Source organism: Zingiber officinale, chromosome 7B (assembly GCF_018446385.1).
Source record: "Zingiber officinale cultivar Zhangliang chromosome 7B, Zo_v1.1, whole genome shotgun sequence".
Lineage (NCBI taxonomy): Eukaryota > Viridiplantae > Streptophyta > Magnoliopsida > Zingiberales > Zingiberaceae > Zingiber > Zingiber officinale.
In genome coordinates, this window is record NC_055999.1 from 109683926 (window position 1) to 109756014 (window position 72089).

The 72089-nt window shown below is 36.8% G+C and overlaps 3 protein-coding genes across 6 annotated transcripts in view; 2 read left to right on the top strand and 1 right to left on the bottom strand.

Moving 5' to 3' along the window:
- The window catches only part of LOC122006861, a 7566-nt gene extending 4436 nt beyond the window's left edge, over positions 1 to 3130 (top strand). Inside the window, exons 4-10 of one of the 4 annotated variants that reach the window (XM_042562522.1) lie at positions 765 to 883; positions 960 to 1064; positions 1596 to 1655; positions 1733 to 1787; positions 1966 to 2029; positions 2116 to 2170; positions 2842 to 3130. In XM_042562522.1, coding sequence (XP_042418456.1) covers positions 765 to 883; positions 960 to 1064; positions 1596 to 1655; positions 1733 to 1786 — 338 coding nt within the window. In that variant the 3' untranslated portion in view covers position 1787; positions 1966 to 2029; positions 2116 to 2170; positions 2842 to 3130. Of the gene's footprint in view, positions 1 to 764; positions 884 to 959; positions 1065 to 1595; positions 1656 to 1732; positions 2030 to 2115; positions 2259 to 2841 lie in introns of those variants that run through there. The other 3 variants (XM_042562520.1, XM_042562521.1, XM_042562519.1) reach the window with 3 other exon arrangements.
- An 8026-nt stretch (positions 3131 to 11156) lies between these two features.
- LOC122006862 (probable bifunctional methylthioribulose-1-phosphate dehydratase/enolase-phosphatase E1 1) lies at positions 11157 to 22637 on the bottom strand. The gene is made up of 12 exons (XM_042562523.1): positions 22321 to 22637; positions 22048 to 22184; positions 21291 to 21386; positions 19427 to 19546; positions 18792 to 18881; positions 14426 to 14596; positions 14061 to 14216; positions 13792 to 13941; positions 13606 to 13707; positions 12392 to 12501; positions 12198 to 12316; positions 11157 to 11816 (listed from the first exon to the last, which is right to left on the bottom strand). The coding sequence occupies exons 1-12, from the start codon at positions 22541 to 22543 to the stop codon at positions 11725 to 11727; spliced, it is 1566 nt and encodes a 521-aa protein (XP_042418457.1). The 5' UTR covers positions 22544 to 22637; the 3' UTR covers positions 11157 to 11724.
- A 47919-nt stretch (positions 22638 to 70556) lies between these two features.
- LOC122006864 (6-phosphogluconate dehydrogenase, decarboxylating 1, chloroplastic-like) overlaps positions 70557 to 72089 on the top strand; it is a 1793-nt gene continuing 260 nt past the window's right edge. Inside the window, exon 1 of the mRNA XM_042562527.1 lies at positions 70557 to 72089. This exon is cut by the window's right edge and continues 260 nt beyond it. Coding sequence (XP_042418461.1) covers positions 70673 to 72089 — 1417 coding nt within the window. The 5' untranslated portion in view covers positions 70557 to 70672.

The window sequence follows — 72089 nt, forward strand, 5'->3', positions numbered from 1 at the left end:
AACATGAGCTTCATGTGGACAATTAGTTTTTTTATTTTGTTTGCTTGATTCCTACAATTCTCGGACTCACCTTTTACCTCAATGTACCTATGTTGGCATGACGCCACATGTGTGTTTAGATAAAAAATGAGTGGGAGCAGCCAGACTCACTTGTGAGAGCAAAAGGAAGAAGAAACATGAAATTTCCGTTGTGCTGGGAGGAAATAGATTTTCAACATCATGGTTCACGAGGAGAGTATTGTTGCATCACCGGAGGGAGGGAACTTAATATAAGTTACATTATCAGTTGTAATTATTATATGTTACATGCTATGTAAATATAAATTAGGCTATATAACATAATATATGTGAATTGATCAAATATTAGTATTTAAATTTTTAAGATTAATTGTGTCTATATCTGAATTCTAAATTTAAGCTCTTTTTCGATGAGTCCGTGTGCCATGTATTTTAGAAAATTAAGTGTTTGATATTTGTATCTTACATGGATATGAATAGTTTTTTCCAAGTCCAAGTGACGTGCTTGATTCATTATTGTTTTTCAGCATGTATCTGTTTTGTGAATATCCATCTCATTATGGATAAGTAACTATTAATTTTAATTGATTCACTAGAAACACAAGATGGTTCATGCAAAATAATTTTTTGATTTACTTGTTGCATTCTTTATTGCCGACCCCACCTAGTGGGATAAGACTTTGTTGTTGTTGTACTTGTTGAATTCTTTATTGAGTGCACACTAAAATTCTTGTATTCGTGCACAGGTTATTTGCAATCCTTCTTCGGCATATTTTCTGTCAGAATAAAGAATACAGGTGTACGAAGGCCTCCAAGTGATGATGTTCAAATCCTAGGAATTTCTGAACCTGGGGCTTTCCGCAAGGTACTACTGCTCAGATAAGTGTTGATTCATCAGCATTATTTACTAAAGTAATAAACTCTAGATCTACTTTGTGCAGGCTGTTCTGATGCATCTTTCAAATACGAGGAGTGATATTCTCAGCAAGCAAATTTACATGTCTGAAGATCCTCATACACTTGGTTCTGGTCCATCTACCAGTTGGGTATGGTGAAGTGCTTTTCATACTTGCTTGTAAAGCAATTTTGCTTTGTGGAGCTACTGGTATTTTTGTTTTTCTTCCTCCCAAAATAGTCTGTGCAAGAAAATTTTCTTTCAAATTACATGACTTTCAATCGGCCTTGTGCTGAGTGGGTGTAATTTGAAATCTGAAATATCTGAAAAGTGAGGACTGCATTCTTTAGGCGTCAACTTGAGTAACAGTTCCGTATAAATTTTTTTTCAACTTTTTTTTTGCCTTGTCTAAACAATGCATAAATTAGACAAAATATTTTAACATGTTACCTGATCAACCATTCATTCTGCAAAGATGATAAATATACCAGATTTCAAGGAACCTAGAATGATTTTAAGAAAAATATTTTCTCCACAAAATATTTTATTTTGAATTTATACTATGGCAATTCTTACCCCTCCAGAAATGATATTCGGTTTGTGGAGTCTAGACTTGTATGATATTGCTTTGATATCTTTTCTATTATTTAGAAAATCTTTCCAAGTCCATTCTTGTTTGTAGGTTCCCCCTCCTGGAGATATTATATTGCAGAAACTTGAAGAGATTGGAAATTCTGTCAAGGTAAAACTAATTTTTGTTCTACAACAAATTTATTTTTTAATTCACCAATTAACTAGTTAGTTGTGATTCTACTGCAGAAAGTGCAAGCTTTAATTGAGAAGAAATTCCAAGCACCAGAGCTTTCAGATTGAGGTAAGCAGACTTATTGAGGTTGAAGAAATCAGTTTTTCAATAAATGCGACTTTTGGAACATTATAAAGCATTGCCAAATTGAAGCACAATTTCAATTTTGATATATTTGATCTAATGGACTTCTTAGCTTTCTTGTTTGCATATATTGTTGTAAATGCTATCACTTACATCTGGCAAGGTCCATTCAAATGATGAAAGATCCCACTTTGTTCCTCATTTCTCGAGTTTTATTATTTTCCGAGGTTTGTTTTTCCTTTTTATTTTTTTTTATTTGGTACCCTTTTGTGCATGATTTGAGGAGTTACAATCTTACAATCTCTTTTTGCAGATTCGCATGGGCCATTAAATATTAATTGAGATTTATTATTTTCTCTGCCTAAGTTGTAAGTTGTTCTTTCAATGTACTTTGATTGAAAATTTTAAATTGTGTCATCTGAACTTCTATGCATTATATGAATTGGTTTAATCGAATTTTATGGTCTTTATTTATCATACAATTTGAAACAGGAAAGAAAACTTAGACAAAGGCACTTCATATGAAAAGATCCCTATTCCATTATTAATTTTTCTCTATTAAAGAGCAGCTGAATCAATAATCTTTCATGAACTTGTTGAAGAAATTCCTTCACATGAATTTAAACTGATCTAAGAAATCATGACTAAATGAAAACAATTAGTAAGAAGCTTGCCACAAAATGTGATATAAAATGTGAATTATGTGATGAAGAAATTATCTTAGGACATGATCTTTTTAAACCAGGTATGTAAAATCGAAGTTAACTAATTAGCAGATGGCATGTATTAAGGGTCTATTATGACTTTTCTTACGTATAACCCTATTTGACCAAACCTTGCCATTCTGACATTGATGTTTGCTTCCTTGATATTGGTATTTGCCTTCGCCTCTAGGGTTGTTAATGTCCTTTGTAACTCGGGTAATGGAACAACAATAGGGCATCTTTTTATCTTTTCAAGCAGTTAAGGATCGAAAATTTTGATGAATTAATGGATATTTTTTTTAATAGATAATTGATTAAAAAAAATGATTAATCAGGTTGGATAACGTCGATCCTGGGATGACCAATTCGGTCTCACGGAAATTTTTTACCGGTCACCAGGATAAATCAGGAAGCGCTCGTAGCGGGCAGTCCAGGAGCTCAGCATCATTTAGTTGCGTGACTCATTTGGAAGAATTTTTTTTTATAAATTTGTCATAACTTAAGCTCGAATAGTGGATATTTGGGTAATAATTTGGATGTCTTGTCACGGGGGTAATAGATGATTGATCTAAGAATATTAAGTTCATGGATATTATTTATTTATAACTATAGAAAATTTTTATAGGATTAAGTGTCATTCTAAAATTAATCAGTGTTAAGTTAAATATCGGATGTTAATTAAAAAAAATACCACCATTGTCTATTCTTGCCTTGGAGAGCGTGTTTTGACATTGGTAATTGACTTAGACAGTGTTAACTTTCCGGATCACCGTGGGAAGTGCAGGCTGCAACATGCTTGTCTATTTTAAGTCTAACTATTTTATAGGTTGAGATAGGGCTCAGTATTTGATCGAAATCGAATCACCGAAAATTTAATAAATTGAAAATGTTTAGATTAATTGAACTAACCGTTTTTTTTTTAATGAAAATCGGATAATCTAATTGATAAAATATTAATTAATTTAATTTTTAACTGAATTAATCGAAATTTTAAAACATTATTCAATTTTAACTTAAAAAATAAAATTTTATTTAATTAATTATATTTTTAAATAAAAAGTAATTAAATTAATATTCTTATTTATTTTAATCAATTTATAAAATTTAAAATTTAAATTGAACCAAATTAATCAAAAAAGAAAATTAAATTAATGAATTTTTAAATTCTGTCGATATTTCAATTTAGTTAATTCAGTTTTTCTGAATTTTTATACACTCTTAGATCGAAATCAAGAAATCAGAATGAAATTCTAGTTTTAAAATTAAAATAGAAACATGGTCTTGTAAATATTATTGTGTCACACTAAAAAAATATATTATAGCATAACATTAGTATAAGTATTAATCATATCATAAAATAAAAAAAATAAGATTATGACAATCGTATCTAATAATTAGAGAAAAATTCTTCTATCTAATATTAAAATACTAATAACAATCTCATACACTCATTATCTGTGTTCTTTTATCGTTTTTTAATTAAATATTTTTTATTCATATTTGTAAGCATATCAAAAAAAAAAAAAAAAATCCTTTTCCTACTATATCGTTTACTTTTAATAATTTTTTATGAAGTACTCTTCTATTTTATTATATTTTGTTGAAATATTTGCACATTTTAATATAAGACATTTGCTATTGGTGACGCATATTTGAAGTACTTATTTCACAACAGTTTAATTTTACCCTCGGGTTATAGTCCAGCGGTAGGGTATTCAGGTTGTCACCTAAGTATTCATGGTTCGAACTTCAGCTATGATGAATTTATAGGAATTTTTCTTCCAAATAAGAGACATAACTAAACGATGCTGGGAGACCTACGAGCGCTTCTCGTTTTTTGTTAACTTTATACAATCACTTATTATTTAAATTGAACAATATTAAATAATATAACATTAGATAAAATTATCAACAATAACATTCAATTAAATATTCCCTTAGGTCTTATTACATTACACAAAGAAAATAATTAATCAGGTTAGATAATATCAAACTTGAGATGATTAATTTGGTCTTATGAAAATTTTTCACTAGCCGCTATGGTAAATCGAGAAGTGTTCGTGGTGGGTGGTCTAGAAGTTTAGTATCCCTTAATTACACGTCTCATTTAGAGAAAAAATTCTTACAAATACGTTGTAAGTAGGAATTGAATCATGAATACTTGAATAACAACTGAATATCCCTTTTACTGTACTATAGCCCTGAGGTGTCTTATTGCATTACAAGATAAAACTTTAGGATGATTTTAATTAGGAGTGTAAATGAACAAAGTCGCTCGTGAGCTATTCAAAGCTCGATTCGATAAAAGTTCGTTTGAGCTCGTTTAATGAGGCTCGTTAAGATAAACAAACCAAGTTTAAGTTTAACAATACTCTGCTCGTTAGCTCGTGAACACGTTCGTTAAACTCATGAATCAACTTTTAAATAAAAAAATAATTTTGATATTGAATTTATAGATTTTACATTTTATTTATGAAAAATATAGATAAATATATTAAATTCATCTATTAGAAGAAAATTATAAATTTTAATAAGAATATTATAATTTTTTCTAAACATATAATTTAGTTTTTAATGAATATTTAAATTTATAATTTATATTTATTAAGCTCGTTTAGACTCGATAAAAGTTCGAATAAGCTCGTGAGCCATGAATATATTCGATAAATAAATCTCGAGCTCGACTTAATTATAAATCAACTAAACTTAAACATTCAAGAGTTTAATTCGACTAGATTACACCCTAAATTTTAATTGTCTGGACAATTCTTATTGCTATCTTTATGAAGTTCTCATTTGTACATGCAATGTTATGTTTGTTCTTATAAATTTTAACTATAATAATAATTTTTATTAATATATTCCTCGTTCTCTTTTTCGATATTTTTCTGTAAATTTTAATGATTTTATTTTTTTTAAATAATTATCTCTTTGTTCATTATTTGTTCGACAATTTATCAAATCACGCACCTAAATATCTTAATTAATCAAAATACATATATTACTTTAGTATTTACCAAAAGACGCACTTTTTCAAGTGCACTTCCTTTTTTATCCTTATGACAAATCAAATATTTTTTTTGTCGTTTTTCTTTTCTCCCTCTTCTCTTTCCTATCTCCTCTTTCATCAACGATATTTAAGATTTAGTTAATTTTTTGATAACATTTTAATACATTTAGATAAGCTAAAATAAACTATGAATAGTAAATTTGGACTCCTTGTAATCTCAAAAATCCACAGGAATTGAAATAAGTACAATCAGAGCTCTCTAGGTCCATCAGTGGGTTTCGGTCAAAACCCACTGATGGACCTAGAGAGCTCCGATTGCACCCATTTCAGTTTCTATGAATTTTTGGTGTTGCAATGAGTTCAAATATGTTATCCATTGTTTATTTTGACTTTTAGAATGTGTTAAAATATAAGAAGAAAGAATCAGTAAAAAAATTTCAAGGAGCCTTTTTGCTAATTCTTTCTTCTTATATTTTAACACATTCTAAAAGTCAAAATAAATAATGGGTAACATATTTGAACTCCTTGCAACATTAGGAATCCACAGAAACTGAAATGGGTGTAATCGGAGCTCTCTAGGTCCATTAGTGGGTTTTGACCAAAACCCACTGATGGACCTAGAGACCTCAGATTGCACCCATTTCAGTTCCTATGGATTTCTGATGTTGCAAGGAGTTCAAATATGCTATCCATTGTCTATTTTGACTTTTAGAAGGTGTTAAAATATAAGAAGAAAGAATCAGCAAAAAGGCTCCACGTTAGGCCTGATATAAATCATATCAGGCCCATGTTGGGCCTGATACGATTCCATATCAGGCCCAATGTGGATCTCACTCTATTAGGAATGCTCAACTGTTTTAGGAACTTTTCATTTCATAATGGATGTGTCTATGATTGCTCTAACACTGTGTGGACAGCAAAAATTAGAGAACAAGAAGCAGAATATGCTAAGAAAATGAAAAACAAAATTACTATGGTTCACAAAGCAGCCAAAGAGAAGAGAGCAATGACTGAGGCTATGTGCCGTGAAGAGCTATTGAAGTCAGAAGAAAGTGAGGCAAAATATCACGCCACAAGGCAGATGCCAAAGCAAGGTTGTAGCTGCCTCAATTCATGAGAAATGGAGATAGTAACAAGATGTTATCTCATGCATGCTTTCTAGCTTATGGTGTGTTACTGAGGACTTCAACTTGTATCATTGTAAGAAAATAAGAGGTATTTAATTTACAAGTCCAATTCTTCTTGTCTTTGTAATTCTTCATAAATACTGTATTTTGTCTCTGTAATTCATTATGAGTTTTATGTTTGGATCAGTAGTACATTCTTTCACTTGTATAATTACTGCAAGCTAAACATAAGAATGCACTACAAAAAAATCATATCAGGTTTAACATAGCTCTGATATGATTCATATCAGGTCTAACGTGGAGGTTTTTTGTTGATTCTTTCTTCTTATATTTTAACATCTTCTAAAAGTCAAAATAAACAATTGATAGCATATTTGAACTCCTTGCAATATCAGGAATCCATAGGAATTGAAATAGGTGCAATCGGAGCTCTCTAAGTCCATCAGTGGGTTTCGGTCAAAATCCACTAATGGACCTAGAGAGCTTTGATTGTACCCATTTCAATTTCTGTGGATTCCTGGTGTTGCAATGAGTTCAAATATATTATCCATTGTTTATTTTGACTTTTAGAAGGTGTTAAAATATAAGAAGAAAAAATCAATAAAAAAAATTCATATCAGGCCCACGTTGGGCCTGTTATGATTCATATCAGGCCTAACGTGGAGCATTTTTGCTGATTATTTCTTCTTATATTTTAACACCTTCTAAAAGTCAAAATAAATAATGGATAGCATATTTTAACTCCTTGCAACATCAGGAATCCACAGAAACTGAAATGAGTGTAATCGGAGCTCTCTAGGTCTATCAGTGGGTTTTGACCGAAATCCACTGATGGACCTAGAGACCTCGGATTACACCCATTTCAGTTCCTGTGGATTCCTGATGTTGCAAGGAGTTCAAATATGCTATCCATTGTTTATTTTGACTTTTAGAATGTGTTAAAATATAAGAAGAAAGAATCAGCAAAAAGGCTTCATGTTAGGCCTGATATAAATCATATCAGGCCCATGTTGAGCATGATATGATTCCATATCAAACCCAATGTGGATCTCACTCTATTAGGAATGCTCAACTATTTTAGGAACTCTTCATTTCCAATGTAGCATTTTATTTTGACTTAAATCTCAGTTCATGATGTATGCCTTTGTTGGGGGTTTGAAAAATTATGCACATTGGAAAAGCCTTAACTGCTGAATACCTCTTCAAATATGCTGAATTGGATATTGAAAAGTAAAGATTTTTGCAATTCCTCTTCCTTTGCTTGGTATCTTTTTCCCATTTAAATAATTGACACACTTTTCTTTCAGCCTTCAGAATTTGGAGTGGTGTCTCTTTGTCCCTTTCCCTTATTTCTCGTAAGTGATCTCATTTTCTGGATTAATTTTATTTTACAAAGAAAGAAGAAATAAGTGAGTCATGACTTATTTGTAGTTACATGCTAGTAGAAGAATTAGGTCTATCTGGTATTGTGTCAATTCTGTTTATTGGAATTATACGTATCTTCTCTTTTTTCAATAACTATACTATGACTATTTGTTCTAAGTGTTTGCATTTATATTTCTTACCGGTAATGAAGCATTATATATTCTCTAATTTGTCAGAGAACTCTCAACGTTTTGCTACTGCCTTTTTCCACTTGATTTCATCACTAGCTGAAATATTTATGTAGGAGGATATGCATTGATGCCCTTATTTATTTTTCTACTTAAAGCAATCATAAACACATCTATTATGAAATGAAGAGTCCTAAAATAGTTGAGCATTCCTAATAGAGTGAGACCCACATTAGGTTTGATATGGAATCATATCAGGCCTAACGTGAGCCTGATATGATTCATATCAGGCCTAACATGGAGTTTTTTTTGCTGATTCTTTCTTCTTATATTTTAACACCTTCTAAAAGTCAAAATAAACAATGGATAGCATATTTGAACTCCTTGCAACATCAGGAATCCACAGGAACTGAAATGGGTGCAATATGAGGTCTTTAAGTCATTAGTGGATTTCGGTCAAAATCCACTGATGGACCGAGAGAGTTCCGATTACACCCATTTCAGTTTCTGTGGATTCCTGATGTTGCAAGGAGTTTAAATATGTTATCCATTATTTATTTTGACTTTTAGAAGGTGTTAAAATATAATAAGAAAGAATCAACAAAAATGCTCTACGTTAGGCCTGATATGAATCATATCAGGCCCACGTTAGGCCTGGTATGATTCCATATCAGGCCCAACGTGGGTTTGATATGAAATTTTTTTACTGATTCTTTTTTCTTATATTTTAACACCTTCTAAAAGTCAAAATAAACAATGGATAGCATATTTGAACTCCTTGCAACATCAGGAATCCATAGAAACTGAAATGGGTGCAATCGGAGCTCTCTAGGTCCATTAGTGGGTTTTGACCGAAACCCACTGATGGACCTAGAGAGCTCTGATTGTACTTATTTCAATTCCTGTGGATTTCTGAGATTACACGGAGTTCAAATTTGCTATTCATAGTTTATTTTAGCTTCTCTAAATGTATTAAAATGTTATAAAAAAATTAACTAAATCTTAAATGTCGTTGATGAAAGAGGAGATAGGAAAGAGAAGAGGGAGAAAAGAAAAAGGACAAAAAAAGTTTGATTTGTCAGAACGATAAAAAGGGAAGTGCACTTGAAAAAGTACATCTTTTGGTAAATACCAAAGTAACATACGTTTTTTTGGTCAATTAAGATGTCTAAGTGCGTGATTTGATAAATTACCGTTATTTGTTTCAGGACTTTTAAATTTATTATCAAGCATTTTCCAATCTCTAATAGAGTTGCAATTAACTTTTAACTAAATATTTTATAATAAAAATAAAATATTTTATCTAATGTTTTCATATATATACCCATAATCTTCTTGCATATTTTCCATTTGATAATTTTTGGATGGAACGATAAAACGTGTTAAGAATTTTCATCATTTGCAAAAGCATAAATTGATTTTTTTTTAACTTTTTATAATTCAGATATTTAACTAACCGATTAATCCGAGAGATATCAATTCGATCTAATAAAATTTACCATCGACTATGTACAATTAGATCTTACAACTGTGCCATCAATATAATTAATTTCTGTATCTTTTTATCAATCAATTCATTTTCTAAATTATTGATATTAATATCTGATAAATTAGATTTATAATTTATTACTATTATTTACTTTTAAGAGAATTCATTATATTTTTCATTTCAGTTTTGATAAATCTATCTATATCCCATCTTTTTGGGATAGAATAGAATTTTCTTCCTTTTTTTTCATATATTTTTCATATCTAAATTCGTATTTTCTATTAGACATATTTATATTCAGATAATAAACATTTTATTAAATTTTAAAAATGATTAAAATACAAGAAATAATATATATTCCTTTAGAATTGACTATAAAAATGTAGATAATGGATGATATACTATATAAAATCATTAAAGTAGTTAACACCTAAATAAATTTTAAATATTGGAAAATAAATAAATAAACAAGAAAGAATATTTTTAACGTGTTATTCTTTTTTTACAGTTAAAGAATATCCTCTTTTCCACATATCAAAAACAATTTAAGTCCCGAGTCATGGTGCAACAATAAAACATCTAGATTATTATCTAAATATCTTCAATTCAAATTTCAACTACGATATATTTATAAAAATTTTGTTTCCAAATGAAGAACGTAATCAAACGATGCTGGACTGACCGTTGCGTACTCTTCTCGATTTACCCTGATAGCCGTTGAAAAACTTTCATAGAATCATACCGATCATCTCAAAGATAATCAATAAAACTAATTGAGATTATTATAAAAATAATTTAAAATAACCATAAAAATATAATTAAATCATTAATTAGAGATAACTTAAAATTCTAACAAACTCAAGAGCCGGTTCTTACCTATGCTTAAATTGGATTTAAATATTACTGAGCGATTGCACTCCTTGAACGGCTTCTCTCTTCCGTTCGTCCAAGGCTTTAAAAATTTCAAGATTTATATTCTAAAATGAGATAAATATTTTAGACATCAACTTTTGAATATCTATAAATTGTGCTTCCAATTTATCTAATAAATAAATTATATATATAATTATCCACTTCAGAATCAATCAAATAAAATTCAAACACTTGAATTAAACTTCTATTTTATCTAATAAGTCTCATTGTATCTTGAGCAAAATATTGAAATAAAAAATAATTTCACACATTCCAAATGATTCAGGCCCATGGAAAAAAAAATACAAACAAATACATTACAAAGGACATTTTGCTCTAGCAAAACATCCTTTTGCATTGGAAAGGTCAAACATCCAATAAAATATTTTACACTTACTGAAAATTAATCCTAAGATCTATTAGAGTAAATATTCATGCAGATACTGTGAAAGCTATCTTGAGCAAAATAATACTTTGTAAAGAGAGCATTTACTTTTATCTCAATCTTAAATCATCCAATTGATAAATCAATCCGAAAGAATATCTAGACATCCATCCATATTAGTGATTCGAAATCTTCTATATCATAAAGAATATCTCATTGTAATCCTTCCATAGAAGCATTTAATCTCATTGTTGCTCCCACATACTGACATAGTTGATTCATGTAAAGATATTGCCAACATATACGAAATACCTTGTTGATTGTCTCAACCCCTACTTGCATGTGCTATTGATGTTGGGCGAAGTCTTCAATTTACCTCCCTTCCAAACAATGAAGGGTCAACTTGGAAGGACCATCGAAGTGACGATTTCACCTTTTGCTGCTAATTTACTCTCATTATTCCTCAACATCAATCCAAAAGGATATATCGAAACAGACTCCATCCATATCAGAAAACATGTTCCATCCTATGCATTCTTGAAATTGCACGGCAACTCCATTTTTTCAAAGATTACACAGAAATTATTTATATACTACTAAAATACATTTGCTGGTGAAAGATAGATCTGAAGGTGTCTATTTAAACATTCTTATTTGGCACTCTTTTTATTAGTTCAAAAGAGTAGGATAATCTCTCGATACCGATAATTATGAGCTGAAAGATGAGATAACCTGTCTTGGTTTATATTTCTGCGAATGATCTAATAGTTTTGAAGCCATGGTTCTCTGGAAGGACTGCATTTCCAGGACGAATGGAGATGAGCACATTGAGACCTAAAAGCGCACAATTAATTAACATATACGAATACAATGAATAATAAGAACGAAAGAGCAAACCACGAGTTCGAATGCATTTTGTAGTTTGCCAAAGGCAATCATCGTTGTTGAAAGAAACTTTAATGGAATTAGTTTCTTAGAACAAGTTTGAAGTCTACTCTTTTAAGCTGAAGTTAGAAAGAATACCATTTATTAGACTACCAGAAAAACCAATTCAGATTTAATCAGTCACGTATAAATCTAAGCTCGATGTTTTAGCCTGTCAACAATATGGATTTCAACCGAATCACATGATAACTACTTAGCCTATGTTTTCTCCATATTCTAGTATAATATATGCTAAACTAAGCAAGGAATTCCAGAAAAGTATGCACTAACCAGCTGCCTTAGCTGCCACGGCTTCCTGATGGACATCGGTTACAAACAAGATTTGGGATGGTTTATCGACTCCCACTGACAATGAAATTTCAGAGTAGCTGTGTGATTCTCTTTTGTTACTGTGGATGAGAAAAAGAAGGGTTACTTCTGGCAAAGAGCTTTCTCAGGAACAGAGGAAACATGCACAAGCTTACCCGACCGTGGTGTCAAAAAATCCAGACAAATACCTCCTCAAATCACCATAAGGAGTATTTGCAAATAAAAGCCTTTGGGCCTCTCTGCTACCACTTGAATATATGTAAACCTGCAATGCAAACGCCCGTGTTTCTTGAAACATGCAAAGACCGACGAATATTTAACAAGAACATCATGCTTCGAGCAATGTTGCTCGAAAAAATCATGCTCCAAGTAATGACTTATGTTCCAAAAACCTATACGAAAAGGACTGGATATTTCCAAGACAAAAAAGGAAGAAACAACTGCATAGGTTTGATTAAACTTTCTAAAAAAATAGCCTTTGTGAAACACATAATCTCAAATTTATTATACAATATAATCAATGTAAATATATATATGTTAGCTAGGTATTATGCAAGACTAGCATATAATTCACATGAAAAAGCGAAGATACTCTGAATCTCAAAATTTGGACATTTTAATGAAGTTGGAATAGCAAAACCCTTAGAAGATATATGAAATGCAAAAAAGGGGAACTACTAGTATGAGTTGTACCAAATTGAAGTTCAAATGGTGTTATCAATGATACTAACAGTGCAGATGTATGGACGTATGGTTATATTAGTATAATTCACTTCACGAATATAACCTAGTTTTGGAATGAAACTCGAGGGAAACGTGATTTGTTCCCAAGGTCAGTAGGTGACTGAAGACCAGAATTAGAATTAAATACTGGTTTATTCTACTGGACTCTTAGGACATATTTGAACCAAGACTCAAATTTAAAATACATTGTAAAAACTACAAGATTGTGATCATAAATGTTGGATTTAACACTAACTACTTATTTTTTAAAATTATGTGCATTGTCCAAGTAAAACAAAACTTCAGATGGTTTATATTATCAACAAAAAGAAACTTCTTGGAAAAAAAATCATATTTCTTATCCGAGTTATCAGAGGATTGCAGAAGGAAAACAGAATAAGAGATGAGAAGTTGTTAAACGTTCAGCTGACCTAAATAAGATGCAAGGAGCAATCACTAGATGAGAGCAACAAACTCAAACCATTTCCTGATTATTATTTGCATCAAGAATCAACTTTATTTCCCCACTTTTTGAACTCATAACAGACTAACCCACCATCCATATACAGAAACACAAACTAAGCATTAACTAAAAGGATATCACATAGCTGTAAACATATACAACATCAGGATTAACGAATTTCACCTTTATGCCACTTTCATGCCACTTCTTAAGAGCTTCAGGAACATCGTCATAAACAACCCCCTGCAGTTCCTTGTTCTCGAATCCAGTTCTCCAAATATGACCCTGAATAAGAAAAATAAATAAATTACCCAAATTTTTTTTTAAAAAATATGATGAACAAATTAAGTAAAAATGGGTATTTCTTACTTGTAATTGTTTTAAAGAAGTAATTTTCCTATCTGACTTTATCATTGCCTCCACATTAGCTACAAGAGAATCAACAACCTCCTCTTTCAAAGCATCATTAGGTGGAATAGGCAGAGAACCAGATAAGCCCTGCTTCAAATCCTCCTCAACCTACAAAATGAAGTTGTTCTTGATCAAATCATCATCAAAAGTAAAGAGTGGAAGTATATTACTTGGATAAACTTAATATGCATTCTTGGAAAGAAAAAAAAATGGAAGTCAGATCTTACTTGAGCTCGTAATAGCTTAATATCATCCTTAGTTTCATCAGAATCATATGTAGAAGAAAGATGTTTCCTCACATTGTCACGTGCATAAGGGAAAAGGACATCAGTAACAAACGTTATAGGAGTGGTTGTTCCTTCAATATCCAATACAATGCAATGCTGCATGAAGATCAGATTAAACTTAAATTGAATAGATATTAGTTTGGTTAAAGTATAAAACAAATAAAATGATGGCTAAAGAAGAGATAGTTTACTGCCAAAATGATCTGCTGTTCCACAATAGAACATAAGTTTGCATAAATGCGCACAGACAGTAACTACCACATTACAAGAGTTTTGGAGAAACGAAAAGAATACATTAAACTTACTCTTGAGGGATCAGGAACATGTCCTCCATTTGCTAACCCTGAGCTTAGGGGTTTGTTTTTGTTTTGAAATGAACTCAGACAGTTGACTGGACCGTGACCTGGACTGCTGTAATCGATCCCTAGTTGATGAAGCTTAAGTGCAGCATCAAAAAGATAATGATAACATTCAGCCTGAAAAACACCCAAGAAAGAGATCATAATTCCAAAGTAATGGTGTGAATATACAATGGATGGGTAGGAAATAGAGGAGAATGACTGTTAAAAACGACAGTCGTGGTAAAGCTAAAATTGAGCCATAGGCATACATGATAGAACAGCATCATTCCAGTTATTTCATACAAAATAACGACATTAAAGCCTGATTTAATTGTTTCTGTCAAAGACCCAGATTATACTTGTGGGAATCCCTTGAGGCATAGAGGAAGCTGTAAAAGAATGGATGATAAGGAACTACTGTACTTGCACAAAAAGGGCTTAATAGCAGAGGGAAGATATTGCTATCAAGGTCATAACAAACCATGTCAAGAGGTTGGTTCACTAGATATTTTGCTAAAAAACACATCTCTCCATTGTGAAATGTAATTCATTGTTCCAATAACATAAAAGGAGATAACTTGTGTTTGATACCAGAAGAGGGTATATATAAGCATCTGTCAAAAGAATTGGTTAATAAATACAAGACTATTTTACATTATTTTCTAATAGAAGGTAGACCAGCAAATATGTCTAAGAAGTAACTTGTGTTTGATACCAGAAGAGGGTATATACAAGTGTCTGACAAAAGAATTGATTAATAAATACAAGACTATTTTACATTATTTTCTCATGAAAGGTAGACCAGCAAATATGTCTAAGAAGTCAACTGCACAAAAAGGAGCTGTGGTTACATTTCTTGTTTCAGGAGTATCAATCTAAGTGTTTATCAAAATTTGCTATCCAATGATATATTGGATATACAACTTGTGCGAAATTCTAAAATTATATAATATGCTTATTCGATGTGGCTAGGCTGCATAAACTAGCTGATAAATGTGCATACATAAAATTATTTTGTCCATGAGCTCTATCTACGAATAATTTTCAATATAAGATCTATATTCATGAACAACTGAATACGTACTATTAGGTTCTGTGATTTATCTCGTCCTGAGGGTGTTATGTGGCATGCTCACAGCAAATGAAAATCAACAAACTTACATGTTATATTACATGCACATCAACATGTTGTCTTAGGTGTTAACCACCTCATTGGTGATCTGATCATGTCAAACTCACCAAAGTCCCATCCTCATCTCCACACCTCCTTCAAGTAGGCTCCATCAAGAACAGACATGAGGCAAGAGTAGAACCCGAACTCTAGTTTTGACGTGTACATGAGATAAAGAACTATAAAGCTAGCATGGGTATCCTACATAGAGATCTATATGAGTGAAACCTTCATGGAGTTTGTGTTCAGAGAGGAGAGAAGGGAGATTGCAAACCAGATATAGTGTTTTGAATTGTTACTAAACTACAACATATTTATACATACCCAATTATTATTTGCCTCTATTACTTCATATTATGAAAAATTTATATATATATATATATATATACGGTTTTAGATCAAGTTGAAGTACAACCTCAAAATCAGGGCTTCATTAGTTTGCTCAATTGGGTTGCTGAGAAGACAAGAAAAAAAGTATAAATAATTTATTGTTTCAATTTATTATTTCCTGACTTTTGATGATTAGTATTTTTTTCCCTTTTTCACATTGTTTAATAAAAACATTTTACCCATGCCAAATGTAGATATTTCAGTGTCTAGCTTTACGCAAAGAATATAAGGACCCACAAAACTTATCAAGATGAGCTAGCTGCTAGTGCTTGCTGGTTTACTAATCAAGCCTAATAAAAAAAATAAATAAAGAGGGACAAGGACTTGGTTGTTTATAGACATTGTGAAAGGCTAGCAATAGATTCCATAGTTAGAAGAGTTGAATTTTTGTGTGAGGGTAGAGGACACTTAAAGAAATATTAGTTAAGGTAATAAAAATAATTTAATTAACCTGACTATTATCAGTGAGAACATTTTGAATAGAGCTAAATAGGAGAATAGGATTCATTGTTGGAACAATCAAAGCTTGATGGCAATACCGCTTTATTAAAAGAAGCATAGCTTGATCATAATGATGTTGTCAATAATGATGATTCAGACTTGATTGTTTATCAAATCTAAGAAGCACAAAGGATTACCTAACAATCTAGCATCAAGTTGTTGGAGATGGCTTGACAGTATCACACCACATCTTTGTTAATGTACAGCATTTTGACATGGATGATGAACTAGGGTTATATGGATGAACTCTTACAGCATTCATTGACGACCTTAAAATTCAATAGAATTTACTGATAGAGAGCAATATGTTGACCAGTACCACACTAATCTAGCTCCAAGAGTCACCCTAATTAAGTTGTTTCTTACATGTTCATTTGCCTCAAGCAATTATTTCGCTTGGAAACCAATCATATCAACCGAATGTTTGATTGGTGGAGTGACTGGAAAATTTTAAGAGGTTTTAAATTTTTATAGGTCTAAAAGGCTTTAAGATTTGTAACATTTATTTTGGTTAGCCATAGCAAACTAGGTAAATCTAGGTAATTAATTATTTCAGAAATATATAATTTGTTCACCAAATTTATGGGGAATAGATTATTTATTTCCAAGTAGGCCAGTGTTAGGACCACAAGATCTCAATCTCTTCTGTAATCATCTTCAGTTTAATAAAATGATCTATGAAACTCATGTGAATTATCAGTTATTAAAATGACTACAAAGTGAGAATTTAGGTTAGATATTGAGTACCAATTAAACCAATATGTACAATGTTTTATAAAACATTGAGAAGTTACAAACATTGAAGCACATGATTAATACCATGTGTGCAAGTTCGATTAAAAAATAGTAGAAGAATGGATCAACTTTCCACTGTATGAGACCCTTTGAGGTTAAGTTTAACCTCAAAATATTACTCTTAATCCTTTTCATTGTTATTTGCTGTTTATATTTATAGTTTGCTATCAAGTGCCCTTAAAACATGTATATATAATAGGTTAAATACCAATTGTATATTTTGACTAGAAAAGGAAAGTTTTTGCTTGGCTTGCCAACCTTGTGGTCCTTGTCTCATGAGAAAAGTGATTATGGACACACAATTGAATTCATTTAACATGTTCTTTGAAGGAATATAAATACAACAAGAAAAGGCAAGTCTAGGCTATAGCAAGATCAATTATTAACTTTTTTTCTTTAAAAGGTTGAAGTTACTATTTCATGCCTAACAAATGCATTTTCGCCAGGTCACACAATCTATTGGTATGAAAATGTTGCACAGAATGCCCGCAATGAGTCTTTTTTCTTTAAAAGGTTGAAGTTACTATTTCATGCCTAACAAATGCATTTTTGCCAGGTCACACAATCTATTGGTATGAAAATGTTGCACAGAATGCCCGCAATGAGTCTTCCTTGTTATGTGCTAAAGGAAGATGACAGTGGTTGCCTATGTGGGCAGGATCACAACCAGAAGAAAAAAAAAGCAAATGCAACTGCTCATGGTAGTTGTACTGTGTGGCAACTACCATGGCCAGTTGCTACCAACCGAAATTTCAGCCCCTCCCAATTTGGTATTTGACATAATAAATAACGGAGTGGAATTGCAATAGAAATAGTCAGAGGAATACTACATAGAAGTTTAAAATAGAATGTTTTGGATAGAGAGGATTGTGAACAAGTTGGATTATCCAAGAAAATTTCATTGACTAAGTGGTCATTTCAAGTACAGAATCATATAAGGTAAGTGATTCATTTCATTCTATTTCAATTTTGTACAATATTGACAATTATGGTTAATAGTTGATGAGCTCAAGGGATCAAGACTTGAAACCTTAATATTTAACATGGTAAATGTTAGCCACACACCGCAACAAGATAGATATCCTGTTAAATTAACTAAATTCTTAATTCATGTTCAAACTGGTCTGTTTCTATTTGTAATCAATATGTTTAGCTACAAGGCTTTAAAATTTTAAAGGGCACAAGACTATGATAGTTCCAAATCTTCCACCACCAAATAAGTCAAATATATTATTAAGAAATAGAAAGTTAATAAAGTAAAAGTCCAATTCAAATTGGCTGTTACGAATTTACATATACAGTAGCAGACAAGTTGCAATGGTTACGGTTACTTCCAGAAATTTGTGCAATGATTTGCTTAGGAAGTAAGGACTGATGAGATTGCCAAATGTGCATATGAATAATTACAACAAGAAATCAACCTGTGATGAGATTGCCAAATGTGCATATGAATAATTACAACAAGAAATCAACCTGTGTCTTGGCATTAATCCATGAGTCTCCCCAGACATATATCCCATGATTTCGGACAAGCACAGCAGTTGCTTTGGGATATGCTGCCATCTATAAACAACATTAAATAGCTATTAAAGTTCCATATAACTATTAGTAGACATCAAACTACATTATAAAAAATTAATCATTATAAAACCAATGCAGAACAGCATAATTATCACCTGGATTAACAATGCAGTTTTCAAGTGTTAGAAAATTTTGAAACTTAGTGAAGCTGCATATGTGGCTGTAAGGACTAACTGATTCACTACCAGAATCTTGAATGTTTTTTTTGAAATATATAGGCTCTAGTTTGAAAGCATAAGAATGAAGTTTTAGTGCAAACAATGGCAAAACTTAACATGGTTACACCAGTTAAGATTGCCTGTGTGCATAAGATTTGAGCAACCATAAATTCCCTACATTGTATTAAACAACAATGAGAACTTATAATAAACATGAATCAATTATCTTGCAACTCATCGAAATATGTGAACTTGTGCTTGTTTCAGAGATAATACACAACTATGCCTTAGAACTACGTATCACACAGAAGTATGTTGAAAAATTGAGGCTTTTAGTAAAAAGCTAAAGATATTTAGAAAAAATAATACAGCTTCACTAAGGGATTCAGTGAGTTCACGCTCATGTGCAGTATTCTCAATTATCGGAACAACCAGCTCATCATAATAACCATGGCCTTGAATTCCTTTTATCATCTCCATGTGAGTGATCTGCATCAGAAAAACACATAGATAATCAATGTTTAAAACTACAAAGCAACCAGAATTGGATGTCTACAGAAGTAAAAAAAATTATGTTAACCAAGCTAGGATTTAAAGAAGCTCAACTAACAAGCTCCCCCTCCTTCCTTCCCAATTGGCAAGGATAGTTGATGAATTAATTTCATTTGTTTAATTTGTCTGGACTCCATGGACTACATTTCCAGTTTTTTTCCCCAAAAGTAAAAGGACCTACCACCCAGATAATCCATTCCCTTTCTTCAATGAAATTTATGCTTCTCAATGGGTTATACAAACATCACTAGCTTCTTGCAGCATACAAGCTTCCTCAAGGTTCAGTCGTCACCTAAAGGAGGGGCACATTTAGTGCTTGTGCCTTGATGGGCATTGCTTTGCAATTTGCATACATGGCAAGACTGACAAGGCAGAAGGGGTGTTACTGAAGGCATCGCAAGTGACAATGCCATCATTTGCACGAGCAACTGAGGGAATTGTCAGCGCACAATTTCATGGAGAAAAGTATAGGAGGAGCATTGGGGTTGGTGGTAATAAGAGTAGAGACGATGAGGTGACATCATCAGGATTTTTTGGTCATAAGGTGTGGACAAGGGGAACAATAGGAAGGAATCTAGGTTGAGCTATGGCAACACCATGGAGAGATGGTATATTGAAATTTATACCATGAATTAGTTTAGCTTATTGGACCTACTTACATTGAAAATGATTTACTTTATTTGCATCTCTACTATTCTAGAATTTTAATTTTAAATGACCAAGAAACAAGGTATATTTTTATATTCCATGAAGACAAAGGAATTCCATTCAAGTAAGAATTAGAATAACTAATTTACACTCTCCAATTTTAACAATATGATTACGAGCTTTCTCAATCTGAATCTACAAGATGAATCAGGGAGCAATCATTCAACCAAAATGCATTTAGAGGGAATGATTATGAAAAGAAAGTGAAGTTATCTTGATTTAACCTTGAACTCCTTAGTACCTTTCTCTTGCAGAAAGCTCATTATTTCTTGGTTAAATCACCTATTGATAATGTTTTGTGGATAACTCATTCAATTGAGACAATCTAAGAGTCTGAAAAGAATAAATTATTTTTAAGTCAGGATTAAATGCAGTATTGCTCAAGTCACTAGTCAGCAATCTTTCATTCAAAATTCTCACATAATCAAAAGACTTGGTTTTGTATGCAACAAAAGATTAAATGAAATACATTGATTCAAATCCTGATACAGGAGCAACTTTACAAAATTGTTAGTGCACTAGAAAGCTATCTCACTGTAACCTACTCCACAACTCTTTTTTAGCTACTGATTAAAGAAGAAAACAAACAAAATTAAATCCATTGTGTGTTGGCTGCTGTCATTTAAGAGAATTAAGGCTGCAGTTGTTTAAGAGAATTAAGAATTAAGATTTAGTGTGGATTCTTGGAAATAGCCTCTTGCAAAGCAGGTATGATTGCGTACAATAGACCCTTCTCCAAGATCCTGCATTGACGGGAGCTTCGTGCACCGAGCTATTTTTTTTTTTTGATATTGTGGATTCTTCAAATAGAGATATGCACATCATGTGAGATACACACAGGGAGAACAAAAAATGAAAACAATGGTAAAGAAAAGAATATGTAACTTTACTAAAATGAGCTAGAAAGAACAGTAGTTGCATTAATTTCAAAACAAATAAATGAATGCATTTGTCACAAAAATTTAGATCTTACTCTGAACTCCTTCGCTGAAGGATTGATCATTGTTATAAGGCAAGACTCCATTCCGTGACTGTGAATACAAGCCCCAGCATTGCGCATTAGATATGCCTACAAAACAAAATAAGTAAAATATAAGCACAGTAATATGCTAATAGCAGATGGCATATATCTCCAATTAGGAAATTTTAATCTAGATATGGTTAACTGATCCAAAAACCAATTATGAAAAAAGAAAAACATTGAGAAAGATCCAAGATATTAAAAAATGCATCACATGAACGTTTTTTTTTTAACCAAAAGTATTTCAGAATCGCAAGGCAATTTGACATCAAGAACACTCCAAATTCCCATTATAAAGGAAGATTTATAATAAATAAAAGAGCCAAATTCATTTTTTTTATTAAAAAAAGAAGGAAAACTGAAACATGAATGATGAACTAGTAGACAGGAGCTACCATATATTCTCTTATCTTGGGGGCATGGTCTCAACTTCTACAGATGACTGTTCTTCAACTCTTTTGCCCTTTTTGCAATAGATTTTATGAGGATCTAAGACAGTATACTATAAACTCCATCACTCAAGTAACTAACAAGCTATGATGCATGTATCTGCATGATCAGTAAGTTCGTTGCTAAACTTCTCAAACAATCTACTGAACGCACCAAGCTTCAAGGTTTCTTCCAATGTTGCTAAAGCTAACTTCAACAGAGATTTCTCGTGTATTTCTTTCCAAAATTTAGTAGAACAAAGAAAACGGAGAAGAGTTACCTTCATGAAGAGGGGAGCGCAATCAGAGCACTTAGGGGGCTTGTGCGGGTAGGGTTTCGGCGATGGGGCAGACAGAACAGCGCCACTCCCAGACATGACATACATATCCTCCGGCACCATCCGCTCCTTCTGAACCCCTGACCTCGATCGAAACCAACAAAAGCATACATCGACGAATCATTAGAACTCGAAAAATACAAACTTTAATGTAAAAAAAAAAAGAATCAGAGTAGGAGGAACGATTCACTGAAACTGAAGGGCGTTGAGGCATACCAGAAGGGGACATGACGATCAGCTGATGGGGCTTAGGGACGGCATCGTCGTGGACCTTGACGGTGATGCTTCCGCCGGTCCCGGTGACCCATCCGAGGTTGTAGAAGTGGCGGCAGAGGTCTGCGACGAGGGCGCGCGCCTCTCCCACGGCATGGCCCTCCAAGTACGCCTGCGAGTTCAGAAGCGGGAGCACGTCCTCCGCAGTCGCCGCCGCAGATGCCATCACTTTACCGAGATCGCTCGCCAGTGAGTGATCGAATCTTTATGCAGTGAAGAGGGGTTCGATTGCCTACGCAGCCCTCACACTCACGCGGAGAAAAGGAGGAACAAAATTATCATCAAATATAAAATATTTGTTGTTTAAAAAAAGCAAATAATTAGTATCTTATATTTAAATTTTATTTATATTCGCATTTAATTAATCAATATAAAATTAAATTGTGTTTAGAAACGATTTAATAACGAGAGTATAAATATGAAAGATAATACAATTATTACTAAATAATAAATATACTTGCCACAATAGTGAATTTTCAAAAGAGAAAATAAAAGAAAATTGAAGAATTTTATCCCGCATATTACTCCAGAAGACCAAAAGAAATATAAATTTATTAAGTGGTCAAATACAAAAATCGACAATTTCCCAAAGGTGCATCACAAATGCCTAAAAGTCATACCTTTTTTTTTTCTTTTTTCTTTTACTTATTTTATGCTCTCTCTCCTACCGTCACTTTTATCTTTTCTCTTCAATTGAATTAAATTAAAATTTTCTTTTTATATAAATGCAACAACTGTCATATTAATTTTTAAAATTAACATCATCATTTAATTATATTAGTATTACTATAGTATTGATTTTAAAAATTAGTACCACAACGATGCTAATTTTTAAAAATTAACACTGTGATAATATTGTTGTATTAAGTTGTGATATTAATTTTTTAAAAAATATTAAAGAATGACATTTAGATTATAGGGCACTATATAAATTTATAGAAGTTGGAATAAGTTTGATCGAAGTATTATAGGTATGCCAATGAATTTTAATCGAAATTCATTGATAGAACTAGGGATTTGAATTTTTGAAAAATTGACATGTAATTAAAGATGATAGTGCGGTGAAGGTATTTATAGTGTTCATACCTAATTCAGATATCCCTATGATAAATTATATGCATGTATTAATTGATTTAAAGTCATAAACTTTGAAAATCTTTTGATCATACTATTATTAATTGTTGGGACCAAAATATAGCTAGGGGGGGTGGTTAATAGCTCGTCGCGTGCTCGTGGTCGGCGTTGCTTGTTTCTTCAAATATGTGCAGTGGAAATATACAAGAAACAACACACACAACGCTAACAAGTAGATTTACTTGGTATCCACCTCCAAAGGAGGTGACTAGTCCAAGGATCCACACACTCACACACACCTCCACTAATAAACACTCATTTACGGTAACTACCGAAGGCGGAGAAGCCCTACAAGACTCTCAATACAAGAAAGAAAAGGGCAATAAAGAACAAGCAAAAGCTTACAAGAAGTGTAGTAAAAGCTCTAATCTTAACTTCTCTTCTTCGCTTCTTGACTTGGACAAAACTTCCAAGAATCTTTAAGATCTGGCATGGAGAGCTCTGTGGAGAAGTTGTGGAGTCGCCTGTGAAGATCGGAGCTGTATCGTGAAGTCTGCAAGTTCGGCTGCTGAAGGAATCGAGCGCCTGCAGCTAAATACGACACCAACGGTCGGATCCCGATCGATTGGATTGCCCCCAATCGATCGGGGAGGCTTTGGATCGATCGGTTGATCGATCCAGAGCGCCTCTGTGCTCTTTGGAATAGCCTGGATCGATTGGCTGATCGATCCAGCCTTTATCGCGTAAAAACGCGCCACCCCAATAGATCCACTGATCGATTGGGGTCTCTGGATCGATTGACCGATCGATCCAGAGGCGTTCTATGCGCTCTGCGACTTGCCCACTCAAGGCTTGTCGCGGGGACATTCCCAATCGATCGGCCGATCGATTGGGCTCCAGCCAATCGATCGGATGATCGATCCTGCTGCTGGTTTTTGCCCAAAATCAAGTCCCAAACCCCCAAACCAACATCCGGTCAATCCATGACCTGTTGGTTCATCATGCCTAGCATCCGGTCACCCTTGACCTGCTAGGACTCCCTCACCAAGTGTCCGGTCAATCCCTTTGACCCACTTGGACTTTTCCTCATCGTGCCAAGTATCCGGTCACTCCCTTGACCTACTTGGACTTTTCCCTTCTTGCCAAGTATCCGGTCAATCCCTTTGACCTATTTGGACTTTCACCATATGTCTGGTCAACCTTGACCCATCTGGATTTCCCCGTGCCTGGCTTCACTCACCAGGACTTCCCTTCTGCCTAGCTTCCCTCACCAAGTCTTCTCTTCTGCCTGACTTCACTCACCAGGTCTTTCACCTAGCTTCACTCACTAGAATTTTCCTTCTGCCTAGCTTCACTCACTAGGTCTTTCACCTGGCTTCACTCACCAGGTCTTTCACGTAGCTTCACTCACTAGGATTTTCACCTTCTGCCTAGCTTCCCAGTTAGGACTTCCCAGTCAAGTATCTGGTCAACCTTGACCTACTTGACTCTTCTTCAATCAACCTGATCAGACCCTGATTAGAGGGGAATTACACCAAATAATCTCCCCAAATGAACAACTGCATCTGCACTTGTCCATATCATCGAAGTCTTGTATTGTCAAATATTGAAACTCAAACCAAGACTCAAGCTTGGTCAACCAGGTCAACCTTGACCTGAGGGATATTGCACCAACATTAATGACTTCAAGTCGATATTTTCAAGGCACATATAGACTCTGGGGCACTTGAAATGAGTGCGATCGAAGCTCTTTAGGCCCATTAAGAGATATTGATTGAAACCTTTTGATGGACTTAAAAAAGACTTTAAATGATATTTTTTTCATCTTAAAACTAGGCTATTACAAGTTGCACTCATAATAAATGTAGATCTCTGAACGAATTTCAACTAAAAAAATTATGCATCGTTCTGATACCCGAGTTAAAAGTTATAGCCTCTGAAAGTAAGCAATCGACATATACATTTATATAACTTATCATAGGAATGTTAGAACCAAGCATGGACACCATACATACCTTTCACTACCCTCTTCCATTACATATAAACTTTTTAGAAATCTAAATTTTATAGGTTCATCAATGAGTTTCGGTCAAAACTTATTATGAAGAGCTTTAATCGAATCCATTCCAAATGCTACAGATTTTTGAAGTACCCCAGAGTCTATATGTGCTAAGAAATATCAGCTTAAAGTCATTAACAATAATGATCAAAAGGTTTTAAACTTTATACCTTTAAGGCAATTGACACATATACATAACTTATCATAGGGATGTCAAAACTAGGCATGAATACTATAATTACTTTCATTGCACTATCATCTTCAATTACATATCAACTTTTTAAAATCCAAATCTTTTAGATTCATCATTGGATTTCAATCAAAACTCATTGATGGATCTAAAGAACTTCGATCAGACTCATTCCAACTCCTATGGCTTTCTGTAGTGTTCCGAAGTCCAAATATGCCTTCTTTACTATTTTTAAAAAGCAACATCACAACTTAACACACCAACACCATCGTGATGCTAGTTTTTAGAAACCAACACTACAACGATATTGTTGGGTCACTCTGAAGCTAGAGGGGGGCGAATAGCTTCTCTCTCTTTTGTCGATGCTGATGTGCAGTAGATAAACTCGACGTAAAGCTCCCTAATGCTAACAAGATGGATTTACTTAGTATCCACCTCAAGAAGAGGCGACTAATCCAAGGATTCGACCCTAACTCACACATCCACTATGAATACACTCCTTCACTAAAATACTTCAGAGGTGGAGAAATCTCGTACAAAACTCTCAATACAACAAGAAGAAGAGAGAAGAAAATACAAAGTAAATCTTATAAGATTTATACAAATGAAACCCTAGCTAGCTTCTGTTGGTGCGGGAAGCACTAGACGATCGAACCCGAGTTTTGATTATGTCAAAGAGTTCAAAGTTAGGTTATTTTATGATCTAACAAGGTTGATTGAGGTTGCAGGAAAAGTCCTAAGTGTTCTTAGGCAAAGTCCTAGTGGATTCTAGGTAGATGAAAAATCCTAGGGTAACCATAGGTCCTAGGGGGTGGTAACCCTAGGTGATGAAAAGTTCTAGCTGTAGTTAGGCAGGTGGAAAACCCTAGGGGGCAGTAACCCTAGGTCCTAGGGGGTGGTAATCCTAGGCGGAAAGTCTTGGTGGGTCGAGAGCTTTGGACAAAATCCTAGAGTCGGGGACTCTAGGTTGAAATCCTGGTGTCGCGAACTGGGTGGAAGTCTGGACGGGTCGTGGAGCGAACGTCCAACATGAAGACCGGAAGCTTCGGACGCTAAGCAAAAGTCTAATTGATCTGGAGGATCAATCTGGCAACAGATAACTTCTCCTGAGAGGAGTAGGTGAGGATGCATTCCCTGAAGAGGGAACAATAGGCATCGGTTCGACCTAAGGTTTCCAAGAAACTCGAAGTTAGAACCGGATAGTCCGGTGACTGTCAAATACTTATATTTATATTATATTATTATGCTAACTTGATTTTACAGGATATACTTTATTTGTGGACTAATATACCTTGCCGGAATGAAGTTGCCCAAAGGAAGCATGGCAGAAGGTGCCTTCCAAGGAGCCTCCGGGCTGTTGGAGGCACCTCAGGCGCCTTGGCTGCAACTGCACAGGAAGCATGGCAGAAGGTGCCTTCCAAGGATGCCAAAAACGCCTTGAACTGGATGGAGGGCACCCTCCATGGAGCTTGGAGGCGCCTTCGAGTGGATAAACAGTGCAAGCATAAGAGCTTATTAGCATCACGGAAAAGGGGATAAACCTTGGCTAGAGGCGCCTCCTATGGAGGTTGGAGGCACCCTCAATAGGCTACTTAAGGCATCTCGAGCAGAGGCTGTGAAATACTTGATTTCAACAATCTTTCTACTGCGCACTGCTCAAAGGATGATCCAACAAAGTCGTAATTCGACTCCAACAACTGGAAGCCTTAAATTCTATTTTCTTATTTGTCGGTATACTTTATTTATTGCATTTAAAGTGTACTTTGATTTATAAATTTTTGAAGCTATAGTGTTTGTCCATCAAAAGCACTTTTACGTGCGAGCCTTGGAGTAGGAGTCGTCACAGGCTCTGAACCAAGTAAAATCTTGGTGTTTGTGTTTGATGTTTACTATTCCGATGCGTATCTTTGATCGATTCTTTTAAAACGAACGAATTAACCACGAGCGCTATTCACCCCCCTTAGCGCTTTTCGATTCTACAATTGGTATCAGAGGAGGGGCACTCTAAATTGGTACAATTACTGTCCGAGCAAGTTTTGCTTTTTCGTCCATTTTTCTAAAAATTAGATTCTTACGTCTTTCATTTTTTCCCTCCAAAATTATTTTTGAAAAAGTTATTTTCATCTTTTTTTCATTAGTCAGTATTAGCGAAATATCGCATTTGCCAAAATTTAAAATAATAATTTTTATTAGTATATTATGATTATTATTATTATTATTATTTTCACAAAATTAGCATTTTATTTTCTCCCATACTACTAATTCAAGACCAAGTCTTGGAACATTCGTAATTTTTCCTTGTGTGCGAGATTCTATTTCAATAGCCCATCAAGAAGGCTATAGTATAGCTCACCCGCGTCTCTTCTCCAGCAAACACTTCGGCTACTGGAAGGGCCGAATGGAGTATCATTTGAAGACTCAAGTGGAAATGTGGATAATGATCCAAATTGGATTCACATTTCCCATTGAAGATGGAGTCCTCGTCCCCTGGGGCAAATGGGACACACCAACCCGTAAGAAGATTGAAATCGATGCAAAATCAACATGTACTCTATAATGTGGCTAAGCAAAGAAGAGTTGAATTGAGTTGGTCCCTTCAACAGTGCAAAGGAGTTGTGGGAAAAATTGATCGAGCTGCACGAGGGCACTTCCGACCCAAAGGTAAGCAAACGAGACTTAATTTTGAATAAATTATATAATATAAAAATACAGGAAGGTGCGTCAGCGAGCCAGCTTCATGCTCGCATACAAGATCTACTGAACGGACTCCACGCGATCGGACAGAAGGTTGAAAATCACGACATCATCAGGTATGCATTAAATACATTTATGAGGAACACCTTGTGGACATCCACGGTAGATACTTATAAAGTGTCTAAGGATTTGTCATTAATCAAATTAGATAAATTATTTTCTGAATTCAAACTTCATGAATAAACTAATACTACTCCGGTTGAGAAAGGTATTACTTTGATTACAGGAACGAGCAGAACGCAGGAATCAAAAGCAAAGCGCAGAACTGAATCCAAGTCTGAAGTTGAATCAGACTCAGAAGACGATGACGACGATGAAATTACAGCCGAGCTCGTAAAACTGATACGAAAGATGTGCAAAAAGAAGAAGGTGACTCAATTGAATACGAAGGCTAAGTCTAGAGTTACTTGCTATGACGACAACCAGAAGGGACACTACAAGTCGGAGTGTTCAAACCAGAAGCAACGAAGAAGGAAGGCCTTGAAAGCAACGTGGTCTGAGCCCTCTGAAGATTCCGACGAAGAACATAAGCAAACAAGTTTCCTTGCTCGACCAGTACAAGCATACGTTGCCGAAATAGAGTCCGAATTAGAAATCGAAGCCGAGTCGGAAATCGAGCCCTAAAGAAGCCAAAGATCAGTATCCGTTTCCGAATGGCCAAACAATATTGTAAGTTCCCTAATTTTTGGTACTAAAATTGATGAATTACAAAATTTAGTTTCATATTTGTTAAGAAAGTTGGCAAAATCTAACCTCCGAGTCAAGTCACTCCAAAAAGAGGTAACAATCCTTAAGGAGAAGACTAACCTAAGTCCTTTGACTGAGCCAGTTCAAAATGGAAGTTCAACCAAAGTCCAACAACTTGAAGAAGAAAATTTCAATTTGAAAACTCAAGTTAAAGAACTTAAGGACACGTTAGTGTTGGAACCCCAAGGTGTTTTGATGTGATCAAACAAGCTAAGTTAGGTCCTGCGTTTGTTTAACCCTTGTGTCTAAGTGTGCAGGAGCTTAGAAACACAGGAAGTCGAGCGGAAGACGCGGCTAGCGAGAAGGACGACACGGGGAGAGACCCGACGGGCTCGGTGCGTCCGAGGGACGAGGTGACCGCGGAAGAGTACACCGGTGGACGAGAAGAACGTGCACGGCGTTCGAGGGACGAGAAACCGGGAAGGAAGGCTGCTCGAGGAGAAGGTCGGAACTTGGGTTCGGGTGAGCCCTATTCCGGATGGCCGAGATCATCCAAGCTAGCGGAGCCGGAGCGAACAAGACCCGGACCGAGACGAGCTGAACCGGAGGTGAAAAAGTCAACATTGTTGACTTTGGGCTCCGGGGCGCCCGGAGCCCTCCGGGGCGCCCGGAGCCCTCCGGGGCGCCCGGAGCCCTCTGGGGCTCCTGGAACCCTTCCGGGTGCCCGGACCTGGATTTTGACCAGGATCGCGTCAAACGCGATCTGATCGTTGGGGGATAAAATTTTATCCCCCCTGGGCGCTCGAAACCCATTCGGGGCGCCCCGACCAGTGCTATAAATATAACACTGATCTGCACAGTCAGAACAACTCACTTGTAATCAATTTTTTCTGTGATTTCAGTTGTATTCTTTTCATTTGTGCTGTCAACGTTGTAAAGAGGCTTCTCCGCCCAGAGGAGATCATAGTGCACTTACTTTCCTTGGATTAGCAATCCTCTGATTGCAAACCAAGTAAATCTCTGGTGTATGATTTCTTTACTTAGTCTCTACTTTTTATTACAAGTGTTTATGATATAGTTGAAATCCGAGAAAGGTTCGAGTTTTATTTTGCAGGGCAATTCACCCCTCCCCTCTTGCCGACCTCCAAAGGGACCAACAAGTGGTATCAGAGCAAGGCGCTTCAGGAGGACTAACCGTCGATCGAAGCAACAAGATGGTCGGACCAAGCATCGTCCCACCAAAATTTGAGGGGAACTTCGCAGACTGGAAGTGTCGTATGGAGGTATTCCTAAGAACTGATTTTGAAATTTGATTTATAATGAAGTATGGTTTTTTAGCTCCGACGAATCAAGATGGAAAAGAAAAAGAAGAGAGCAATTGGACAAAGAAGGAGCAGAGTGAATCTGTAGCAAATAGTCGTGCGGAATATCACCTGCTGAGTGTGTTACCATCTCAAGAGGTCAACCGCATCGGAAGCTATTCATCTGCTAAAGAACTCTGGGAGAAGTTCCTGGAACTCCATGAAGACACGTCTGAAGCGAAGCTCGCAAGAAGAGACATCCTCCGGAACAAGTTGATGAACATTCGTCTGGAAAAAGGTGAGAAGGTAGCCAATCTACACGCAAAGGTAAAAGAACTGATTACTGATCTTGAGAACCTCGGAGAAACGGTAACAAATCGGGACAGCATACGCTACGCACTCAACGCGTTTCCCAGAACTCCAGAGTAGACGTCAATCATCGACGCCTACTACATCTCAAAGGACCTGGAAGTAACTACATTAGAGGAATGTTTTTCTACCCTTGAATTACACGAAACTAGATGTGCAGAGACATCAAAGGACACACCCCAGACTATGGCACTGAACGCAACCAACAAGGATGAACCCGAGTCAGACTCCGAAGACGATCAAGAAGCGTACATGGTAAGAAACTTTAAAAAGTTTTTTAGATCTAATACATTTAAAATGCAGAATAAAAAGAATTAAAAAGGTAGAAGAAAGGTGCGATGCTACCAGTGTCAGAAGGAGGGACACCTAAGGGAAGACTGCCTAGAACTCAAGAAGGTCAAAATGAAGACACACAAGAAACACAACCTAAAAGCAACTTGGGACAACACTTCTTCATCCGAATCAGAAGCTCAAGAATATGCCGGGATAGCACTGATGGCAAGCTACGAAGGACAAAGTACATCAGAACCCAGCATTGACGAAGGGGGAGAGACCTCATGATGGAAGTAGCGAAGCAGGGGGAGATTCAGGCTTCAAGTCTGATATGGTAAGTGAGGTATGCCTCTTACCCCCTGATGAACTTTACTTTGGTATTAAGGTAATGGCTAAATCTATGTATAAATTAGAAAATAAAAATACCAAATTAGAAAATGAAATTCTAGAAACAAAAAGAATTTTGGCAAAATCATGTCTTATAGAGGGTTTTGAAAAATTGAAAATTGAAAATGAAAAACTAAAAGAAGAAATAAAAATATTGAAAAAATCTAATGGTTCAAATATTTCTACTTTTAGAAATTATAGAGGTTTAAATTGGTATTATAGATTTCATCAAAGTCAAATTAGAAATATATCAAAAATCTATGTACCTAGGAAATACTTGGTTAATCCTGTAGGTAGGAACCTCTACTGGATTCCAAAAACGTGTTTAAATTAAAATTAAAATCAGACTTAGCATTTTCAGCAAGGAAATTAAACTAATTTCTTTATGAGGCTTTGTCTAAGGAAGTGGTTGTTGCTCCAATAACCAAGAATGCCTAGTGCCTCGCCACGACCTGGAAGCTAAGTATCGAAATGAAAAGTTTAATTGACTAACTGAAAAAATATTAATTTAAATTACTTAATGCTTTAAAAGAGTTATTCAATTTGTGTTAGAAAATATTTAAAAAATTTTAACTTGACTTAGAAATTTTTTTTCTTAGAAATTTTTATGAAAATTGACTTAGAAATTTTTTTTATGAAAAGTTATCTTAGAATTTTTTATGATAATATTGCCTTATAATTTTTCTTAAAATTGACTTAGAATTGTTTCTTATGAATATTAACTTAGAATTTTTTTTAATTAGAAATTTTTTTTGGGAATGTTGAGATAAGTTTCAAACTTAAATTTTTTTTTAACACTTATAACTGTTTTTATCTGAAAAATGTTTTACTTAAATTTTTCTCGAAAGAAAAATTCTGAAGAGTGTCTTTACTTAGACATTTTTAAATATTTTACACTCAAAGTTTTTTTTAATTTACCTTAGACTTGTTTATAATCCCAATTTTTATGTGATCAAAGGGGGAGAAGTATGTTAAGTCTAGGGGGAGGTAATATAATTTTTCAATTGAAAAATATTTGGACTTATTTGAATATAAATTATTTTTATTGCATATGTGTACCCTAACTTAACTTGGGTTGCTCACATCAAAAAGGGGGAGATTGTTGGAACCCCAAGGTGTTTTGATGTGATCAAACAAGCTAAGTTAGGTCCTGCGTTTGTTTAACCCTTGTGTCTAAGTGTGCAGGAGCTTAGGAACACAGGAAGTCGAGCGGAAGACGCGGCTAGCGAGAAGGATGACACGGGGAGAGAGCCGATGGGCTCGGTGTGTCTGAGGGACGAGGTGACCGCGAAAGAGTACACCGGTGGACGAGAAGAACGTGCGCGGTGTTCGAGGGATGAGAAACCGGGAAGGAAGGCTGCTCGAGGAGAAGGTCGGAACTTGGGTTCGGGTGAGCCCTATTCCGGATGGCCGAGATCACCCAAGCTAGCGGAGCCTGAGCGAACAAGACCCGGACCGAGACGAGCTGAACCGGAGGCGAAAAAGTCAACGTTGTTGACTTTGGGCTCCGGGGCGCCCGGAACCCTTCCGGGTGCCCGGACCTAGATTTTGACCAGGATCGCGTCAAACGCGATCTGATCCTTGGGGGATAAAATTTTATCCCCCTGGGCGCTCGGAACCCATTCGGGACGCCCCGACCAGTGCTATAAATATAACACTGATCTGCACAGTCAGAACAACTCACTTGTAATCAATTCTTTTTGTGATTTCAATTGTATTCTTTTCATTTGTGCTGTCAACGTTGTAAAGAGGCTTCTCCGCCCAGAGGAGATCATAGTGCGCTTACTTTCCTTAGATTAGCAATCCTCTGATTGCAAACCAAGTAAATCTCTGGTGTATGATTTCTTTACTTAGTCTCTACTTTTTATTACAAGTGTTTATGATATAGTTGAAATCCGAGAAATGTTCGAGTTTTATTTTATAGGGCAATTCGCCCCTCCCCTCTTGCAGGCCTCCAAAGGGACCAACAGTTAGAACGGTTCACCTTGGGTTTGAAGAATCTTGATATGATTCTTGGAGTCGTTTACAACCAATCTGGACTTGGATTTAAGGCTAAACAAAAATTCAAATCTTACTTATCACTTGTAAATAGAACAAATAGAAAATTAGTCTAAGCATGGGTTCCCAAGTCAAACTTGATTAATCAAGTTAAACTTGGTCAATATTGGGTCCTCAAAGATCAAATCCATTACCTTGATAGACCTTATCGAGGTTATGATCCAGGGGAAGCCAATAGAAAAATAATTTTTATCAATAAATAGATTTGTTTGATGCTTGCCCTACTGCCTTCATTATGCATGCTTAGACTAGGATAGATAAGGACCTAGGCTTGATTCACACTTGACTAGTTAGACCTAGGAGTTTCAAAAATGAAATTAAATATTCAATTTCTTTGAAAGGCTTTGTCTAGAAGTGGTGGATGATCTCATACCCAAAAAGACCTAATGTCTCGCCACAGTCTGGAAGCCAATCATTGAAATAATTATTTAATTGACTACCTGAAAAACCTTAGTGTAACTCAAATGTAAATCAATTCTTAGATAGTAATCTAATATTGAAGATAAAATTAATCATCTCACAAAACTGTTAAGGTTCCCTGATTGAAAATTTAGAAAATGGTGAGATAGACTTAGGTTTAAAATATAAAGTAGTTAACCAAACACAAATTAATTAAACTCAATTAAGTTAACTAAAAATTAATTTAATTAAATTAAGTCATTTTAATTAATAATTACTTTCAAATAGTAATTAAATCTTAATTTCACAAGTATAATTAATTTCTAATCATAATTAATTTAAAAATATTAATTATTTTCAAATTATCATTACTTTCAAATCATAATTTATTTCAAAATATTAATTATTTTCAAATCATACGTAAGTTTATAATTTCAAAATTAATTAATTTTTAATATGTTAATGTTAATTAATTTTCAATGACTAATCTTCAAAATTTCAATTATTTTTAAATGTTTAAATTAATCTTATAATTTTAAATTAATTTAGAAATTCAAACTTATATTTTAAATCTCAAATTCAGTATTTTTGAAATCTAAAATTAAAACTTAAATACTTTTCAAAAGTTAATACTTTTTGAAATTTGAATCCAAACTTAAATTTTTTAATATTCTTCAATATCATCATAGATAAAATCAACTTCAAAATTAACTTAGCTCCATCTCACACAGACTCATAAATTTCACATATTTGATAACTTAGAAATGATGAGATGGAAAATCAGGAAAATTAATATTTTTCTTACATGCTTAGACTCTAAGACCCTAAATTTTTTTAAAAAAATTGGCATTAATCAAGGGGGAGTGAAAGGAAATTAAGGCATTAATTCTTTTTCAAAATTCCAAAGTTAAACTATTTTTTTTTGAAAAAGGTGAACTATTTTTAAATCTAAGTGTTTATCAAAATATTTTTAAAGCTAAGTTTTTATCAAAAATTTTAAATCTAAGTGTTTATCAAAATATTTTTAAAACTAGATTTTTATCAAAAATTTTAAATCTAAGTGTTTATCAAAATATTTTTGAAGCTAAGTTTTTATCAAAATATTTTTAAATCTAAGTGTTTATCAAAATATTTTTAAAACTAAGTTTTTATCAAAATATGTTAAAAGCTAAGTCCTTAACTATGCCTTTTATCAAAAATCTTTTTCAAAAGCTAAGTATTTTCAAAATATTTCTAATTTTGCTAAGTGTTTTTCAAAGTAATATTTTTGAAAGCTAAAGTTTAGCTATCTAAGTGTTTTTCAAAGCAATTATTTTGAAAGCTAAGTTTAGTTATGTTTTTTTTTTTTTAAAAAAAAAGGTCATTTCCAAAGCTTAAATCCAACTAAGTTTTTTTTGGTAAACCCTAAGTCACTTTCAAAGCTTAAAAAATTAGCTAAGCTCAAGTGCTACATTTCAGGGGAGCTTAATGTTAAACAGAGTATATTTTTTTTTACATATTAAAGCTACCTTTTAAGGGGAGCTTAAAGTTAAACAAGCAAATTTTTTTTTTTTTGCATATTAAACAAACTTTCTCTCTACTTATTTTATTTTTGATTTATGTCAAAGGGGGAGAGAAAAGTCAAAGGTAAGAGTTAAACATAAGTTAAATTTTTTATGAAAGGGGTAGCATAAGGGAGTTCTTTACAAATTATTGTATTTATGCTCATGCCAAAATTCCTTTAATTAGTGTTATGTTTTACTTAACTTTGAACTAGGTTGCCATAATAAAAGAGAGGGAGATTGTTGGTGCGGGAAGCGCTAGACGATCGAAGATGAGTTTTGATTATGTCAAAGGGTTTAAAGTTAGGTTGTCTTGTGATCTAACAAGGTTGATTGAGCTTGCAGGAAAAGTCCTAAGTGTTTTTAGGAAAAAGCCCTAGTGAATTCTAGGCAGGTGAAAAACCCTAGGGGGTGGTAACCCTAGGTCCTAGGAGGTGGTAACCCTAGGTGATGAAAAGTCCTAGCTACGGTTAGACAGGTGGAAAATCTTAGGGGGCAGTAACTCTAGATCATAGGGGGTGGTAACCTTAGGCAGAAAGTCTTGGCAGATCGAGAGCTTCGGGCAAAATCCTAGAGTCGGGGACTCTAGGTTGAAATCCTAGTGTCGCGAACCGAGTGGAAGTCTAGACGGGTCGTGGAGCGAACGTCCAGCATGAAGACCGGAAGCTTCGGACGCTGAGCAAAAGTCCAGTTGGTCTGGAGGATCAATCTGGCAACAAGTAACTTCTCCTGAGAAGAGTAGGTGAGGACGCGTTCCTCGAAAAAGGAACAGTAGGCGTCGGTTCGACCTAGGATTTCTGAGAAACTCGAAGTTAGAACCGGATAGTCCGGTGACTGTCAAATACTTGTATTTATCTTATATTATTATGTTAACTTAGTTTTGCAGGGTATACTTTATTTGTGGACTAATATGCCTTGCAAGAATGAAGTTGCCCAAGGGAATGCTCGAATGAACAGTGTCCGAGACGCCTCCGGGCTGTTGGAGGCACCTCGGGTGCCTTGGCTGCAACTTCGCAAGAAGCAAGACAGAATGTGCCTTCCAAGGATTCTGAAGGCGCCTTGAACACTGGATGAAGGGCGCCCTCCATGGAGCTTAGAGGCGCCTTCGGGTGGATAAGCAACGCAGGCATGAGAGCTTATCGGCATCGTGGAAAAGGGGATAGATCTTGTCTGGAGGTACCTCCTATGGAGGTTGTGTTAGGACCGAAAAGTAGCTAGAGGGGGGTGAATAGCTTCGCGTGTGCTCGTCGTGCTTCGTTGCTTGTTTCTTCAAAGTGATGTGCAGCGGAATACAAAGAAACAAACTACAACAATGCTAACAATAGGATTTTACTTGGTATCCACCTCACAAGAGGTGACTAGTCCAAGGATCCACGCACACACACACACACACCTCCACTAATAAACACTCCTTTTCGGTAACTACCGAAGGCGAAGAAGCCCTACAAGACTCTCAATACAAGTAGAAGAAAGGGTAGTAAAGAATAAGCAAAAGCTTACAAGAGATGCAGTAAAAACCCTAGCTTCTTTTTCTTCTCGTTGCAACTCGCCTCTTGACTTGGATGAACCTCCAAGAACCTTCAAGAACTGGCGGTGAGGAGCTTAGAGAGTGCTGGGGAGGAGCTGTGATGAATCTGGAATGAATCGGTGAAGTTCTGCTGAAGGAATCGCACGCCAACAGCTATAAACGACGCCAACGGTCGAATCCCAATCGATTGGATTGCTCCCAATCGATTGGGGAGACTTTGGATCGATCCACGGATCGATCCAGAGCGCCTCTGTGCTATGAAAAAAATGTCTGGATCGATCCACGGATCGATCCAGCACTTATCGCGCGAAGCAGCAGCGTCCCAATCGATCCACTGATCGATTGAGACCTCTGGATCGATCCACTGATCGATCCAGAGGCTTTCTGTTCGCTGGGAAAAGCCTGGATCGATCCACTGATCGATCCGGAGGCCTGGATCGATCCACTGATCGATCCAGAGGCTTTCTGTTCACTGGGAAAAGCCTGGATCGATCCACTGATCAATCCACTGATCGATCCACTGATCAATCCACTGATCAATCCACTGATCAATCCACTGATTGATTCAGCTCTTGGTTTTTACCCAAAACCAAGTCCCAAGCCTTCCAAACCAACATCCAGTCAACTATGACTTGTTGGTACATAAAACCTAGCATCCGGTCACCCTTGACCAGCTAGGACTCTCTCACCAAGTGTCCGGTCAATCTCTTTAACCTACTTGGACTTTTTTCTTCTTGCCAAGTATCCGGTCATTCCCTTTGACCTACTTGGTCTTTTCTTCCTTGTACCAAGTATCCGATCAATCCCTTTGACCTACTTGGACTTTTCACCAAATGTCTGGTCAACCTTGACCCATCTGGATTTCCCTTGCCTGGCTTCACTCACCAGGACTTTCATACTGCCTAGCTTCACTCACTAGGACTTTCATACTGCCTAGCTTCACTCACTAGGACTTTCATACTGCCTAGCTTCACTCACCAGGACTTTCACCTAGCTTCACTCACTAGGACTTTCCTCATCAAGTATCCAGTCAACTTTGACCTACTTGACTCTTCTTCATCCACACTGATCAGTCCCTGATCAGACTCTTCCCACATAGACAACTGCACCTACATTGTCCATGTGTCTACCTGTGTTGTCAAACATCAAAACCATGACCAAGACTTAAGCTTGGTCAACTAGGTCAACCTTGACCTGACGGATATTGCACCAACAATCTCCCCCTTTTTGATGTTTGACAATACCACATGTTGAGTTAGGAAATTAGACTAATCTCATAGCCTCAACTCCCTTCATGCCAATATATGAATGATGGTTTCCTTCATTCTCCTCCTTTTTTAGAGGGCAAACTCCCCCTTTAGGTAATGAAGACCTAACTTAACCATACATTCTCCCCCTATTGGCACACATCACAAACATGCCCCCATCTATGGGCACACATCAACAACTTAACTTGTTGAATAACTCTCCTCCTGAAGAGTTGCTCATCGTTGTTCACAACTTCACTTGTTGTGATCAACACGATAAAGAAGGTCCCATACCCTTCATTTATCCTAAAATTTACATTCTCCCCAATGTAGTCAAATGCCCATCCTTGAGCATTTTGAACGTGTCACAACTTGTAACCACTTGAACAATGAGGATATGTACTCTCCATTAAAGTTCCAACGCTCAACCTTGAGCATATTTTTAAAAGAAGGTTAACCACCTTCCAAGGTTCATTAAAAAATAGGTTTCATGCCCTTAGTGAGTAACTCCCCCTAAAGACATGGTGATAACTTCTGTCATTGCACCAACAATGACTTGGAATCCCTAAACCTTTAGGAAACCCAAAATTAGAAGTTTCGAGATTCAAATATTCAAAATTTGAAACAACCTCAGCCTAAACTTCTTCTTAGTCTCACTTAGCCAATCCATCCTTGTTTTCAACATGAAAACACCCTTTTTATGTATACAAATGTATTTAGAGGGTTTGAAAAGGTTCCCAGACTAAACATGGTTCAAAAGTGCTGAAATTAGGCTTTCCCAGCCAAAATCAGCAACTTGGATTGATTGGAGTTGGGTTCCAATCGATTGGACCATGCTGAATCGATTCAGGCTTCCTGGATCGATCGATGATCGATCCAGTGAGCTTCTACTCGCGACGCCTTCTCAATCGATCCGCTGATCGATTGAGGCACTCCAATCGATCCACTGATCGATTGGAGGCCTGAAATTGCTGAAATTCCATTTCAGCCAATTTCAGAAACCCCTAGAAAAATCTACAAAATTCCAAAAATCGTAAAAATTTGTGTAGACATTATTTAGGGTATACTTTATCATGGAAAAATAGTTTTCTAAGAAAATACTTCATATTTTCAAAGATTGACACAAACTTGAAAACTTGCAAAAACTTTAGTGTTTTCTTCAAGTTTGTGTCTAACTAGTCAATGATGATTACTATCAAAAGATAGCCTTCACCAAGGTTTTCCAAAAGCATTTTAAAAATATTTTCAAAACCAATATCCCACCATGTTCCTTGGGCTTAATGCACATGACTTGTACATTAGCTTTCCCAATGATGGGAAAACACATAACTATGTGTTTTGATGAACTTAAAACTCAAGGAAATGCACTAACTCAGCATGTTGAGTTTTGTTCATCTTCCTAACATCTCTCTTGTATCTATTATGCATAAAACACGTACAAGTCATCTTATAGGTCTTTGTGAGATGTTAATTTTGGTTTTGCCCTAACCTAGGGTTCATGCATATTTATCTAGGCATCTTGTGGATATTGACCATCCACCTAGGATGTCATTTGGTATACCACTTGATGATAACTGCCATTTGTCCTTAATTTTAAGGAAATAACATAATGCATGATAATGTTATGGCATACATCAAAAAGAAATAATTTTCAGAAGAAAATTTCCTATAACTACATGATGTATGTATGTCATGACATGGTATTTTTGAGTTTTTCATAATAAGTCATGAATGCACAAATAAAACATGATGTCATGGCATATAATGGGCAACCAAACATGGCAAGATTTAGCATAATTAAAATATACCTAGATTATCTATCTAAGTATCCTTAACCCTTAGCTAATCCTAAAGCATAAACCCTAGATTACCCAATTTCCTTAAGAAAATGTCAAAACCCAACTTGACATTTCTTTAATCTCTTGAATTAATTATGCCAATTAAAATTTTAAAACATTCCTCAAATGTTGGCATATTTCATTTTCCCATAAGAGTAATCACTTTAAATTAAGGTTTAGATTTGCCTTAAATTCCTAAGACAATACCAAAGTCCCGATTTGGTATTTCTTAACACTTGATTTCTTGTGCCATTTAAAGTCATCTCAAATTTCTTCCTTTATAGCACATTTTACTCTTTCCAAGAGTAACAATAAATTCATTTCATTTTCAAAGGTTAACAAAAACCTTGAAAATGCTCCTTGAGTGTCAATTTCTTCAAAGTTGGGTTAACTACCCTTCTTCTCAGAGTTGACACTCTCTAACCCATCTATGGGATAGAGAAAATGCTCCTAGGAACCCAAAACCTATTGGTGCTCCTTGGACGCTCTAGGTATTCACTAGAGATAACTTCCCTAGATACCTTCCTAGTGACCTTGTTTGGCTTCTTAGAAGTCTTGGTCACTTTTTCTAGGTCAACTCTAGGGATTGCTTCCCTTGTAACCTTCTTTGTGACTTTCTTAGACTTCTTAGAAGTCTTAGTCACATTTGTTGCAAAAATACTCTTAGGGATAACTTCCCTTGTATTTTTGGCTTGACCACTAGACCTAGGGTTGGTTCCATAACTATATGGAACCCTATGGTAAGAGATTACATCCTTCTTAGCCTTTGGTTTGTATCCCAAACCCTTATGGCCATTAGATGACCTTTGTGCTCCTAGACCTAGGCTATGCTCATTTTGTCCTTTTAGGATATTTTCCATCCTTTTTAGGGTCTTTTCTATTTTATCAAGCCTTGACCTCAAGACTTGATTTTCTATCACTAAGTCCTTAGTTTTTGGTTTTCCATTAAATTTATGAGCATTTTTATTTCTAGACTTGTAGCTAAGGTCCTTAGTGTGATTGCCTAGATTTTTATCTACCTTCCTAATCCTAGGTGTGGTAGTTTTAGCATGGTAAGCCACATTATTTTCCTTAATTTTACCATGCTCTCTATTCTTATGGTAAATAGCATTAAAATGATATAAGTTAGAACTAGCATGCTTTTTACCATAATGTAAAGGGGTAGGCTCAATAAAAGTTACCTTCCTTTTTATCTTAGAGGCTCCCCCTTGCCTTGAGCTTCCTCCTTGAGCCTTGACCATCTTCTTCCCCTTAGGGCATTGACTCCGGTAATGCCCCTTTTGATTGCAAGAGAAGCACACAATGTGCTCCTTGCTCTTCTTTGTTCCGGGGATGGTCTCCTTTGACTTCTCCTTGCCCTTAGGTGCCACTTGGCCCTTCTTCTTGGCCAATTTAGGGCACTTGCTTTTGTAGTGCCCATGTTCCCTACATTCAAAACATATAATATGATTCTTATTATTAATTGAACTATTTATACCTTCTTGTGTAGGGGTGGCACTTGCTCCTCCATTTGATATGAATGTAGAGGCTTTCTCTTGATCCGAAATCGATTTCCCTCCAATTGATTTATCTTGACTTGTGTAGGTAGAAGCTTCTTCATCCTCTTCTTCTCTTGACACGGATGTGGAGGATTCTCCTTCTTCTTGATCCGGTGTCACCAAGAGTTGCTCCCCCTCAATCCTAGAGGTGGAGGCTTCACCTTCTTCTTCATCCTCTTGTACATGAAACAAGGAATATGCTCCTTCCTTGCTCTTTTGATTACACTCCCTTGAGAATGAAGCTTCTTGGATTTCCTCTTCTTCGGAAGTTGAGCATTTCTCAACTTCGGAGTCCTCCTCTTGATCTTGCTCTAATGAGTCACCCTCTTTGGATTCTTCTTGGTTAGGTACAGTGGAGGGGATCTCATGAGCCTTTTCCAATTTGCTCCATAGCTCTTTGGCATCTTCAACTTCTCCAATTTTCTCCAAGATGTTGCTCGGCAATAGATTGACCAAAAGCTTGGTCACTTTGTCATTGGCCTCACATCTTTGGATTTGTTCTTGGCTCCATTTGCTCCTTTTGAGAACTTTGCCCTTTGAATTCCTTGGAGCCTTAAAACCTTCCATTAGAGCAAACCATTTGTTAGAGTGTATACTAAAAGCCTAGCTTTTGGTATAAACATTAATCTAGAAATAAGAATCGCATTGGTCAAATGTCTACATTTATGATAAATGTAGTTGCTCAATTAATTTATATTGTAGATAACATGGTGTGTGGTGTCACATACAGAAGATCATGTTATCGGTTCCTTATAAATTATAAACAGTAGCTCACGACCAAGATGGAAAGGAACAAACCATTGGAAGGTCGTAGTGTAATTAGGTATTAGTTTATCTTAACTATATGATTACACTAGTACACTTAGAGTGTATTGAGTAGGACCATTTGAGGTCGTTCCTTTTATACTGACTTTATAAAAGAATAAAGACCTCAGTTATTATGGAAGTGTGTGCTCTTAATCCTAATATAATAACAAGCACATATATTTGATATTTATTTCTTTAATTTATCAATGGGTGAGATTTAGTTCGATAAATCAATAAACCCGATAAGTTGGGAAATGGTATCACTTATAGTGTATGTTGTTGATTATAGAAGGAAACTGTGTCCTAGAGATACTAGGTTGATAATGTCCTCAAGAGGAGCTCATAAGGATTGTCATGTTAAACCCTGCAGGTGGACTTAGTCCGACATGATAATAAGGTTGAGTGGTACTACTCTTGGACTTAGATATTAATTAAATGAGTTGTCAGTAACTCACTTAATTAGTGGACATTCGATATCTTAAACACAGGGAGACTAACACACTCATAATAAGAAGGAGCCCAAAATGTAATTTGGGATTGGTGCGGTAGTTCAATAATAGTTCTTTAGTGGAATGAATTATTATTGATGAAATTAAGTTGTGTGTTCGGGGCGAACACGGGATGCTTAATTTCATCGGGAGACCAAAACCAATTCCTCCTCTCGGTCCCTATCGTAGCCTCTAGTATATAGAGATTTATACCCACCCCATACCCACCTTCTTACCCATCCAATGGGGCCGGCCAAGCTAGCTTGGAACCCAAGCTAGGGCCGGTCAAGATCAAGTGGATGAGTCATGTAGGTGGCCGGCTACTAGAATATTAAAAGGATTTTTATTAAAATTATTTCTTATGTGGATATCATGATTTTAAAAGAGAGTTTAAAAATTAAAAATTTCCTTTTATAACTTTCTACAAAAGATTAAGAGAAGAGATTAATCTCTTTCCTTATTTGTAGATTAAAAGGATTGTTTTAATTTTTGGTAAAAACTTTCCTTATTTGTAAATCATCTACATGTTTAAAAGAGAGTTTAAAATTTGAAAACTTTCCTTATTTGTTGATTAAAGGAGGATTTTAAATTTTAAGAAAACTTTCCTTTTAACCATGTTTATGATTTAAAAGAAAGTTTAAAAATTAATAATTCTCTTTTATTAGTTTCTACAAAAGATTGAGAAAAGATTTGATATCTTTCCTTATTTGTAGATTAAAAGAGATTTTAATTTTAGAGATAACTTTATTTTTATCCACATGTTTAAAAGAAAGATTTTAATTTATTAAATTTCTTTTTATAAACCAATCATGAAGGATTAAATTATTGGAGAAATTTTATAAATTTCTGGAGACAAATTAGGAAGTTTTAATTAATTAAAACTCTCCTTGTAGCTTTAGTGTGGTTGGCCATGTAAATTGAGAAAAGGAAAATTGTTTTTAATTAAATAAATTTTTCCTTTTCATGGCAAAAGAATTAAGGAAGTTTTTAATTAAATTTCCTTATTTGCCAAGACCAAGGATTATAAAAGAGGGGGTAGAGAAGGCTTCATGGTGAACAACCTCTATTATTTCTCTCCTTCTTTTCCTTGGTGTTGTGGCCGGCCAACCTCTCTTCCTCTCTTCCTCTTGGTGGTGGCCGAACCTTCTCTATTTGCTTGGAGCTCTTGTGGTGGCCGGATACTACTTGGAGAAGAAGAAGAAGAAGGAGAAAAAGCTTGTATCCCTTGGAGCTTGGTTGGTGGAAAAGATCTTCATCTTTTGGAAGCTTTGTGCTTGGCCGAAACTTGAAGAAAGGAGAAGAAGGTGCTTTGGTGGATTCTCATCTCGGAAGATCGTTGCCCACACAACGTCCGAGGTTAGAAGAGGAATACGGTAGAAGATCAAGAGGTCTTTCTAAAAGGTATAACTAGTATTTTTTCTTTCCGCATCATACTAGTTATTTTAGGAAATAATACCAAATACAAGAGGCTTACGATTCTAGTATTTCGAATATGTTTTTCGAAGTTGTGTTCTTTTGTTTTATTTTTCCTTGTGATTTGATTGTTCTTTTCGGTTAACCTAAAGTTATTTTAGGAAATTAAATATTAGATTTCTATAAAAGGTTTTGTCTAGTCGGTGGTGGTTGCTCCCATATCCAAGAAGGTCATGTGCCTCGCCACGTCAGTACTGGGAACCAATTATGGAAATTAATATTTAATGGAATTAATAACTTAAGGTGATTTGGGTCGAACGTGTTAAGTTCCGCAGGAGATCCAAGTCAAAACCTAAAAGAACAAATAGATTAAGTTTTGGATCAAACGTGTTAAGTTCCGCAGGCGATCCAAAATTTAATTTAAAAGAACACATGGTAGCTAGGAAAAGGTTCAGACCTTTGTACAAAATTTTTATACAGTGGAACCTCTAGGCTTTCCGAGTAGCAACCAACACCATTGCTCTATCTCCATCATCAAGAAATTTTCAATTCTTGATTTCCAAGAATCGAAGCTTGTGGATGTGTATGGTGGAGCCACCCTTGTATCAAATCCAAGTCCATCTTGGAATTGCATCTTGAAGTTGAGCTTCTTGAATTCTTTGACTTTGATGAATTTGCTCCAACTTCTTCACCCTCTAGCTTTGCTTGTTATGTTTGCCCCTTCCGGCGGTGATTCCGGTGAAGAGCAACCTTGCTCTAATACCACTTGTTAGGACCGAAAAGTAGCTAGAGGGGGGGTGAATAGCTTCGCGTGTGCTCGTCGTGCTTCGTTGCTTGTTTCTTCAAAGTGATGTGCAGCGGAATACAAAGAAACAAACTACAACAATGCTAACAATAGGATTTTACTTGGTATCCACCTCACAAGAGGTGACTAGTCCAAGGATCCACGCACACACACACACACCTCCACTAATAAACACTCATTTTTGATAACTACCGAAGGCGGAGAAGCCCTACAAGACTCTCAATACAAGTAGAAGAAAGGGTAGTAAAGAATAAGCAAAAGCTTACAAGAGATGCAGTAAAAACCCTAGCTTCTTCTTCTTCTCGTTGCAACTCGCCTCTTGACTTGGATGAACCTCCAAGAACCTTCAAGAACTGGCGGTGAGGAGCTTAGAGAGTGCTGGGGAGGAGCTGTGATGAATCTGGAATGAATCGGTGAAGTTCTGCTGAAGGAATCGCACGCCAACAGCTATAAACGACGCCAACGGTCGAATCCCAATCGATTGGATTGCTCCCAATCGATTGGGGAGGCTTTGGATCGATCCACGGATCGATCCGGCGCTTATGAAGAAATGTGGATCGATCCACGGATCGATCCGAGTTAGCAGCGGCGTCCCAATCGATCCAGCGATCGATTGAGACCTCTGGATCGATCCACCGATCGATCCGGAGGCTCTCGATCCACGGATCGATCCACTGATCGATCCGAAGGCCTGGATCGATCCACTGATCGATCCAGAGGCTTTCTGTTCACTGGGAAAAGCCTGGATCGATCCACTGATCGATCCACTGATCGATCCACTGATCAATCCACTGATCAATCCACTGATTGATTCAGCTCTTGGTTTTTACCCAAAACTAAGTCCCAAGCCTCCCAAACCAACATCCAGTCAACCATAACTTGTTGGTACATAAAACCTAGCATCCGGTCACCCTTGACCAGCTAGGACTCTCTCACCAAGTGTCCGGTCAATCTCTTTAACCTACTTGGACTTTTTTCTTCTTGCCAAGTATCCGGTCATTCCCTTTGACCTACTTGGTCTTTTCTTCCTTGTACCAAGTATCCGATCAATCCCTTTGACCTACTTGGACTTTTCACCAAATGTCTGGTCAACCTTGACCCATCTGGATTTCCCTTACCTGGCTTCACTCACCAGGACTTTCATACTGCCTAGCTTCACTCACTAGGACTTTCATACTGCCTAGCTTCACTCACTAGGACTTTCATACTGTCTAGCTTCACTCACCAGGACTTTCACCTAGCTTCACTCACTAGGACTTTCCTCGTCAAGTATCCAGTCAACTTTGACCTACTTGACTCTTCTTCATCCACACTGATCAGTCCCTGATCAGACTCTTCCCACATAGACAACTGCACCTACATTGTCCATGTGTCTACCTGTGTTGTCAAACATCGAAACCATGACCAAGACTCAAGCTTGGTCAACTAGGTCAACCTTGACCTGACGGATATTGCACCAACAGGTTGGAGGCGCCCTCAATGGGCTACTTAAGGCATCTCGAGCAGAGGCTGTGAAACACTTGATTTCGGCAATCTTTCTACTGCGCACTGCTTAAAGGACGATCCGACAAAGCCGTAACTAAACTCCGACAATCGGAAGCCTTAAATTCTCTTTTCTTATTTGTCAGTATACTTTTATTTATTGCATTTAAAGTGTACTTTGATTTGTAAATTTTTGAAGCTATAGTGATTGCCCATCGAAAGTACTTTTACGTATGGGCCTCGGAGTAGGAGTCGCCACAGACTCTGAACCAAGTAAAATATTAGTTTTTGTGTTTGATGTTTACTATTCCACTACGTATCTTTGATCGATTCTTTTAAAACGAATGAATTAGCCATGAGCACTATTCACCCCCTTCCCTCTAGCGCTTTTCGATCCTACAATTGGTATCAGAACGCTTTTCAGTTCCTATAGATTGTATCAAAATCCACTGATGAACCTATAGAGCTCTGATTATACTCATTTCAGTTCCTATGAATTTCTGAGGTTGTAAGGAGTTCAAATATGTTATCCATTATTTATTTCAGCTTTTCATAGATGTTAACATGTAACAAGGAAGAATGTCAAAAAGGGCCACGTTGTGTCTGATATGAAATCAAATCAGGCCTAACGTGAGCTTTTTTGATGATTCTTCCATTTTACATATTAATATATATGAAAAGTCAAAATAAATAATGGATATCATATTTGAACTCCTTGTAACATCAGAAATCTATAGGAACTGAAATGGGCGCAATCAGAGCTCTCTAGGCCTAGAGAGCTTTGATTGCACCCATTTCAGTTCCTATAGATTTTTGAGGTTGCAAGGAGTTCAAATATGCTATACATTATTTATTTTAACTTTTTAGAGATTTTAAAATGTAAAAAACAAGAATCGTTAAAAATATTCATGTTGGGCCTGATATGAAATGATATCAAGTCCATATAGTTTTCTTAGTAACTAAATGCCAAGTTCAAAAAGCAAGAATCACATCAATAAAAGTAATGGCTAAAAAAATTCCTTCTCCATAGGGCCTGATATTTTTCCATTTCAGGCCCAGCGTGAGCCTGATATAGAAATTATCAGACCCACGTTGGGCCTAATATTTTCCATATCAGGCCCAGCGTGGGCCTGAAAAGTTTACGGAGATGTTGATGAAAGGAACAATTTAGATAAAGGAAACTTGGATCGCAACATACTTACACAGCTTTAATATATATACTATAAAGTTGCACTGGAATAAACCACCAATTGCCTGGAAATGGAAAACAAAGCCTTATAAAATTCTACTTGCAATCATGATTTCTACTTAGCCAAGAAGGTCTCAGTGAACTATGACATGAAGTTTCTACATTGAGGTGGTTTATTTGTTGATGCAATCTGAATAGTTACAACAATCTATCTATAACTTGAAACTGAGTTGGAAATATTATAGAGGAACATCAACAATGTTAAATCAGTAACATAAAAACAACAGATTGCACCAATAACATGAAATAAATTTCACAGAACTTTGAGAAATCAACTCCAGTTTGATAGATACAAATTCAATAGTACATCAACAATTGGTTTCTTGATTCACAAACCTACAAAACTCCCAGCTAACATAGGATACAAATTCAAACATCAAAAAGATAAACTAAGCCAAAAAGAGAAATAATTATATTACAAGTAGAATAACCGTGCTAATAACAATTTAACAGTGCTAATAGCAATTCCATGTTCTTCCAAAAGTCCATTTCAACTTTAGAACCAACAACTTAACAAAATTCCATGTTCTTCCAAACCAACAACTTCAGAAATCGCAACTTCAGATAAATCATCTAACGTAACAGAGGCAAAACAAGATCTATGTTCTTCCAAAAGTCTCTAGAGAAGGTAGTGCTAGAAAATAAAACTTGCATTACTGGGATCAGAACCAGCACCTCCCTGCAACAAATTTTAAACTAGCTAAAATCACTGTTGGGATCAGAACCAGCAACTCCCTGTACTGAAAATGTAATTATAGTGCTATTTACAGAGAACAATATCAAGCATTTTCATTAACTAACCTGTACTAAAATTCTACTTGCAATCTTTGCCCAATGGCATGGAAATGGAAAACAAAGCCAATGATATCAAGCATTTTCATTAACTAACCTAAATTTTCATTCCATCTTCAACCAAAAAACAGTACTCATAGCTGCAAGATAGATTATAAACAAACTTTAAACTAGCTAAAACCACATGAATATACTTGTACAAAACAATAACACACAATCACTTTAGGTATCTATTATATGCATCACATACCTTCTTTCGGGCCTTTGCAAGTGATTTATTCACAATTTGTTCAACCTTAGATTGTTTCCTCTTTATGGGTGGACAACCTTAGGTTCTTACTTTCAATGGAGAGTGTATCACTTTTGCCCGGATGTAAATGCTTCTTCAAGTTGTTCAACCCTTGATTGCTCATTCTCCATAGCCAATAATAAGTTCTTCCTTAGTCTCTTTCATGATTTCCACCAAAACAGAACAAATCTCGCCACTTTCGGCTCCAAGTTATTGAACCTCTTGCATCAATGGGGCGAGAGTATTATACCGAAGTCTTTTTCCACCACAATCATAATCATTATATATGTTACTAATGCTTTGATACCCACCACTACTAGAAATATAACATATTACGCCACTTTCTTCATGACATTTAATTTTCAATGTCACTATAAATATTTTTTAATGACATTTATCAAAAAAGATTATTTTAAATATAAAAATATCATTTTAGACAATATATAGTGACAGATTTCATCAATGTCACCATATACTATCCTAATAATCACTTAATAATCAAACCATTTTTTTTCGCCCTGACCTAACGCGCTAAGCCCTCATAATTCCCTCACACGCCGATTTATTTCTTCCTTCTTCTCTGTTCTCGTTGTCACGCCGCTCACGAAGCTCAAGCGCCGCTCCGATCTTCTCCCTTTCTCTTCCCTATTCTGTCTCGCCGCTCACGAAGCTCAAGCGCACGCTTAATATCTTTGAGCCATCGGTCCATAATATAACTCATAGGAACCTTAATAACCTTCATTCTCATCAACACTTTAATCACATGCTTACATAAAATTTCCTGGAACTCAAACAGACGGTACACACACTTTAATTGGCAATCTAACTCGGCATAATGTACCCTAAAGGAAACTTCTCTTCCAGGTTGGCCATTCTTTCCCTACATATTTTATACTACTTCAAATATTAAAGTTGTCCCTTCTTCCCTCAACAAAGAGGCATCGTAAAACATCAACCCTCTTATTTCATCTTGGAACAACTTAAATATATTGTTAGTGTAGGCATTTTGGAATTGTCTTTCAATAGAATGACCAAGAATAACTGGCATGATAGAATTAAAAGAAACAAAATCCATTTTTTTCATTCTTAATATTCTTCTTCAATACACTATCACACTGCTCAACAAATTGCTTCAAAGATGTTTTAGAATGAATATAGTCATCAAAAAATACATTCATACTTTCACTTCTTTGAGTTATGGACATACCAGCCCAAAAGTGATCTTTAACATACACACGTATCCATATATTTTGTTCCTCATACAAAGATTTCAACCAATTATTGTTCTCCAACTTAAACTCCTCAATCATTTGTAACCAATTCTCCTCACACTCATTAACTATAAGCGAGTTATAAACAATGATCTTCAAATGTTTCTTTATCATTTTGTATTGAACATGACCACCTAACTTCACTGGCAGTTTTTTCATAATATGCCAAAGACATAGACGATAATGAGAATTCGAAAATATCTCTTCAATTGCGATTGCCATTGCATGACATTGGTTCGTGATTATAGCCTTTGGAGCACATCCGTGCATACATGTCAACCATGAATTGAACAACCATGTGAATGTTGCTGAGTCTTCACTTGATATTAATCCACATCCCAACAAAATAGATGTCCCATGATGATTCACTCCAACAAATGGAGCAAAAGGTATGTCATAACTATTAGTCAAATAAGTTGTATCAAAAGTCACGACATCACAAAAGTAATCATGCGTAACCCTATATCTTGCATCTGCCCAAAAAATATTTTTTATTCGAGATTCACTATCTAAATCCATCACATAAAAAAAGTTTGGGTTCCTACTTTGCATGCGGTAAAAATAATTACTCAAAGCTTCAACATCTCCTTCCCCTAACATCAACCTTCTAGCTTCTAAAATATAATTTCTACATTTTCTCTCATCAAATGATAAATTCTCATAACCTCCAACCTCAACTACACAAGAGTGAAAACTTTGGCTTAAAGTTATTCCAACTTGATCATTTAATTCCAATTTTCTCTTTGTAGCTGAACCCAATACTTTATTACATCTAAAATGTCTTGACTTTCTAGGGCTCAAGAGATGATTATGTTCAAGGTCTACACTAGTTATCATAAAGTTTCCATCATTTCGAACAACTACATTAATCTTAGCTTTGCAATTTGTTTTACTAGAAGGTCGAGGGTGTAAAACATTTTTAGCTTGAGATACTTTCTTACAATTTTTGGCACATCCAATAGAAAAAATATTTTTATTTTCCATCATCTCCATTCGTACCTCCTAATTTCGAAATACCAAAACCAACATTGGTAGTATAGGAATTATAAAAAGTATGGACTTCTTCTTCAGAGGAAAATATCAGTCCAATCTTAGGTAGCTTGACTTCTTCAACGATAGATGAAGATGGGTCTTGATCCACATAGTCAGTGATCCTGTCGGGAAGCTGAGAAGACGAACCTGCCGGTATGACGTGTATGGAGGGTTGACCGTATCCTCTTGACCCGGTGGTGAGCTGTCCTCTACGTTGACCAGATCGTCAGAAGTCCTCCTCCGGTCAACTGTACTTGTATCCAGCGACCGGGTTCCCCCGGTCTCTGGTACCTCGATGCTCGAGGCGAATCCCACAGACATATAAGTAACCGCATAATAGTATAGCAATAAAATGAACAGATACCGAGTACGAGAACTTACCCTGGCCCAGGGGGGCGCCCTCGGATGGATCAATGAGATGACTACGTCGTCGCGATCCCGAATAGTAGATAAATGTCCACCGAACGCGTAGCTGGCTCCAGTAGCTCGAAGCCGGACGCGATATAGATCCGCAGGACGGAGCATGGTCCGACTACAGCGTCAGCTCGCAGGCCGGAATATAATGATGGCTCCCAGGCAGGCATAAGGCACACGTGCTGGGTATAATAACGGCTCGTAGGCCAGATAATAGACGTAACTCACCTACATGATAACAATCCAAATAACGAAACACAACATGGCTCGATGGCCGGAAACACTGCACTGGATCGGATCTGTGCCGCACGCGGCGGGGACAGCGGCTGTACAACCGTCGGGATTGACGGTCGGGAAATCGGAGTCGGCTTAATACCACCGGAAGAGGCGGCAGCGGCTGCGATGACCACTAGATACGACGCCGGCCACTGGTGGCAGCGGCGTTGGCCGCAGGGAGTGGTGCCAGCCGCTAGGGGCTGCCGGAAATGACGCGGCTATGGAGACGCCCGGAGCGGCTGCGCTCACGGCAGCGCAGCTCATGAGGAAGCTGAAATCAGTGGCGGCCGGTGATGGAGTCGGCGAACAGTGGGGGATGAGGAGGAAGAAAAACCTTGACCGGTAACCGGCGCTTGAGGATGGCAACGAAGGAGTAGGCAGAGTTGGCGATGATGACGACGAACCCTAGCAAATTCCCCCTTTCCTCCCCTGGCCGCCACCTCTTTCCACAAACCCTCCTCTCCTCCCTCCTTGGCGGCGGATCCCCCCCCCCTCCCTCTTTTTTCTTCCCGTGCTTGCCTTAATCACCAAAAGAAAACCCTAAATGTCCAATTACAAAAATACCCTTCTTCTTTCTCTTAATTGCCTTTGACCCTCTCACATATCCGGATCACAAGCCTCCCCTTCAAGTCTAGTCGAAGGAGGCGCGAGTCCGACTGACTAGACAGTACATCACAAAGGCTGACTCACTCTCGATAACCGTATCAAATCACCAAACCCCTAGCGTAATGTCATGCGCGTGTTCGCATGAGAAGACAACGATGCTAAGCGGACCAAGTCGAGCGTGCGACCTAGCTCAAGAGTGTGGCCGGACGGACGGTCAAGCGATACCGATCGGATGACTGCGAGAGTGCTGACCGAGCAGCCCACATAATGCCGAACGAGCGATCGTGAAATGTCGACCTAGCAATCGAGTAGTACTAAATGGAATGATGCTGAGTGGCCGCATCACTCGTGAGTCGATCGTAAGTGTAGCCCGTGAATCGAAGGCGCATGGAGGCGAAAGTCACGAGCCGAACGGGCGCATAGCCTATATTCTGGTTTGAAACTAGTAGAGATACTCTTTGTTCGCGACCATCGGAGATAGCTCGGCCCCGGTCAGGGGAGATAAGAGGTACGATATGCTGATCAGCTGGCTCGAGGCCAGTGATAATCGCTCGACCCCGAACGGGGGAGATAGAATATCTGAAGCTGGTCCGAGACCAGTGCCGACCGCTCGACCCCGAACGGGGGAGATAGAATATCTGAAGCTGGTCCGAGACCAGTGGCGATCGCTCGACCCCGAACGGGGGAGATAGAATATCTGAAGCTGGTCCGAGACCAGTGGCGACCGCTCGACCCCGAACGGGGGAGATAGAATATCTAAAGCTGGTCCTCGACCCTGAACGGGGGAGATGAAATAACTGATGCGCTCAACCCCAAACGGGGGAGATAGAATATCTGATAAACTAGTCCATGTAGCGGTCTTCAAGCCAGGGTTTTATAGTCGCCGGTTCGACTCTACGGTTTAACGTCTGGGCTAGACGGTCTTCAAGCCGAGGTTTTTATAGTCGCCGGTTCGACTCTACGGTTTAACGTCTGGGCTAGACGGTCTTCAAGTCGGGGTTTTTATAGTCGCCGGTTCGACTCTACGGTTTAACGTCTGGGCTAGACGGTCTTCAAGTCGGGGTTTTTATAGTCGCCGGTTCGACTCTACGGTTTAACGTCTGGGCTAGACGGTCTTCAAGCCGGGGTTTTTATAGTCGCCGGTTCGACTTTACGGTTTAATGTCTGTGCTAGACGGTCTTCAAGCCAGGGTTTTTATAGTCGCTGGTTCGACTCTACGGTTTAACGTCTGGGCTAGAAGGTCTTCAAGCCGGGGTTTTTATAGTCGCCGGTTCGACTCTACGGTTTAACGTCTGGGCTAGACGGTCTTCAAGCCGGGGTTTTTATAGTCGCCGGTTCGACTTTACGGTTTAACGTCTGGGCTAGACGGTCTTCAAGCCGGGGTTTTTATAGTCGCCGGTTCGACTTTACGGTTTAACGTCTGGGCTAGACGGTCTTCAAGCCGGGGTTTTTATAGTCGCCGGTTCGACTCTACGGTTTAACGTCTGGGCTAGACGGCCCTGAGGGCTAATTCAAACCCGGCCGATCGGCTCAGGGGTCTTCATCATCGAGCCCGTGGCAGCCACGGGCTCGTATATAATCCTCCCGGCCGATCGGCTCGGGGGTCTTCACCATCGAGCCTGCAGCTCGTATATAATCCGCCCGGCCGATCGGCTCGGGGGTCTTCGTCATCGAGCTTACAGCTCGTATATAATCCGCTCGGCCGATCGACTCGGGGTCTTCGTCATCGAGCCTGCAGCTCGGATATAATCTGCCCGGCCGATCGGCTCGGGGGTATTCGTCATCGAGCCTGCAGCTCGGATATAATCTGCCCGGCCGATCGGCTCGGGGGTCTTCATCATCGAGCCTGCAGCTCGGATATAATCCGCCCGGCCGATCGGCTCGGGGGTCTTCGTCATCGAGCCTGCAGCTCGGATATAATCCGCCCGGCCGATCGGCTCGGGGGTCTTCACCATCGAGCCCGTGGCAGCCACGGGCTCGTATATAATCCGCCCGGCCGATCGGCTCGGGGGTCTTCGTCATCGAGCCTGCAACTCGTATATAATCCGCCCGGCCGATCGGCTCGGGGGTCTTCATCATCGAGCCTGCAGCTCGGATATAATCCGCCCGGCCGATCGGCTCGGGGGCCTTCACCATCGAGCCTGCAGCTCGGATATAATCCGCCCGGCCGATCGGCTCGGGGGCCTTCACCATCGAGCCCGTGGCTCGGATATAATCCGCTCGGCCGATCGACTCGGGGGTCTTCATCATCGAGCCCGTGGCAGCCACGGGCTCGTATATAACCCTCCCGGTCGATCGGCTCGGGGTCTTCACCATCGAGCCCGTGGCAGCCACGGGCTCGTATATAATCCGCCCGACCGATCGGCTCGGGGGGTCTTCGTCATCGAGCCTGCAGCTCGTATATAATCCACCCGGCTGATCGGGTCGGGGGTCTTCGTCATCGAGCCTGCAGCTCGGATATAATCCGCCCGGCCGATCGGCTCGGGGGTCTTCGTCATCGAGCCTGCAGCTCGGATATAATCCGCCCGGCCGATCGGCTCGGGGGTCTTCGTCATCGAGCCTGCAGCTCGGATATAATCCGCCCGGCCGATCGGCTCGGGGTCTTCGTCATCGAGCCTGCAGCTCGGATATAATCCGCCCGGCCGATCGGCTCGGGGGTCTTCGTCATCGAGCCTGCAGCTCGGATATAATCCGCCCGGCCGATCGGCTCGGGGGTCTTCGCCATCGAGCCCGTGGCAGCCACGGGCTCGTATATAATCCGCCCGGCCGATCGGCTCGGGGGTCTTCTCCCGAGGAACTAATACAAATCATATAACTGACAGAATAAATAACGGGAAAACTGACCGGGGTCATGAGAATGGCAGAACTCTCCGGCATCGTCCATCTTCACGTTCCAGATCAGGCGCGTTCCCACAGACGACGCCAATTTGATCCTGTCGGGAAGCTGAGAAGACGAACTTGCCGGTATGACGTGTCTGGAGGGTTGACCGTATCCTCTTGACCCGGTGGTGAGCTGTCCTCTACGTTGACCAAATCGTCAGAAGTCCTCCTCCGATCAACTGTACCTGTATCCAGCGACCGGGTTCCCCCGGTCTCTGGTACCTCGGTGCTCGAGGCGAATCCCACAGACATATAAGTAACCGCATAATAGTATAGCAATAAAATGAACAGATACCGAGTACGAGAACTTACCCTGGCCCAGGGGGGCGCCCTCGGATGGATCAATGAGATGACTGCGTCGTCGCGATCCCGAATAGTAGATAAATGTCCACCGAACGCGTAGCTGGCTCCAGTAGCTCGAAGCCGGACGTGATATAGATCCGCAGGACGGAGCATGGTCCGACTACAGCGTCAGCTCGCAGGCCGGAATATAATGATGGCTCCCAGGCCGACACAAGGCACACGTGCTGGGTATAATAACGGCTCGTAGGCCAGATAATAGATGTAACTCACCTGCATGATAACAATCCAAATAAAGAAACACAACACGACTCGATGGCCGGAAACACTGCACTGGATCGGATCTGTGCCGCACGCGGCGGGGACAGCGGCTGTACAACCGTCGGGATTGACGGTCGGGAAACCGGAGTCGGCTTAATACCACCGGAAGAGGCGGCAGCGGCTGCGATGACCACTAGATACGACGCCGGCCACTGGTAGCGGCGTTGGCCGCAGGGAGTGGTGCCAGCCGCTAGGGGCTGCCGGAAATGACGCGGCTATGGATGCAGGAGCCTGTAGCTGGGCTCCGGGACGAGGCTAGCGCAGAGAAGGGAGAAAGGAGAAGGAAAGTGACGCCCGGAGCGGCTGCGCTCACGGCAGCACAGCTCATGAGGAAGCTGAAATCAGAGGCGGCCGGTGATGGAGTCGGCGAACAGTGGGGGATGAGGAGGAAGAAAAACTGTGACCGGTAACCGGCGCTTGAGGATGGCAACGAAGGAGTAGGCAGAGTTGGCGATGATGACGGCGAACCCTAGCGAATTCCCCCTTTCCTCCCTTGGTCGCCGCCTCTTTCCACAAACCCTCCTCTCCTCCCTCCTTGGCGGCGGATCCCCCCTCCCTCTTTTTTCTTCCCGTGCTTGCCTTAATCACCAAAAGAAAACCCTAAATGTCCAATTACAAAAATGTCCTTCTTCTTTCTCTTAATTGCCTTTGACCCTCTCACATATCCGGATCAGTCAGTGTTATCCTTCATCTCATTTGAATCAAATTTTTCTTCTTCCCTGATAGTTTCTTCACCTACATTTATTAAGAGAAAAGTTAATAACATAAATCAGAAAAGAAACAGAGAACATGCCCTGAAAAGTGAACAATATGTCTGCACGAAATTGTTTGTATTTGTATGCATAACCTCCACACATTTTAGAAACATCCCTGCTAGATACCTTTTTACAAGCTCTCCTATCAACATTCTTTCTAAACACTTATAGATACATGTATGTATAGTTTAATTACAATAGTTCATTCTAAACATGAGCCAATATCTGGGTGTTCAAGAACAAATTATCTCAAAAATAAATAAAAATATATATAAAAGGCACGAATTTGTATACAATAGGGCATAAACTGCTCTCACCTTGTTGTTGCTTGGCTCTGAACGAGAAAGAGAAATTAGTGTTGAGGGTCGTGGAGGGAGGTAGGTCAGTGGCGGAGGTAGTCAGTAGAGGAGGAAGGATGAGGTCGTCAGTTGCTCTTGGGCTCATAAATTAACAGCCCTAACAGCGGGGTCTCTCCTTCTCTGCCTCTCTCTTCTCCACAAAATTAGGACTATGCGGAGGCAAAAACTCACTTCTCTTTCACAGAGGGAGGTCGGTCGCGGAGGAGGTTGTCGTGGAGGAGGTCGTCGTAGAGGAAGAAGGAGGTCGTCATCGCGGAGGAAGAAGGAGGTCGGTCAGAAATGGAGAATGGAAGCTGGAAATCGCAGGTCTGAGGAAGGGGGAAAATTCCAAGAAGAAGCCGTGACAGCGAGGAAGTATAATTTTGTGAAGAAGAGAGAGGCAGAGAAAGAGAAAAGTAGAGGCAAGTATCATTTACCTGCTGCTGACTTGGTCTCATCCACGTGGGTCTCCAGCTAGGTCGTGGACACGAGTCACGGAGAAAAGTAGAGGCAAGTATCATTTCTTATATATATATATAATCGAGTATCGGGTTGGGTATGGGTAGGATTTTACGACATCCGCCTCCATACCCATACCCTAAAATACTCATACCCGAATACTCATTTATTATAATCGAGTATAAAAATTTCCTCCATATCCTCCTCCATTCGGGTTGGATGTCGGATTACCCATCAAATTCGGGTCAAATTGTCATCCCTACTTAATACACATAAACTTAAAAATTTGATAAATTCTCTAACTTGCATATATTTGAAACCATAATATAAATTCGGGCTCTAACTTTTCGGCTACCTCACTTGTGTTGGTGCGGTTAGCACTGACGGTCTAACTCAGGTTTTGATGAATGACAAAATAAGGTTAAGTTAGTTTCCTAGTGATCTAACACTTTGACGAAGTCTGCAGGAGAAGCCCAGCTAGGTCGACGGGTTGACTGGATAGCTGGTACGAAGTCCAGGCTGGTCGACGGGCTAACCGGATGTCTGGCACGAAGTCCAGTTAGGTCGATGGGCTGACCTGATAGCTGGCACGAAGTCCAGATCGGTCGACGGGTTGACCGGACGTCTGACAGGTAAGTTAAGGTAAGTCACTGGAGGGGAGTGACTTGGTGAGGACGCGCTCCCCGTTCGAGGGAACAGTAGGCGTCGATCCAACTTAGAACCATTTCAGGAATCTAAGTTGAGATCGTGACTAGATTTCGGTGTAGTGAGACGGAATCTAATTACTACTCTTTTACTATAATTGTGCTAACTTTTGTTTTGCAGGATAGGTTAACCTTTATTTTACCTCGGACTAACACTTTCTTGCAGGAGAAGGACTTTCTGGAGAAAGGTGGTCTGGGCGCCCGGAAGGGATCCGACCGCTCGGAAGGCAAAAATTATCCTGACAGCTAGGCGAGCGCTGATTAGACGGCCGACGTCATGGTCCAAGCGCCCGGAAGGGATCCGGGCGCCCGAAGCATGCCTATAAAAGAAGACCTCCACGGAGCATCAAACAACAACACCAACGTATTCCAACGACTGCTCTATTGCGTTGTGCTCCTATAACGCTGCGAAGCTTCTTTGACAACCTGCTGCTAAAAGTTTTTTTCTTTCTTTTATTGTTGTCGGTATTTCTTCTTTAAAGTTCTTGTACTTACATTTGTACCCTTTTTGTGAACTGCTAGTGAATTTCCTAACGAAAGCACTCGACGAGTGCGAGTCTTGGAGTAGGAGCCGACGAAGGCTCCAAACAAGTAAAAATAATCTGTGTTAGCGTTGTGTTTTGTTTCATTTTTTCGTTGCGTACTCTTGAATGAATTTTAAATCGCTATTCACCCCCTCTCTAGCGAGCTCTATGATCTAACAAGTAGTATCAGAGCAGGTACCACTCTGAATTGGTGCAACCACCAATCAAGTAAGGGGGGTTCCTTTCATTTTTTTCGCTCCAAAAGTATTTTTGAAAATTTTATTTTCATTTTTTCACCGTTGGTTAGTGTTGACAAAATATCGCGTTTAACAAAATTTATAATAATATTTTTTATTAATATTTTATTATTTTTTAAAAAAATATATATTTTTTCGCATATTTCTTTATCTCCCACATTGCTTACCCCAAGACAAAGTCTTGGAAATTGTTTCTTGTCTTTTTTTTTTACAAATATACCAATGTCTATTCAAGAGGGACGGAGCATTCACCAACCACCACCATACGATCAAGAAGATTTCAACTACTGGAGACGAGGAATGGAATGGTTATTAGGAAGTCTAAATTTTGATAATTTACTGATATTGAGAAAACCTTCTCGGGACTCAGAACTGAACAAAAATGTAAATAAACTTATTTGTAATATTTTACCTAACAATTTTTATGCAGACTAGAAAAATACAAGAATGTACATGAGCTTTGGACCTAGTTGATCAAACTACACGAAGAGTCGTTAGAGCTAGAAGATCAAGTCAAAATCAAATCTGGACTTGAGTCAAATCCAATCTAAAAGCCTACTGAATTAAGGGATGTGGTTAATGTTAGTATAATTTACCAAAATATCCCTATCAGTAGTAGTTTAAATCATCTGCATAATCATTTAAATAAGTATGAAATTATCCCAAGTATAGTACATGATAATCTAAATTTACATGATTCAAGTTCAAAACCACAAAATAATTAAGATTTTGATCAAGTTAATCAAGACTTTGATCAAATTGGTATCAACCTTGACTTGGTCAAACAAAACAATGACCAAATCAATTCAAATAATTCAGAAAATCCAAAATTAAGTAAAAATTCAAAAATAATTAATTCAAGCATTAAAATAAATTCGAATTTAAAACTTAGAAATAACGAAATAGATTTAGATGAAATCAATAAATACCTTAATAAAGTATTTAATAATCTTGACAATATCAATCTAGAAAATTCTATCCAAAATTAAGATAATTTAATTAACAAAAGATTAAATTTTAAAGATAAGACTAATCTAATAAATTTAACTAATAATATAAATTTAAAAGGCAAAGAAAATATAAGGATAAATTCAAACATTTCAATAAAACCAAAACTGAATTTAATATATTCAAAATTAAATATTAAAGGAAATTTAAAATTAAATATTAAAGAAAATTTAAAATTAACCGTTAATAAAAAATTGAGAGATAAACCTTTAAAAAAATATAATTCAAATAGTTTAATCGATTCAAATTTAAAAACTAATAAAAACTTAAACACTAAAAATCTTAACTTAATAAAAAAAAATTTAAAAAATAAATATTAAATACACTCCTTTAAAAAGGAAAATTTGACCAATTTAATTAATTCAAAATTAAAAACTTAAATTTAAATTACAAATTTTAAAAGGAAAATCAATAATTTAGGGGAGGCTCCAAACTAGTTGGCACCTCCAAAATTAACCTACCCGGCAGGATAATTATGATTAGATTAAAAAGTGACTAAGTCTAACTTGACCTACGGTACTGGTGAAGTTTTGGATGATAGTAGGTTAGGGAAGCTTAGTCTATGCATGCCTAGGAAGATATGACTTCAACCTGGTGCATTTGGCTGAGTGGAACTAACTGAAGCTACTCCTTACGGATCCTAACTAGTTAGACCAAGGTTTTGTACTAAGTTCAGTGGATAAGACTATCAGTAGTAGTTAGACCAAAGAATGTCTATTTGTTGAGCCCAAAGTTAAACCTGAATCTAACACAAAGTTAAATCAAACCCTAAAAATTGAACTTAACTTCATCTCGCAAAAAATTATAGGTTTCCCTGATTGAAAAGATAGATAGGGTGAGATGACTAAGGATTTCAAGTCAAATCGAATCGAATCGAACCAAATTAAGTTAAATCTAATTAAATTAAATTAAATCTAATTAAATAAAGTTAAATTAAATATAATATAATATAATTATATTAAATTAAATTAAATCTAATTAAAATTAAATTAAATCTAATTAAATTAAATTAAACCAAATCAAATTCAATTCAATTCAAAATTCAATTGAAAGTTCAATTTCAAATTATTTTAAAATTTATTTAAAAATTAATTTAACATAAAAAATTATTTTAAAAATTAATTTAACATAAAAAATATTTTAAAAATTAATTTAACTTAAAAATTATTTTAAAAAGAATTAACTTAAAATTATTTTAAAAAAATATAATTTATCTTAAACATTATTTTTTAAAAAAAAAAAATTTAACTTAAAAATTATTTTAAATTAAAATTATTATAACATAAAATTATTTTAAAAAGTTATTTTTAAAATTATTTTTTTTAAAAAACATTTTAACTTAAAAATTATTTTAACCTAAAATTTATTTTAACATAAAAATTATTTTAACTTAAAATTATTTTAACTTAAAAATTATTTTAACTTAAAATTATTTAAAAAAATATTTTAACTCAAAATTATTTTAAAAATTAGTTTAACTTAAAATTATTTTAACTCAAAATTATTTTAAAAATAAGTCTAACTTAAAATTATTTTAAAAATTAGTTTAACTTAAAAATTATTTTAGCCTAAAAATTATTTTAATTAGTTTGTCCAAAAATTTATTTTAAAAATTAACTTAAAAATCTATTTTAAAAATTATTTTTAGTTTAACTTAAAAACTATCTTAAAAGTTATTTTAAACTAACTTAATTAAAACTAAAACTAAAATTAAATTTAAAATTAACCTAACTAAATATTAAATTAAATTTAAATTTTAATTAAATTAAACTAATTAAATTAAATTAAACTAATTAAATTATGTTAAACTTAAAACTTAAATTAAGTTAAAAAAATAAACTTTACAGTTAAATTAAAACTTAAGCTTAAAATTAAAATTTAAAGTTAAATTAAAATTAAGTTAAACTTAAATTAAACCTAAACTTAAAATTAAAATTAATTCTAATTTATATTACTTTACTTAAATTTCAACTTAATTTAACAACTTAAAATTAATAACTTATTTAATCTAAATTTACTTAATTCCTAATCTTACTTAAAAAATTTAACCTAACTTATTTATCTCCTAACTTATTAACAGATTAATTAATCTATTAAAAAGTTATTTTATAAATCTTTTAAAAAAAAGTTATTTAAAAATATCTTTAATTTTTAAATTTTTTTTAAAAAGTTATTTTAAAAATCCTTTAAAAATTATTTTAAATATCCTTAAAAATTATTTTAAAAATCTTTTAAAAGTTATTTAAAAAAAAATCCTTTAAAAATTATTTTAAAAAATTCTTTAAAAATTATGTTAAAAAAAACCTTGTTGTTAACAAAGATAACCAGAAAATGCTAAGTTAAGGGGGAGCAAGGACCTTAAAAATATATTGCACTTTTTAACATATTCAAACCCTAGTAATAAATTAAAAAAGAGTAATAAATTAAAGAGGAGTAATAAATTCAGGGGGAGTATTAATTTTTTTTTACTTATAAAATTATTTCCTAAGTTTTTTTGGATTTTTTTTAATTATTCCTTATCAAATTTCTTTTTAAAATCTTTTCAGCAAATCCTACCTCACTTTAAAAAAAAATAATACTTTGAAAATCATACTTTAAATTTTTTTTGGCAAATATTTTTAAAAGCCTTATTTCAAAAATAATGTCAGATTCGGAGGGAAGATTAATATTCATAAAAAAAATATTTTCTCTTCTTTGAAAATATTTTACAAAATTATTTTTGAAAATTGTTTTTCATCTCCTTGAAAATACTTTAGCAAAATTATTTTAAAATTACTTTAATTTTGTAAAATTATTTTTGAAAATTATTCTGAAAATTACTTTAATTTTGTAAAATTATTTTTGAAAATTTGCTTTCACAAACTTATTTTTGAAAATTAGCTTTCACTAACTTAACTTTCACAAACTTATTTTTGAAAATGACTTTCATAAACATATTTTTGAAAATTGGCTTTCATAAACTTATATTTGAAAATTGACTTTTATAAATTTATGTTTGAAAATTATTTTTAAAAAATTGTCTTAATTTTGTAAACTTATTTTTGAAAATTACATTAATTTTGCAAGCTTGTTTTTGAATATTACTCTAAAAATTAGTTTAATTTTGCAAACTTATTTTAACTTACAAAGTTAGTCGATTTTTACCTTAATATTTTGTAAAATTATTTTAGAAAATATTTTGTTGAAAATGATGTCAAATGTTGAAAATTGTTTTTGATATCGAAAGTTTAAAGCTTACATTATTGCCTTAAACAACTTTTTCAAAATTTTCCTTTCACTTATTTTTTTCTAAGTTAACTCCCCTAGGTTAACCTAAACATTTTGTATTATCATAATTCTCTGGTGTTAAATTTTATTTCAAAGTTAACTTATTTTTTGTTATCAACCTGAAAGTTGTCTATGCTTGCAATTTTTTTTTTTTTTTGATGAATGCTAAATGGGGAGGGTTAGGTGGTTTAAGTTAGTTAGCAACAAAATACCAAACATAAAACAAGGCTAATTTAAAAACCATGTCTTATACTTATATTTTTGCATATTTTTTCACTAACTTAACCCAAGTTGTCATTGCATCAAAAAGGGGGAGATTGTTGGTGCGGTTAGCACTGACGGTCTAACTCAGGTTTTGATAAATGACAAAATAAGGTTAAGTTAGTTTCATAGTGATCTAACACTTTGATGAAGTGTGCAGGAGAAACTCAGCTAGGTCGATGGGCCGACCAGATAGCTGGCACGAAGCCCACCTAGGTCGATGGGCCGACCGGATAGCTGACACGAAGTCCAGATCGGTCGACGGGCTGTCCGGATGTATGGCACGAAGTTCAGCTAGGTCGACGGGATGAGCTGATAGCTGGCACGAAGTTCAGACGGGTCGACGGGCTGACCGGACGTCTGACAGGTAAGTTAAGGTAAGTCACTGGAGGGAAGTGACTTGGTGAGGACGCGTTCCCCGTTCGAGGGAACAGTAGGCGTCGATCCAACTTAGAACCATTTCGGGAATCTAAGTTGTGATCGTGACTAAATTCCGATCTTAGTGAGACAGAATCTAATTACTACTCTTTTAATATAATTGTGCTAACTTTTGTTTTGCAGGATAGTTTAGCCTTTATTTTGCCTTGGACTAACACTTTCTTGTAGGAGAAAGACTTTCTGGAGAAAGGTGGTCCGGGCGCCTGGAGTTGGTCCGGGCGCCTGGAATCGGTCTGGGCACCCGGAAGGCAAAAATTATCCTGACAGCTAGGCGAGCACTGCTTGGACGACCGACGTCAAGGTCCAAGCGCCCGGAGCATGCCTATAAAAGAAGGCCTCCACGGAGCATCAAACAACAACACCAACGTCTTCCAACGATTTCACTACTGCGCTATGCTCCTGCGACGCCATGCGAAGCTTCTCTGACAACCTGCTGCTAAAAGTTTTCTTTCTTTTATTGTTGTCGGTATTTCTTCTTTAAAGTTCTTGTACTTACATTTGTACCCTTTTTGCGAACTACTAGTGAATTGCCTAACGAAAGCACTCGATGAGTGCAGGCCTTGGAGTAGGAGTTGACGAAGGCTCTGAACCAAATAAAAATAATCTGTGTTAGTGTTGTGTTTTGTTTCATTTTTCCACTGCGTACTCTTGAACGAATTTTAAATCGCTATTCACCCCCCCTCTAACGAGCTCTACGATCTAACAACTTGCACCCATTGATAGATTTTGTAGATATAGTTGATATTCATATAAGCTGGGAAAGAAGGTAATATTAAGACAATTAAGATATCAAACAAATAAATTAAATGAGGGATAAATGTTTGATTAGAGAAGTCAACTTACTTTACGTATGAGTTGACCTTATCACAATTTAAGAGTATGTATATTCTTATAGCATGATATTCTTCTTGAGTTAAGATTCTAGAAATAGATGCACCTATTAGCTTACTAGGGAACTTAAAAATAGAAAGCATCGATGGGTCTATCGACTGAGCATCATCAGAATTTTTAGGGAACTTGCGATATTTGGTTTTCACATTATTAGCAAAATAATAGGAGTAGAAAGAAAATACTTCTTCAACTAGATAAACATTATATATTGATCTTTCAACTCTTACTTTGTTACCAACATTATTCTTTGATTTCCTCAAAAATCATTTGAATGGATACATCTATATGTACTACATAGGACCAATTATTTGTGCCTCGTATGGTAAATATACTGGTGGAAATATTAAATAAAAAAACTAGGTGGAAATATGTGTTCCAGCTTACATAGCATGAGAGGAATATCTATTTCTAGTTGTAGCATATTATTCTTCATAATACACCTCACTATCAAATCTCTAAAAAATAAACTCAATTCTGTGAGTGCTTGTCAAACATTATGAGGAAATAAATATAGAAAACTACTAGAATAAGTTTTTGCATGAATATATGACAGTCATGACTCTTCATTCCAAACATCTTTAACATGTTCATGTCCACGCATTGAGCCATATTTGAGGTATACCTATCTAGAAATTTTATTTCTTTCAACCAACTATATAAAGTTTGTTTCCATCTTTATCCAGTGTATAACAAGCATTTAGAAATCTATTAGTTATTTTATTTTGATGCAACTTTGGTCTGTTACTAGTTCTTTTTAATTTTTCACGTGATTTTACAGTGTCTTTTGTTCTTCCAAGCACGTTCATCACAGTGTTGAATATATATTATCGAAGACAATTTTCTCAACATGCATGAACACTAAATTATGTTGAATGAGTAGATACTTTCAATAGGGAAGCTCCTAAAAAATACTCCTTTTCTTCCAACCACACTTGCACATTCTAATAATGTATTTGTTTATTTCATCGAAACCAAGTTGAGATACTGGTAGAAATGCATAACTGTCTATTTATTCAATGATTTCTTCACCTGAAACATGAACTGTTGGAGGAGGTTTTCTAACTACAACATCTTTAGGATTTTTTTTTTTATTTCGCCTAAAAGGGTGATCAATAGGTAAAAATTTACTATGATTATTAAACTAAGATACCTTTCTACTGTAAGATAATGAAAATGCATCAAAATCTATCATGCAGTGTGGGCATTCTAATTTACAATTATTTATAATGAGAGTGAGTACAAATTTTACATTCACTTAGTTTGTTATCTTCATTCCTAAATATCATACAATTATTTATACAATTATCAATCTTCTCTACAGATAAATCTAAACCTATAACCAATTTTTTTATACTGTAGAAGCTATCAGTTATTATGTTATCAACAGGGAACAACTCTAATATCAATTGACATATGTCATCGTAACATCTTTCTGAAAAATGATATTCTACTTTCATATTCAATAACTTTACAATAGCTAATAGTTGAGAATGACCAGAGAGATTGCCCTGCCACACTTCTCTTTCACTAGTCTTTAACATTTCATATAGTTGATGATATTCAGGTTTTGATATTTCATTAATATTGGAATAATCAAATGCAACATTCATTGTATTGTAAATCATTGATTGCATTGCAATATCATTAATTAATGATTTAGGCGCAGTAAACGTTGTGCTAGATGATGAACCACCAAAGCTCAATTGGTTCACACAAATAAGGCTCTCTATGACAGTACAATTTATAGTAATTTGGTACAAAACTATTTCTACATATATGCACTTTCACGGTATTCTCATCATGGAAGGCTCTATTTCTACATTTCAAATGATTACATGGATACTGTAACTCGGCACCATTCATACATTCTGGATGACTCTTAGCAAAGTTCATAAACTCTTCAACTTTGGCAATAAAATCATCTCTAATAAATTCATTTTCTAATCGATTATACATCCAAGCTTTGTTCATATACATTGTCACCTAATGAAAATATAATTTAAAATACTATTAAACTTGTACAATTTGATTTAAGCTTAAATAAAGCAATCAAACATAATATAGTGTGGCTAGTTTCCATTTAACAACCTAATAGGTTAGACAGACATTATGTTCACTTTCTATTGAGTATTCAACTTAGTAAACCAAAAGAAACATATATTATTTTTCCATATATTGAACTTGTAGTATCTATTAACCTAAATCACAAAAAACATAGATTTCATATCAGACAAATAACAAACAATGCTATTTTCAGGCTCCAACCAAAAGATAATGAGCTCTAAAATTAACATAAATATAAATATATCAACACTAAAATCACCAAATGACTATATCATGTTATATATTAAAATACTAACTTAACCTACATCTAATTCAACCATGTAAAATAGCACATATTAAATATACCTGAAGAAGAGTAGTCTAGCTGAAGAAGAGTAGCAAATGTAGTATATTACAAAAAAAAAGAAATAGCGAAATTTAATCATAAACAAACATAACAAATGAGTATGCGATGAACCGAGCTTGCAGCCGCGAGTTTGCGATAGGGCAAGCTCGATTTAGAGGCCTACTGAGCATGTAGCCAACTGCGGTGCCGACTGACGACCGACTGCAAGCTGATGGTTGGCCACACCGTTAGCAAGAACTGCCAGCAGTTGGCACAATCGTCGGCAGCATGCTAGCGGCCGACATAGCCGCCGGCAGCATGCTAGCGGCCGACATAGCCGCCGGCAGCATGCTAGCGGCCGACATAGCCACTGGCAGCATGCTGGCGGCCGACAGATCCGCCAGCACAAGGTTAGCAGTTTGAAAAGCCGCTAGTCGCATGCTGACGGCTAGAAAAACCGGCAACACGCGGCAGGCGGTCGAAAAAGCTGTCGCCAGTGTGCTAGCAAGCAGAAAAGCCACTAGTCGCATGCTGGCGTTCGGCAAAGCCACCAGCTGCATGTTGGAGGCCGGCAGAGATCGCACAAGAAGGGGGAAAAGACTTGAGAACTTACCCAAAAATCACCGGAGAGGAAGGGAAGGATTGGTGGAGACTAGAAAGCACGTGATCAGAAGAGAAGGGCATGCACTAATTTTATGTTCAGCATTACCAACGGAAATCATATTTTCGTCGGTGATTATCGACGAAATTATAAATTCTATCGATAATTTCCGATGGAAATTATATTTCGTCTGGAATCGCGAAAGTGTGGAGAAGGGCATGCCCTAATTTTATGTTCGACATTATTGATGGAAATCATATTTCCGTTGATGATTACCGACGAAAATATATATTTTCATCGATAATCACTTATGGAAATCATATTTCCGTTGATGATTACCAACGAAAATATATATTTTCATCGATAATCACTTATGGAAATCATATTTTCGTCAATAATCCTGAAAAATTCCGTCTTAACCCAATTTTTTTGGAAATTAATACGATTACTAACAGAAGTTATATTCCGTCAGTAAAATTGAAAATAAACCGACGAAATAATATTCTATCAGTAAATTCTGTCAGCAACACTGATAACCTAGTGTAATATCTAATGAATCTCGACCTACCAATACTTTATTATTATTTAGCATCCAATCAACTTTAACCTACTCGAACTTGATTATTATCTAGTATTTGATTATCCTTAGTTTGTCAAGACTTCTTATCTTGTGTCTAAGAATCTAGTCAATTTTGATCTACTCGTTTCATTCCAAGTGTCTGATTCTCATGGCAAGTATTTAATCTTCATGATTCACTTGAATTTCGTTTCTCATAATAAATGTCTAATCTTCCTTCATCCAGTTGAATTTTATTCATGTCAATTCCCTTTTGAATTTTTAATCGTCAAATATCTAATCCATCATGATGCACTTAAATTTAATTTTATGAGTATCCAATTAATCTTAATATATTGAATGATCATTAAACTTAAATTGGAGTCAAACTCGAACTTACGAGCGCAATTGCACCGATAAAAGAATTTACGGTATGCTAAAATGAATATATATTTTTTTTTTGACTTAGCTGGCTTTAGTTATTAGAGTTGTAAAGTTGTCAATCGCTTTATTCTTCCCTTGTAAGTTGGTTTACTAGAAAATAATACTTTCGTTGCTCTATTATCTAACGACGGCCAAGTATGTAAAATGAGTGGGTTATGTTGCTAGACTTCCGTTGCCTATAAAAATATTCTAATTTTGTGTGATAATATTAGCACTATTAATCCGACAAAGAATCATATTCATCATTCTAAAAAAAACCATTGAGATAAAATATTATTTCATTAGAAATTATATGGTTCGTGATGATATCGTTCAAAATTATATCATACCTTCACCCTGAGGCTTCTGATGAAATGAACAAACGGATTTCTCAAATAAAGAGGAATTGATTCTCATATAATGTAAATAGATATATGTGACACTCGAATTACACATTGTGCTGGGTCATCCCCTAGTCCATCTAGACTTTTTTAATTTAACCTGATAGTCAATAGAAAATTTTCTTAAAATTAAATTGATTTTCTCTGAATGAATGATAAAAATATTGGGACACCCAGGCCTTCAACTAATTTATAGTTTTTTCACTAAACAAGTTTTTTTTTAAAATGTATATAATAGATTCATAGATTTTATATATTTTCACTAAGCTTAATTAATGTCTCTTCTTTAGGCTAATTGTATCAAATTTATAAATTATATTTTGACCGATCATCAACAAAACTAATAGATTTCTTAGTGAGAGTTTAGGGTTTTAAATGAACTGGATTTGAAAAGATTTCTTTGCTTCATCCTTCAGAAGCATAGTTCTTTCCCCTTTTAAAAATTTTAACCAAAAAATGATTAACTTCTCCTACTAATGGGGTGATGGGTTTAAATAAATTTTCTATCGATTGTCAAGATAAATCAGAAAATACTCGTAACAAATAACTCATCGACCCAGTATTTTCATGATCAATTATTCATTAAAAAAATTCATTCGTTAATTCAGTAAAACTGTCGAAAAAATTAAAAAGGCGTGGGCAATTCCCTCTCCTCGTCGATCTAAGGCGGCGGATTTAAATCTAGTTGATTTTGATATGAACATGCGTTTCATGTGACTCTTATAATTAATCAAGTAGACACCCCCATTAACCAACAATTCCAATTGTTCTGAAGGTCAAAGCCAGATGTTTGAGTTCATCTGCCAAAGTATCGGTATCGACACGGTGCCTCCAGATTTTGACGCAGTCAAAAAGTCAACTCCATTCATGTGCATCAAAATCAACTTAAATTCATATTTCTTTTTTGGCATTTAACCCCATCGGATAAGGCAATTTAGATAACACACCTCCCTCGTCCGGATAGGAATCCACGCCTTTTCTCATGGGAAAATAATTTTTTTTTTAAAAAGATCGAATTATTTTATTGTCTACCTAGAAAATTACATTATAATTTTATATATGATCATATAATAATATTAAATGGATATAAAAATTTATATTTATTTTAATAATTTATTTTAATATTTTAAACAGATAAATAATAATAATAAATATAATGACCTAATCTAAATTAATAATAATCCTATTCTCCTCTTCCGTTGCTTCGACGAATCCGCCCAAACCAACCTAACGCTTTCCTTCGGCTTCCCTATTTATTTTAAGCCCTTACCCTCTTCTTCTTCTTGTCTCCGTCTTCTTGCTAGTCTTCGTCCCGAACCCTAGCCCTAGGTTCGAGCGGCGGCGACTGAGAGCGGATGGCGGTGGAATCGGCGATGCTCTCGCGGATCGGGCTCGCGGGCCTGGCGGTGATGGGCCAGAACCTGGCCCTCAACATCGCCGAGAAGGGCTTCCCCATCTCCGTCTACAACCGCACCGTCGCCAAGGTCGACGAGACCGTCGCTCGCGCCGCCTCCGAGGGCGGGCTGCCCCTCTTCGGCCACCGCTCGCCGCAGGACTTCGTGCTGTCCATCAGTCGCCCCCGCTCCATCGTCATCCTCGTCAAGGCCGGCGCCCCCGTCGATCAGACCATCGACACGCTCTCCCGCTACCTGGAGCCCGGCGACGCCATCATCGACGGAGGTAACGAGTGGTACGAGAACACCGAGCGCCGTATCCGCGAGGCCTCTGCCCGAGGCTTGCTCTACCTTGGTATGGGCGTCTCCGGGGGCGAGGACGGCGCCCGCAACGGTCCCTCCCTCATGCCGGGTGGATCTCACCAGGCTTACGACAACATCGAGAATATCCTCACCCGTATAGCCGCCCAGGTCGATGACGGTCCCTGTGTCACCTTCGTCGGGGAGGGCGGTGCCGGAAACTTCGTCAAGATGGTCCACAACGGGATTGAGTACGGTGACATGCAGCTCATCTCGGAGGCCTACGACGTACTCAGGATCGTCGGCGGGTTGTCTAATGCTGAGCTCGCTGAGACCTTCGCCGAATGGAACCGTGGCGAGCTCGAAAGCTTCCTCATCGAGATCACTGCCGACATCTTTGGAGTCCGCGATGAGCATGGGGACGGGGAGCTTGTCGACAAGATCTTGGACAAAACCGGGATGAAGGGTACTGGCAAATGGACAGTCCAGCAGGCAGCTGAGCTCTCAATTGCCGCCCCGACCATAGCCGCCTCACTCGACTCTAGGTACCTCAGTGGCCTCAAGGAAGAGAGGGAGGCTGCCGCCAAGACACTAGAACAAGCCGGAATAAGCAGCGCTGACTTCGCCACATTCCGATCTGTGGATAAAAAACGTCTGATTGATGACGTACGACAGGCCCTCTACGCTTCCAAGATCTGTAGCTATGCCCAAGGAATGAACTTGCTCAAATCTAAGAGCGCGGAGAAGGGTTGGAACCTTAATCTCGGGGAGCTAGCGAGAATTTGGAAAGGCGGGTGCATCATAAGGGCCCGATTCTTGGACAGGATTAAGAAGGCTTATGAGCGGAACCGAGGACTTGCAAACCTGATCGTCGATCCAGAGTTCGCAAAGGAGATGGTACAGCGACAGGCAGCTTGGAGGAGGGTCGTCGGACTTGCGATCGAGGCGGGGATCAGCACCCCAGGTATGTGCGCCAGCCTCGCTTACTTTGACACTTATCGTCGGGCAAGGCTGCCTGCAAACTTGGTGCAGGCACAAAGAGACTATTTTGGGGCGCACACCTACGAACGGGTCGACC

What these genes read in the sequence shown, in the direction of transcription:
- LOC122006862 (XM_042562523.1), bottom strand. Translation starts at nt 22,543, where the DNA reads ATGGCATCTGCGGCGGCGACTGCGGAGGACGTGCTCCCGCTTCTGAAC. An exon ending in GATCGTCATGTCCCCTTCTG is followed by an intron (nt 22,185 to 22,320) that starts GTATGCCTCAAC and finishes GATCGAGGTCAG; the next exon opens with GGGTTCAGAAGGAGCGGATG. An exon ending in TTTTTTGACACCACGGTCGG is followed by an intron (nt 12,317 to 12,391) that starts GTAAGCTTGTGC and finishes TCTCATCCACAG; the next exon opens with TAACAAAAGAGAATCACACA.